At 46.2% G+C, this 65,998-nt stretch overlaps 2 protein-coding genes across 6 annotated transcripts; one reads left to right on the forward strand and one right to left on the reverse strand.

Annotated features, from left to right (window-relative positions):
- The first annotated feature begins 14,820 nt into the window (after positions 1-14,820).
- PCBD1 (pterin-4 alpha-carbinolamine dehydratase 1) lies at positions 14,821-28,379 on the forward strand. 3 transcript variants are annotated; one of them, XM_032992367.2, is made up of 4 exons: positions 14,821-15,049; positions 18,314-18,445; positions 18,792-18,872; positions 28,272-28,379. In XM_032992367.2, exons 1-4 carry the CDS (start codon positions 15,047-15,049, stop codon positions 28,377-28,379), a joined length of 324 nt encoding a protein of 107 aa, XP_032848258.1. In that variant the 5' UTR covers positions 14,821-15,046. The 3 variants fall into 3 exon arrangements, with proteins under 3 accessions (XP_032848258.1, XP_032848261.1, XP_032848260.1); XM_032992370.2 differs by lacking the exon at positions 28,272-28,379 and adding an exon at positions 19,356-20,103 and having other exon boundaries at positions 14,822-15,049; XM_032992369.2 differs by lacking the exon at positions 28,272-28,379 and adding an exon at positions 19,418-20,103 and having other exon boundaries at positions 14,834-15,049.
- On the reverse strand, positions 20,903-53,186 carry SGPL1 (sphingosine-1-phosphate lyase 1). Of its 3 annotated transcripts, none has more exons than XM_042787639.1 (14): positions 53,145-53,186; positions 44,257-44,422; positions 42,260-42,327; positions 40,167-40,314; positions 38,438-38,517; positions 36,801-36,929; positions 29,667-29,755; positions 28,388-28,493; positions 27,805-27,903; positions 26,575-26,724; positions 26,091-26,329; positions 25,281-25,427; positions 24,128-24,248; positions 20,903-24,029 (listed from the first exon to the last, which is right to left on the reverse strand). In XM_042787639.1, the coding sequence occupies exons 1-14, from the start codon at positions 53,145-53,147 to the stop codon at positions 23,889-23,891; spliced, it is 1,686 nt and encodes a 561-aa protein (XP_042643573.1). In that variant the 5' UTR covers positions 53,148-53,186; the 3' UTR covers positions 20,903-23,888. The 3 variants fall into 3 exon arrangements, with proteins under 3 accessions (XP_042643573.1, XP_042643577.1, XP_042643567.1); XM_042787643.1 differs by lacking the exon at positions 53,145-53,186 and adding an exon at positions 50,843-50,968; XM_042787633.1 differs by lacking the exon at positions 53,145-53,186 and adding an exon at positions 44,710-44,751.
- Between the last annotated feature and the right edge of the window lie 12,812 nt (positions 53,187-65,998).

The raw sequence follows: 65,998 nt of genomic DNA on the forward strand, positions 1-65,998 counted from the left end.
GTCCCTGTTTCTAACAAGGCTTGGGTCAAAGCATTCACAGCTGTGTGAGAAGACACAGAGGTAGGACTCTCCATCACCTGCACTTACCTGCCACTGTGTCTCTATGACTCAGCCCCATCAAGTACGGTTCAGCCAAACGGAAGTTTGACTCCATCCTTATGTCAAAAAATGGAGAGAGGAAATATTCAGAGTTGTTTAATTAACGATCTAATTACCGCACAGACTAAGCCTTTGCTGTAGCAAGGGCAGCAGCTAACTCTGCCTGAAGTTTATTTGCCATGGGAATGAGTGGCAAATATGCCTCCAGGATGAGCAAAATCCCAGTTCTTAGCCAAAGATGAGACCACAGAATCCATCAAACCTCAGGTAAGGAGAATGAAGAAGAGCAGCAACCAGCTCCAAAGAGAGTGAAGGAAATCTTTCCGGGATCCAGGAAGAGAGTTTAAAATATATAGTTTCACTTTACACAGTCACTACGGTTTCTTTTTTTGCTCTGCCAAATCAATTAATGAACTGCAGCAAGCAGTCAGGAGACAGAGGAAATATTATTGGCACTGGTGAAGGTCAGGCAGGCGGCTGACCCACAACCCGGCCATCCACGCTGCCAACCAGGTGCCCTCTCCTGCCATTCCCCAATTTTGGCCTCTCCTTTTATTCCCTCCTCTTCCTCTCCTCCGTTTCCTATAACCAGGTTAAAGGGAGAGAAAGAAGCTGCTGGCCCCGTATTTCAGCTGGGAGAGGGCTCTGCCAAGGTGAGGCTGTGTCTGCACCCCAGGGCGAGGGGAGCCCCCGTGAGCACTCGATGCCCCTCGTTTTGGCACCAGACTCACAAGCAACTTCCTCTTTCCTTTCCATCGAACCCTGCAAGCAGATGGGGCTCCAAATTTGCCAGCTGTTTCCCAGAGGGTGGTAGAAACGACAGACTGTCACTCCCCAGCGCTGCACTCGTTTCGGGGTTTGCATTGCTCACTGCCGAGCAGGCTGCAACCGAAGGAGCGGGGACGCACGCCGACGTCCCGCTTACGGGGCGGCCGAGGGGCTATCGAGGCAGCTCTCCACCAAAGCACACAGGGCTGGGGAAAGCTCACGTCTTCTCCCCTTCGGTGTCCCTGTCCTTTCTTCACCAACCCTACAGAAAGGGAGAAGCTTGTTCACGCCAAGCCGGTCACGATGAGAACACGCTGACATATTGCAACATTTTACGCCAGAGCAACTGAATCGCAGTGTTTTCAAAGGCACAGCAAAACGGTGCCCCCCAAATTCCAAGCTGAGGGCACACAAACTGAGAGTGGCTCTCCAAACCGACCCACGCACCTGAAAAGGAGGATTTGCACTGCACGTACACAGAAGCACTTGAACCTTTAGGTTGGCACTCAACTCATCCAATTCCAGTCTCTCTGCTCCCGTTTCCAGCTGCTGCCGGGTCCAATTGGGGTCCTGGACCAACCCCCATGGAGCACTGCAACACACCCACACCCAGGACCTGAATCATCCCTTGAGATTCACGCACGTCACCTCTCTTGACCACAGGGTGAGATGAGGCACCCAGATGCTTCACTTCAGGGTCTGTGCTGGCTTGGGCTCAGCCCAGCTCTCAGGGCTGGAGTACACTCTTGCTACTCCACTTGCAGACGCAGGCACAATCTTGTTTCACTTCTTTTAATTACTACTTGTTCCAAAAATGAAGTTCATTTCATTAGACTTCAGCTTTACATTTTCTACCTACATTTCTTCCACGTTTCATTCCCTTTGATAAGCTCAAGAACTTGGTTTTCTGAGCCAACTTAAGAATACTAAATTTTGATTCTATCTTTGAATTCAAGCATTTACATGTACAGTTTTGAACCCCCGGTACAAAGCAGATGCTGTCTCAAAAGCATCCTATAAGCTGAGGCAGAAGAGGCAAAAAACACAAGCAAACCCAACAAGGTTGAATATTCAAAGCTAGCTAGTTGGAAGAGTCCTTACTAGCTACATATGCTGTGAAAATACATTTCATTTTAAGGTTTGAGTCTGTTTTAACATAGAGAGATGGGATTTATACAGCAGGGCAACCTTTTTGCAAGATGAATTTTTATATTCCATGTTCGCTTTACAAGTAATTCACTCACTGCAATGCAACAAAACACTTTTTGAAGTCCCTCTATTTACTATCTATTCAGCAGAAAGAATCAGCAAGAGAGGTCTGTAGAAAATTAAATATATGCACACATTCAGAAAAACAGTAAGTGACAGATACTGCTCAATGAAGTTTTATGTGACCGATAGCTGCTGGTGGATATGTGATTTAAAGGTTGTATTAAATATCTGAAGCTTTAACTAATCGCTGTATAAATAACTTATAGTGGTGGCTTCAGGCAAATAACTGATAGAAGGCTTCTCAGCAGATACAGACACATATCAACAGAAGCGGCTCCAAGTTACGTTCTACAGAAAGAGGGGGGAGAAAAAAAAAAAAAAAAAAAAAAAAAAAAGAATCCCAGAAATACTGTTGGAAAAACAGAGTGCAAAACGCAATGGCCCAGGCAGTGCCTATGCACAGCAGCCTGGGAGGAGCAAGCTGCAAAAATAACGTCTGTTGTTCTTCTCTGACACCCACCGTGCAGGAGGGAGCGAGGCTTGAAGGGGTCTGCGAGACGCAGCGCAATTATCCCCTGCACAATCCCTCCCCCAGCCACCCACCGGACATCATATCGATGCTGCGAAAGGTCAGAGGAGCACACAGAAATTTCCTCGTGCTCAAAATGCGCCTTTTTGGTGCTTTGCATTTCCAGAAGTCTCTGGGAGCTCTCAACTTTCGGCCTGACGAAGCAACCTGAGCCCACAAAACACCCTCGTGTGATTTATTGAGCAACTCGCCCCCCCCAAGCACTGCAGCTAAGCACAAGCCATCTCCTCTCGGTTCGATGAGCCTCCTGCAAAGCCCGCTTTGCATTTCTGCAGTTCTTACTGAAAAAAAAAAAAAAAAAAAAGAAAGAAAAAAAGGGGGTAGGTGCTGCCATCATTTGCGACAGCCAAATGGGTCTTTGGGCAGGAGAGTACACCTCCACGTGGTGTACAACACCTGATGGGAATAGCAAAGCTGCTCAGCCAGCTCAATTCTTCAAAGCTCGGCCTTTATTCTCGTTTTTCTCCCCAACCAACAGGAAAGGACATGCTTTAGGAGAAAGAGAACAAGTCAATAGGGGCCAAACCCACCACCCCCACAACATTCGTGGATCGGAGGAGCACATCACATAGTCCAAGAGCAAGGGACAAACTCCAGCATCTCAGGAGGCCTCTCTGAGCCCTTTTACTTCTTTAGTCTAAATCACGTTAATCTGACCAAAGGAGGAATTGCTTCAGGGCAGATTCAGCTGGCAGGAAGGAAATTACACTGCTTCCCAACACGAGCGAATATTTGTCACGTTACACCAGTGTTCAGGAAATAACCTCGCAGATGAGCGAGGACAGCGATGCCCTCTCCTCCTGGGGAGCAAGGTCGAGCATGCAGCAGTGGCTTCTCGTCGCTTCCAGGAAAACACCAGATGTTCGGTGAGGTCAGGAAACACTTCCAAGAAGTGTAACTCCTTCCTGGTTTTGAGGTTGTGCATACAGTTTTGGCCAATTTAGGGCTACCTGTGCATTCATGCAGCTACACCAGCAACAAAGTTAATTTTTAGTATGGAGGAAGGTAGTTCAGACATCGATAAGTATTGATCTTCACTTTCTTTCCTTCATGACCTGAGACACATTCTCAGATTACTTACAAAATGAAGATAATCATGTTATTTATCTACCTTTAAAGAGCATCCTGTCCACTTCTTTCCTAAGGATAGTCACTTGGGATAAGAAGGAGAGGAGCTGAAGTTACTGCTCATCTTCTCCTTTAACCAACATACAAGGGGCAGGGAAGGGAAGAAAGAAAAATATCAGCAAGGTCAGTTTTCGCTGGGATGAGGAAGGGACTAGACAGGAAACTGCCCTTTCACTGTCACTTTTGGCTCCTGTACCTGATGTTGAAATCCAAGCGCTAACAAAGACAGATGGATTCATCCATGCTGTTGTGGTCTGGATGCTAACGAAAATTATTTAATGGTCAAAAGCTGTCATGGGGTGCATTGATTAATTAGCAGAGTTAGGAGGAGGGTGACTCTACCAGTACGTCAGCTACTAATAATAGAGCCCCAGTCAGTCGGGAAGCGTGTCCAAAAAGATGAGGCAACTGTAGTAGGCTCACAGTTCACCTTCACTGCAAGCAACACAGGCAAAAACTCTTCCAGAGGGCTTTTTTTGCACCTCCCACCTCCTGCTAGGAAGGGATGTGTCCAGGGTGAGTTGCTACAGGGCCAGGCGTCCTCGGGAAGGAACAGTGCCCTGGGGGTGGCGGTGGCCCCTCTCTGCCAACCCAAGAGCGTGGCTGCCGATCGGCGATGGCGAAGGCTTGAGGACGGGTGCTCTGTTTCTCGAAGGATCTGCTGTTTTAAGCACTGTTTTTCCCTTTCTGCAAGGGGACCTGCAACCCTTTCAGACCTGCACAAGAGACCTCAGCACAGCCTCCCTATACAACAATTTTCTGCTTTCTGCGTTTTGAGGATACAAACTTTCACTGAGAATCGGGTCTTTAATACCTCTGAGGTCTTGATTTCCTTTGCTTTAGTTTTCTACTTGTACAAATAAAACCTCCCCTCACTCATTTCAAGCATAACCTACTCAGAACATTAAATCTCTCTCCCTGTGTGTGTCTACAGAGCCTGGGGAAAGAAAAAAAAAAGAAAAAAAAAAAAATCAACAAACTTGTTCTAGGGCTTTTTACACCACTGGAAAACAAACCAAAAAAAAAAAGAATTAACAAAAATGACCCCTGGGAGAGGAAAGCTGCACTTAAGATAAGCCTGCCAGGTGTCTGGAGGAATATGGGGAATGATGATGAAATAGCTATATCATATATACACACATTTGTTAGAGCACATACTGACACAGCTGGGAGACACTGACAGCTCTGCAGAGTAAGACTAAATTCCAAGCACTGAAAATCATCTTGGTGGAAGGCTTAAGAGTAAAAATTATCCAGCCAATCTGACAGAGTGGTCATAATTTCGGCGTCTAACACCTCAGTAATGCCTGAGCCACAAATTATCATTCTGCATCAGCAGAAAGCAGAGGTCTTAATGCTTTTTGTTGGCACGGCAGAGTTGATCACTGGCTATAGTGATTTGGAAAATAAGACAGGTGCTTTCTGTGCCATGCTTACTGCCAACGAAGATACAGGCACAGGACAAAGAGGGGAAAGATCCTGGCCTGTTCTCCAGTTTGTTGAAGTTTCCTCTAAGCTCTAAAATAGCCCTTCTGGGGCTCTGTAAAGAAAAAGTGCAAATCCATGCTTTAGAGTGGAGCTAAACCTTCCAGCAGTATACATGAAGGCAAGTCAAATAAGAACCAGTATACTACCTCTTCCTCTTAAACTAGACATGGAGCAGATCTGAGGTTGCCTCTCAAATTTCATGAGAAGATGGTGCCACAAAGGCAGTAAAAAAAATAAAACCTTCTACCCAACTCATCCCTGCTGGTTGGTTACTTCTGTCTATGAACCACACGCAGAACATGACCCAGAACCACAGAGGCTACGGTCTGATTTTTCTGGTTCCCAGCCTCTAATGCAAGTATTTCACAGCATTACTTACTGAAAGCTATGCACCACTAAGAAAAACAGGAGCATTAAGATGTAGTCCACATCCAAGCTCCAGAAGAAAGAATTCAGATCCCAAATTTTACTGTGCAGGTAGGGTGGGTAAGACACACCTGATTTCTCACCAGATGGGCTCTCACTCCTTCCCCTCACAACAGCCACGTCTGTGCAGTGGAGAACCCCAGTGGCACTGGGAAGGTACCCAAAAATGCAAGGGCTTTTAAAAGTCACAGTCCTCCCTCCCTCCTTATGCTGAATTGGATAGCAAAAGCAAGACTGGATTCCCAAGCATCTACTGGGGTGAGGTACATTCAAATATTTCATGGAGTATCCCTGCTGATTTAAGACATCTGCCAGTCGTATAAGCCACTAGTTACCTGCTTAAGAAGGCAGATGAGCTGCAGTCACCAGGCTGGAGTGAATCAGCTTCACCTGCTCAATCATGCATCAGAAGAGACAGCTGAGTTATCGCAGAGCACGTGGCCACACAGGCCTCAGGGGCGGGCTCAAGTCTGCAGTACCACCACAGTATCGGTATTTATTTACATGCTGGGCGCTCATTGTAAACTAACTACTGATCAATAGCTGGCTCCTGGAGAGAAACCCTCTCTCTGCTGAGCGATGCTGCTGCTAGCACACAGAGGTTGCTTTCTGATCCTGCCAGCTTCAGTCCTTGCTGCCACGGTAGGCAACATCACATCTCCCAGTTGTACTGGAACTGTTGGTCCTTTTTATTAACACAACTTGCTCGATCCAGAAATAGGATTTGGGGGAGAAAAATTCCTGTTCTGTTCTCCCCCTTCTGCCCTTCGCCCACTGGGTCTGTTCCTGTCCCAGCTCCACCTTCAACAAACTGTTCCTTCATTTACTTTGCAGGCAGTTTGTCCAAGGTGTACCCACGACATTAGCTGAGGAAGGGAAAGCACCAGTAGATGAGCGCTTCCGAGCCTGTGTCATGGGTTGAGCCCAGAGGACAGCTAAGCACCACGGGGCCCTTCACTAACCCCTTGCCCCTATCAGGAATGGGAAGGAGAAAATGAAGGAGAAATGGCTCAGGAATCCATCTAAGGACAGGGAGGGGTGGCTCACCCATTATGGGCACAGGCAAGAGAGACTCATTAGGGAAAGAAAAGAAAACACCATTTTAATTCAAAAGCTGGCAAAGACAACACTTAACAGACAAGGTGGGACAGTAAGAAGTCCCACCTCATCTAATCCAAAACGCCTCCCCCCGCCCCTCCCTTCTCCCCGGGCTCAGCTCTGCTCCCCATCTCTCCCCCTCCTCCCCCAGCAGCGCAGGGGCAGGGGATGGGGGTTACAGCCAGCTCGCCGCTCCCTCCCCCTCGGGATGGGGGGTGAACACCACACACCCCTCCCCTGCTCCACGGGGCTCCCCTCTGGCTGCAGGCAGTTCTCCGTGAACCTTCCCCGCAGCGAGTCCCCCCCACAGGCCGCAGCCGTTCCCGAGCTGCCCTGCTGTGGGTCCCCCCCCCACGTGTTGCAGCCCTCCCAGCGCCGAACCACAACCGTGGGGGCCATTTCTCCCCTCAGAGTCCCGGCTTCTTTTAAGCGCAGCCGCCTGTCCTGCTGTGGGCTCCTCCACAGGCTTCAGGTCGGGCTCTGCTCCACCGGTGACCTCCGTGGGTGGCGGGGGGGTGGCCCTGCCGTCTCCCCACGGGATACAGTGGGTCTCTGCTCCGGCACACCTCCTCCACATCCTTCTCTTTCCTCCCAGTGACCTCAGTGTCTGTCCTTCTCCCAACTCTTCCTCACAAGACCCAACCACCTCCCGGGTTCCGCTTCTCAAATACGTTATCGCAGAGGTGCAGCCACCGTCACTACTTGGCTCCACCCTGGCCAGAGGTGGGTCCGACTTGGAGCCAGGGGGGCTTTCCAGAAGCTTCTCACAGGGGACATCACTGTAGCCCCATCCCCTGCTACCAAAAAAAACACACCACAGAAACCACTCACAGCCTGATATGTCAGAGGCAGATTTCCCAGTACACCCTCACACTGGAAACCCTCCCGTCCCACGAACATTGTCTCCCCAACACGGGGCACGCTCCTGCTCCTCACTTGCCCTTTGTGTGACCAGCATGAGGACCAAGCTCTCACGAGGCCCCTCTGGAGGCCCCATGGTTGAAAGCACTCCTACAAGACATCCTCCTATGGAAAAAGTCAGATCCCTCTCCCAGAAAAATCCTCCTTCCCAGCACTACAATGCTGTCACCCCAACATCTTGACTCCTGGTGGGGCCTCACGCAGGCAGCAGCGGCTCGCGGTGAAAGCTATCTTGTCACAGGACATTCGCTCTGAGATAACCACCCAGAGGAGCTGGTGCCACCAAGCAGTGTCCCCCAGGAGTCCACGGCACCAGTGATTTTCCACTTCAGGTCAGAAACGGCCACCTCCCTTCCTCCTTCTTCCCCACCAGCTCCAACACTTCACCTCCGCAAAGTCATAAACCCAGCCTACCTACACCAAGTAGCAATTTCCAAGACCAGTCCAGGGTACTACTCGGACAACCTTCAAGAGCACCTCAGAGGGTTGTAAGCAGAGATCCAAGAGCTGAGACACACTATTACGAGTAACAGGTCCCTCCTTTTGAGCGCAAAGCCCCTCTCCAAGACACAGCTGTCACAGGAGGGAGCGGAGGCAGCTGGAATTAAACACAGCTCCATTTTGCTGTAGCACATCATCAAATTTCTCAGCCCAGGCTGTGAATCCATGACAGTTTGTAGCATTTCATCTCTCCCCTCCTTGCCATGACTGCCACAGGAACTCTTTATCCTCAGACTTTGAAGTAAGCCACTACATTATTTAATTTGCTACCCACAACGGGTGAGGCACAGTGGCATTTTGGTTTCCTAAGATTGCTGCGTACACAATTTTCCCATTAATTTCTATCCTGCTTCGAACAAACAGTGCAGGCAGAATGGTCCAGTGGCCATTCCTGCTAATAGCAAGAACAAGCAAAGCAGATTAATTCAGTTTGTAAGAAGCAGTACAGACTCATTAGGCTGGGGCGAAACAGAGGTGGTAATATAAATAAGAGAGTAACCTCATCAAAAGAGTATGTTTGATGCTAACAAGGAAAAGAAAAAAAATCAGCACTGCACCTGACATGAATTTCACATGAGCTCCCGCTATCAGATTCTGCACCCAAAAAAAATGCAAAACTTGCCAGTGTACCTCCAGCAGCTCCCCCCACACCACGCTCCATGCCTGGATATCACCCCTGCGTTTCCAGCAGCGTAATACACTTCACACCGTTCCCCTACCACCCTGCTGGGAAGGCTGGAGGTGAAGCTGAGCACCCGCTGAGCACCCAAACAGGCTCACACAGTCTGCAGCAGCAGACCATTTATCACCCAAAAACAAAACAAAGCAAACAAACAAAAAAAAAAAAACAACAAAAAAAAAAAAAAAAAAAAAAAAAAGAAACACCACAACACTCTCTGCTCTCTCAACCATGATCTGCTGGGGAAAAAAAAAAAAAAAAAAAACTATGAAACATCTCCCAAAGGCAGATCTAGGAGATAAAATTCACAGCTCTACTGTAGAGCAAAGCTCCTGGAGGTGGCCACTGTCCCCTCCAGCAGGCTCACCATGGGCCATGGCCCATAAGCTACCTATCTCTGTCTCCAAGGAAATGTGCCTTAGCACATTATTTTTCTCCACTCCCTTATCATCATCTCCTGTACATTACAGTCACTCTTTCCTTCTAGAGCAACCACACGCATTAAGTACCTCGCTAATCTCCAAGCAACTGTTTTCAACTCATGTGGCTTTGAAGCCTGCCCTTTCTAGTTCTGATCAGAAGAAGGGCTTGTATGCCCAAAAGCTTCTCTACCTTCTCTAATCCTACCTTCTGATCCTGCCCAATAAAAGGTCTGTACAGGCAGACTTTGCCTTTATATCCACACCCAGGGCCCATCTCCTGACCCCTCAAGGTAGCTTACTGCAAGACCTGCAACTGGAAATAAAATCTAAGGACTTTCAGGACTCGAAAACAGCAATGGTAACCAAAGACCTCTAGCAATCTGGCTAGAGAGACACCCCCAATGCTTACACTTCTATGGGCGAGCGTGCCCCAGAAGTGGCACCGACACTTTGGTGCACACCAAAGGATCTGGAGGTGCTTCTCATGAGAAACAATTTGGTCACGAAGGTCCAGCTGAAGACCCGCTTTGTTGACAGCCGCCACTCGTTAGCAGAGCTGATAATGTCAGCAATCCCTCCTGGTTTTCGGGATCAGATGGGTTCCCGAGAGCTCCAACCTTGTGCCCTTCCTGCCGGGGGCTGCGGTTTGAGGGAGCTCTCCCATTTCTCAGCATTTTCCTGACCCCTAGTGACAAGACATGGCTGTACAGCAGCCGCTTAACATGCGGCACCCAACTCTCCCCGCATAAACAAGGAGCAAAACGTATTCTTTAAGATGGCAGAAGGGTTTCCAGATCTGTCAAAATACTCACCCTCCACAACCCCTGTGAATTTGCCAGAAAATCCAACCTGTTTAGCAAAGAAACTCAAATTTGGACTGAAAGTCAGGAAACAAGCTGAATACAAGAAGTTTCCCTTGCACTAGGCTCCAGCTGTGCCCTGGGGAAGCTGAGTTACAGGATTAATCCATCAGCAGACGGGACAAAACAAAGGGTGGGGAGAAGGCACTTTTGATGTATTATCTTCCCCCACAGCAAATGCATCCTGTTGCAGGGTACTGCGCGGCCTTGGCAGGGCAGCAAACCGCATGATCTCACCGCTGTCTGTGTCAGACCATGGAGCAAATTCCTGGGGATCCGGAGGACAAGATTCGTGACACAGGAGTACGTTAGCTGACAGGGCCCAGGGCCCTTGTTTTTGTGCACGCCACTTGGTTTCAAGGGCAAACACAGAGTCCAAGCAGTATTATTCTGGCCCAGCTCTTCATGCTAGGCTTCTCCATGCATTGGCTAGCCTTGGGTTGTCTCTTCCAGCACCAGTTTGACACAGAAGGAACTTATGGCAATGTGTGCTCAGGTACTCCAGACCTAGGTTTGCATCCTCCTCCTGCTCTGGTAAAGATCCCTGCAGTGCAACGTCCTCACTCCCAGATGCTGTGACATTCCACCGTCTTGCACAATCGCCTCCCACTTTGGTATGCATGTTTTCTACACAGTTAGAAGTGATTATGCCACTTTCATCGCCATTTTTTTCAATCTAGCCTTCTCCAGGGGTACTTGCACACTGCTTGGCGTCCAGGCCTTTTACCTTAAGCATCCTGTGAGCAGACCAGAGAAGGCCCCATTTGTACCAGACTCCGATTTATTTTGTTCATTGTACTGAGGCCAATTCCCAGCACTCACTGACTTTGATAAAATGATGCTACAAGAGGTCTCACACAGGAATAATTCATGTTTCATCTCTATTTATTGGGCCCTTTTGTCAACTTAAGCTTGTCACAACTGCCATAAATCCCCTCCAGTGCTAAACAAACTCTTTAATTAAATCTATTGTGCCACAAGAGCAATGCTTCAGATACCAACGGAGTACTCACTGATGAAAGAGATTGGTCCAGACCGGCTTAAAACACCTTTTGGGGGCTGAGGTTCACCGGGGGATTGTGACCCTGTCCCAGGCTACTACTTGCTCAAATGCCATTAGCAACGGAGGCAAGCTCTGAAAACATATTCCCAGTGAATTCCTGACGCACTGAAGCTGGTTAATTGTTTCCCTGCTGACTAAGCAGTTGGCCCCCGCTGCCCACAACACATGAGTTTCAGTCTCATCACAGAAACAACCTCAAAGTTGCTAAATACATGGACGATTCAGTAAACACCAGGCAAAAATCTGTTCTCCCATCTCATGGGTTACTAACAGTCCTCCTGCTCTGGGTCTCCCCAAGCAGGGAAAAGAGGTGAAGTGTGGCAGGCAACCCCTTCTGCCTCCCAAATGGTGGGAAGAAGGAATGGCAGATGGTGCCACACCTGAAGAAGAGCCAAGCACATCAAAGGTAAAGCAAACTAACCGCACGCTCAGGATTGTCTAATGGACTTCTCTAAGGAGCAGGGACATCGTGACACAGGACCTAGTTCACACCCTGTCTCCAGCTGCAGCCAGAAGTGGACCTGGGAAATGAAAGAACAGAGCAAGCACAAATGAAGCTTCTCCCTTTTTATGCCTCCACCTACTTTCAAGCCCAGGAGATCTTCACATGCCGTGTGTTTTCTATCTAGTTACCCCACTGGGTCCCTCCTGGATGTGACAGACAAACCTCTCCCATGCAGTGCTGGAGGACACCCACCCCTCTTCCAAAGTACAACATAAAACAAACATCCAGCCCTGTAACTGCACCTTGCTTGAGATAAAGACTCCTTCTGCCAGTGTCATCAGCAAACACCCCGCTGCTGAGTCAGCAGCTCTGCTAACAGCCCGTCCAAGGCAAACTCGCACTGCGGCAAACAAGATGGCAGAAGCCACCGCTTTCTTTGCCAGTTAATCTCATTTGCCTCACAAGAGGGCTCAAGATGCAAAAATCAGAGTGAATTTACCGTGACTTGAACCATGGTAATGCTAGCCCCACAGGTCCCACAGGGCGCCTGGAAAAACACACCTGTAGGAAGATGACACTGAGCACATTTTTAATACTGTTAAGTGAGGAGCCAGCACAGACTATGAGGAAGGGGGGGAAAAAAAAAAAAAAAAAAAAAAGAGGAAAAGCTAAAAAAAAAAAAAAATAGGCAAACCACATGGAAGTATAAAAACTCAACCAAAAAAAAAAAAAAAAAAAGAAAAAAAAAGAAAAAAAAAAAGAAAAAACCCACCGAACAACACTTGTTGTGTTGGAGAATCCTAGCCTCCTGCAGGGAGGTTCTCTGCCCTGGAAGCAGCAAGGATCATGCTCTCCATATCTCTTATGTGATTGCAAGCAGTCACACATTGCAGCCAGTATTCTCACAGGAGGAAGCCAGGGTCCCCCCTCTTGCCTCAAAGGGACCACCAAAATGTTTCAGGGAGCATGGAATGGGAAAGAGGGGGGAATTCAAAAAGCAAATCTTGAGATGGGAGACAGCGCATGGCTCTCAACCAAAGCAGCTTTCAGGGTCAGATGCATTTTGTGTTAAAAACTTATTGACAAAATTAAAATAATAGTAGGTGAGTGATACGAAAGCTCCCCGCAAATATGCAGAAGCCCCTGTGGGGATGTAACAGCAATGTATACATCTGGGTTTAACTGCTATTGACCTTACCAAAAGAAACGTGGGTCTAAACTAGACAAAAAGGGAAGAAAAAGAGCAAAAATGCGTTCCCAGTAAACAGGCACACCCCTTGCACGGGGCTGCAGACTGCTCTGAGCAAACACCTTGCCCAACATCACCCCATTAATCATTAAAAGCAAATCTAAAAGGTCCCATCTCACAGAGAGAAATTAAAACTGTGCAGGGGGGGAGTTTCGTGCACTTAGAGGTTGAGGAGAGGGAGCCAGCCAGTGGATCCCCCCAGCCACAGTTTCACACCACAGACTGAGGAAAATCACAACTGCCCTGTCGATGCTTTTTCAGCAAAAGCACATCCCTCTGCAAGAGATTTCTCACATTTAAGGCTGGCAGTTACGGCTTGATTTATAACCTAGGAGAGAAAATGTCATTACAAAGGAGCTGGGTAATCAGTAGACACAGTATAATTAATTGTTTTTCTCCTGATATTCTCTCCAAACACAGAAATTCTCACCTCTAATGAGCTGAGGTACCTGTCAGTTGCTCTGTACTGGTGGTACACGTATTGGCAGAGTAAGTAGGATCTGCTCCTAGCTGTGCTGGAACAAAATCCAACAGGGGGAAAAGCGGGGTACCATGAGAGATGGGGTGTTGGCTTCCTCCCCCATCTCCAAATCAGTAGGGAGGCCAACAGAGGCACTGTCACCTAGGCAAGGTGCATTTGAGGCCCTGACAGGCTACCATCAAAACTGCCACGGCATTTTCTTGAGAAACCTGCAAGCTGAGATCCCCCGAACATAGCCTTTACCCGCAGTGCCCATCCCTCCACCTGCAACTTCATGACAATATTGCTTCCTTTACCTCCTGCTTATGCCATTATTTACTGGGCCGCTTCTGCTGGGCTGTGCTGATGAAACTGCCAGCCCTGCAATTCTAGCTTACGCCAAGAAAATATTCTGGCTGGCCTTTCCCAACCTTATAAACAATCCCACCCCCCGAGTTCATTGCTGGAAACCATAAGGCGCACCTCCTCGTCTCATCCATATCAAAGCTTCCAGCTTCATATCTGCACACAGTTATTTTCTTCTCAGGTGCTACCGTGCTCTCCAAGTCTTTTCACCCCAAACAGACACTCAGGGTCTCCCAGGCCACAGAAGTTGCTTGTTTTTCCTTTTCACTACCACGGCAAGCAAATCTATAGAGGGCAAAAAAGGAAAGGAAGAATTTGCTTCCCTCTAACTTGCCTGCTGGAGAAACAAATAATCTCTGTGGCACCCGTGAACCCCAACAGTGGAAAACAAAATGTGTACAAGCGTATATACAAGGGATGTATGCTACACGGTATTAAAAAATTTCCAGCATCAGTTGCTTTGAGGGCAAAGGAAGCCATGAGGGTATAGCAGGGTGATGGATTTCTGTCTACTGTGTACGTCAGCACAGTACAACATTGTTGTTAGCGCAGGAAAATTGCCCATCGTGTGAGTGAGAGTAGCAGACAAGGAGCTGCAGGACACGGGCACAAATCCGGCAGGCCTGGCGAGTGAAAACGAGCTGAGGAACAGCACGCAGCATCCAGGCAGACCCAGTTCCCTCGGCAACGGGAGAAAACACCTTAAAAGTGCTCCGAAGCGTTGTGCTGCACACACACTCCCCCCCACCCCCCCGTTACCCTGGCTCTTGGTCCACGTGCTGCGATATAATCCAGGCTGTCCCCAGACAACGCGGCCCTCGGCTCGTGATTATCCCTGCACGGAGCTCAAAGGGCTGGGAAGCACACGTCCCTGCTCAGCCAGGACGACCGTCACGTTCACCCCACGCGTGGCCAGCAGCGTCCGGCGGTACCGGCCTTAACTGCCCCTTCTCCATCCCGTCCTGCCTTAGGCACCAGGTTAAAAAACCGTGACCCTACGGGAGAGGGGGTGGGTGGGGTTCAGGGGTGGGCGCATCACCGCTTCGGCACACGGGTGGGGGGGTTCAAAGAGACCGAGCTGTAGCATCCCCCAGGGGCCCGGCGGGTGGGTGACCGCTGCTGTTGGTAAAAGCACGGGCAAAGCAGCTCGCCGTGGGTGGACCCGGCTCCCTCGCCACGCCTCTCGTCACCCCGGCCAAGCTGTGGCTCCACGGTACAGGGTGAACCAGCCAGCCTGGACCAGGGACGGAGGCCACCGAGACCCCACGGGCAATGGTGAGTCGCTGCTGGGAAACGCGGCTGTCGCTTTGCAGGCGGCGGCAAAGGATGGGGCAGGAAGGTTTCGGCGGCAGCTCCGGCCTCCGAGAAGAGGCAGGAGGAAAGGGAGAAAGGAGCAGAGGGAGCTCTGCGCGGTGGTTAATCAGTAACGCAGGGAGCTCCGCCGGCTGCTGCTGAATCACCCAAGGCAGAGCTCTCCAGGCTGGGTTCCTCGGCGAGGGGGAGGGAAAGGGGCCCTCAGCAAGGCTGCGCTGCCAGCAGGACCCCCCCACTCAAATTCTGCCATGGCAAGCATGACCCCCCACACACACCCGTGCTCTGTCTGCACGGCTCCACGCAACCCACCCTGGCCGGCTGGAAATCAGCTTTTTCACAGCACCGGAGGGGATAGGAGCAAAAGACCGTGGGCCTTGTGGCATATCTCCTTCCTGCCCCCATCTGCGGGTCCTGCTCACGCCAGGGCTGTCCCCTTTACCTTCTCCTAGGTGACAAGTTACCCCCCCCCCCGAAAGGGAAGATGTTATTTTGAGCTGAGAGGGTCTTTTCATCTCCAGAGAGCCCAAAGCTCTCCCCCCATGCTGGTTCCTTTCCCTCAGTTACACAATACATCTACTTGGTTTCCTGCTGGCCAAAAAAAAAAAAAAAATCCCAATGCCTTGGCAGTCGAGAGCCAGCGAAAGAAAACAAAATAATTAAATTTCCCTAATGAGAAGAATGTGTTTTAAAGGAATAAGTGCACATGAAAGCATGAACGTGCCATCCGGACAAAAACAGCAGGCTGGCCAAGGTGCTGGGGTGGAGAAGGAGGGAAGGGGAAGGCACGGGGGGCTGAGGGCTCACCCCTCCCAAGGGGCAGCCGGAGGAGCTTGGCTTTCACGCGGTCCGTTGGCCAAACCTCAGCCTGGCCACTGCCTCCGGGCTCTGAGAGAGGAGCTGGGCCTGGAAAAAAAACCCGGGGGCTCATCCTCCCATGTAGTTGGGATACAGAAAAGGGTGCAGAGAACAATTTAAGCTGCATCCCCCCTCCTCGAGCAGTTGGGTTTCTTGCTCTGCCTGGGGGGGGGAGGCTGGCTGGGAACTCAGTCCCCCATGTCCATACCCTTCTCCTCCAGGCAAGCAACAGCTCCGGCTTTACGCCGCTTTTCTTCTCTTTAACACCAGGATGCAAGCAGGAGGCTTCAGCCCCCTGGTCCCAAAACCTGGCGTAGCCCCTACCCCGTTCCCATCCGAATCGCCCAGGGCAGCCCCCCACAGGTTCTCCCCCCCCCCCCCACAAGCAGAGCCATCCTCCCTCCCCACGTTATCCAGTTGCTAAGCTACCCGGCTTATCACACCATCGGCACAGAAGGGCAACGGCTGAGGGTTTATTGCGCTGAGCCCATGTTTACTCGCTACCTTCCCTCCAAACACAGAGCTCAGGAAGGGATGGGGTTGATGTTGGGGGGGGGGGGACAGAACAGGACAGAGCCAGGGCTGGCAGAGGGCTATCCAAAATGCCACACAAACTAAAGGGCAGCACAAGGGGGTCAGACCCTAGCAGCGAGGCTGGAGCATGGAAGGGCAAGGAAGGCTCTCCCCCCCCCCCACCCCCCCCCAAACATTGGTGCAAGAGGGAAAGCGTGCAGCTGGGGCGCCGGGTGGAAGGGGGGACAGACACAGGAACCATCCCACCCCCCAGCCACCCCCTGAGCTCAGGTTCAGCGTGCACCTCGGCACTCTCCATTTCACGAAGGGCTCTGCAGCTGATGGCTCTCTCGAGGGTAAAGGGTCACGGCTACACAGGCAGGTAGGCACCCACGGAGCCCGATGGCTTAGCACACCCCCCATGGGAACAGGGCATCATCCTTCCAATCTTCCTCAAAACATGCAAGGCCAAAGAAGAACCCACAAAAAACCATCAGTTCTGTGGCCGCCTCTTTGGTTTTGTACAGCCTGCGAGGTAGTAAACTATAGGAAAGGCCGACTTGCCTTAGCTGCTCAGCTGTTTTAAGATTTTACACCCGAGCATCGATGCCCAAGCAAAGCACCTCAAGGGGCTGCTGACCAAACACCCCCAAAACACAGCAGGCTGTATTTGTCGGGACTCATAGCTAGCTTGCCACACACTTTGCTCTACAGCACATAACTGAAAACAAATTGCAAAGAGATGTTGGTCTTTTGTCACTGAGAAACAACAATCCTCACCGACTCAAAGATGAGATCACCCACTAGGAAAGAATTTTATTTGCCAGAACGTAACTTTCAGATAGAGCAATGCCCCTCAGCACTCATTCCTGCTTTCCCCACTGAACCAGAAGATACACTGACTCGGGTAGCCCCCATCCCCAAGAACTCCATTTTAGACTCACCTTTGCCTATATTCATTCCCCAAAGCCAAGAACTGCTGCTTCCTTTTCCCTCGGCCCCCCCCCTTGAAAAACAAGTAACAGCAGCTCTGCCCAAGAGCGGCAGACAATGCTAAATCACAATCCCTCCCTCTGCCCTTTGTTACTCACAGATAGAAACAGCCATCGTAACATAAGGGAGATTGAAAAGGAGCTGAACTCCGATTTAGCATGACTCATCTCTCTGATTCATGCCACTTCTTTCTCCTCTAAAGCAGGCTTCCAGTGCAGATGACCTGCAAATAAAGCCCTCCTGCTTTGGGAAGGTACTTCAGGAACCTCAAAAGCAAGGAATTCTCAGTTCTAGATGCCGCGACAGAGTTTCAGGGTTGGGTTGTTTGTTTGGTTTTTTTTTTTTGGTTTTTTTTTTTTTGGTTTTTTTTGTTTTTGTTTTTGTTTTTTTGTTTTTGTTTTTTTTTGTTTTTGTGTTTGTTTTTTTGTTTGTTTGTTTGGTTTTTTTGGTTTTGTTTTTTTTTCCCAGAAAATAATATGTAATGTATCTGGGAGATTAACCAGACACAGCCATCATTTCTTAGTACCTCAGGTTATAATGAATATGTATATCCACCAGTAAAGTGGTAGGTGTTGCAGGTCAGAGGACAAAAGTGACAAGTTGGACTTCACTTGACCTAGGTACACGCAAGATGTACCCAGGGTGGGGAGCACAGGGCAGCACTGATATCCCCTATCATCAGTACCCCCCAAATTCAGGTCCACACACGTACTCTAACTGCCCCCCCCCCCCACCCCCACCCCCCCCCAGTCTGCAGCTGCCTCCATGGATCCCCAACTCCACAAGATGCCTTGCTGCTTTGAACACCTGCTTCATCTGTCAGGCTGAATCTGCTCCTCTTCCCTCTCCTTTCTGTGGTATCAGGCAGGAAAAGCCCACAGACTGAGCGCGGAGGAGAGGGAGCAGTTGCTGCCAAACCTGAGAGCCATGGGGTGGAACGAGGTGGAAGGCAGAGACGCCATCTTCAAAGAGTTCCACTTCAAGGACTTCAACCGGGTACGAGCGCCAGCGGGACGGAGTTTTACAAAGCGGGAGACCTGGTTTGCAAGAGCAGGGAGTCCCATCTGCAAGGCTCAGCCAAAGAAACTCCTCCATGTGTCTCCTGAAACGTAATGGCTGAGCAAGATATGCTGCCCAAGACACCAACGTGTCTGGGAAAAGCTCCCTCAAAAAGAGGAAAACTCCTAGAAAACCCCAACAAAGATATGGAACAGCCCAGGCCTTACATTTGGTTGGGTTGCCAGGACATTTGCAGTGTAAAATTAACAGTACTGGGGTAAAAAAAAGCAATGTATTGCAGGGGAAGTGGTTCAGAGCTAACTTTTCTTACTCTACTGGGCAGGCCTTTGGCTTCATGACCAGAGTGGCTCTACAAGCAGAAAAAGTGGATCACCACCCTGAATGGTTCAATGTGTACAATAAGGTAAGAAACAGGGATGGTGGGGCCAAACAGAGCTCTTGGGGGAGCAGGTCCCTTTTCTGAGGCATATAACAGCAGCAGTGAGTCCTGTTGAGATCAGTGAGACCTTTGCCCTCAGACGCTACTCCCTCAGCGTATCGCAGACAGCCTACAGCTATCACTTACAGACCCTTTCCTCCCCCCTTTTTTCACCTGTCCAGCTGAGCACTAGCTGCCTGTAGGCTGGCACCGGGGTTGTTTAAAATCAGTATCAGAAGTAGCAGCAAGGGGAAAAGCTTCTGGAGAAGTAGGGAGCACAAAAGTGGGCACAGCTGTCTGCAGTGACCAAGGCAGGGGTGGCAGTGACAGCTCGTGAGCAGGACAAGCTGTAGGAAGGAGAAAACCAGGCAGAGTGCCAGACCACCTCTCCCACCCCTGGAAATTTTGCTAACGAGTCTGGAGAAAGTGAGTGCTACCTGCCTCATCAGACGCCAACTGTCTCTGCAGCACTTGGGGAAAACGCTCCTGCTCTTTCTGCCAGCAACACTTGGTCGGTCTGTCTGGTTTAGGTTCACATCACCTTGAGCACCCACGAGTGCGGAGGCTTATCAGAGCGAGACATCAACTTGGCCAGCTTCATCGAGCAGGTTGCAACTTCTCTCTCCTGACTAGAGAGACACACACGAAGCCAAAAATCAACTCTGCCACTGCCACAACCCGCCCCTCGCCTGGACGGCAGCACCTAGAGCCTTCTCCCACTTGCAAGCTAGTTCCTGGATCCAGACTGCCTAACGCCACGCCAAACCCCCTCCCCTGCCACAGCTCAGATGGATGGAGGCACTCCTTGGGCACCGTGCACGTAACCATCTCTGATCTCACCGCTTCCACCCGTAAACTCATTTCGTCACGAGCTACCAGCCCCCCAAACTGCTGAGCCTCTGCCTTTCAGCAGGCGTGCCCTTTTACCGGGAGTCACGGGACACAATTGCACCAGTAAACCTTTCCAGAGCCTGACCCCGTTCACCCACTGTGTTATTGCTTCTTACCTGCTGGAATATTTCTACCTGAAACACGGTACACGAATCCTTTGGTTTCTCTGTAACACACACCAGCAACTGTGATGTGCAGTTGGGTTATTACGGTAAGCTCTCTCTAGCAGTAGTATAGGCAGGCACGTGATCTCACCCTTATTGTAACCAGCTTTTAGTAGGATCCCAACTGAAAATGTTTACAATAAACATCTTGGTTAAACTGATGTCAAGTCTGGAAGGAGGCCTCACGGTCAAAATTACACCCACAGGTTTTCCCAAGGCAGCTACTGGCCTGAGTGCTCTCAGGACGGTGCTTCTGCCATGGAAAAGCTTCTTGATGAAGCCAAGCGGAGATGAACGGGGCCTGAAGGAAAATGAGATTAACAAAGCCAGAGCAGATCAGACACAAACTGCTTGTGCTAAAATCAGAGGTGTACCACAGGCAAGGCGCAAACAGGGAAGGCACAACCAATAAATAGGCACCAAAGCAGCTCAGCAACAGGCCAGGGGCTGCTTATGGGGGAATACTTCCCAGAAGAGGTTGTGGGTGGATTCTGGTGGTGTAAGATCTTCGCTCCAGTAACACAATGATCTCTGTGTTCAGGGAGGCTGCAGTCCAATTGCTGCGTTTGCAGTACAACAGGAACAATATGCTGTGAAACCAACAGTAGTTCCTGTCAGCAAAACAGTCTGGGAGAAACACTACAAACACCCAATTCAGGTCTTTTTTTTTTTTTTTTTTTTTTCTTAAGCCTTTAAAGCTCTATAAAGTATTAAGAGAAAATCCCTAGCTCTTAAATGACAATTTTCAGCATCCTTGAACACCACACACAAGACATAGCCACCGACACCACCTTTATCTTGACAAAATGAAAGAGCAGCCCGCGGGCAGAGTTAGTAGGGTTCATAAACCATTCTCCCTGCCACAGACTGGGCTGTGCTTGAACAAAGACCAGGAACACCGGATCTCCATTCACTCAAAGGAGCACTGAAACAGAAAAATAAGAGTTCAATAAGCCTAGATAGCTAAATGCACCATTTTAATACAAACTAGGCCCATTTTCACCATCTCTTCAGCTATTTCAGCTTACAGTTTTACAGGGGCAAATGAGAGCAATACAGAATACTGCCATCAGATGAACTCATCCCATTTGTTCATTAAAAAGTCAATGTGTATTTATTGGGCAAGATATTACTGTGTTGTACACAACCCTTCCACTCCCCCCTCCCCCAAGTCATCAGAAAAAGTGCAGATGAAATCCATGGCATGAAGACACACAGCTCTTCTTGGTCCATCCCACTGGATATTCTTCAGTCTAGTACCTACGAGCACACAAATCCCTTGGGAGTGCTTTGTACAAGCAACAGATTTAGTGTCCCGCTCAGATAACCCAACAGTCAGAAATCTCGCAGGAATTAATAGTTTGCGAAGATCCTTCCGGGTCTAAAGTACCATCCAGTTCCAGATCATAATCCAGTCCATAAAAGTCTTCTTTTTTGTCTTTTAAATAATTATGCAGCCCGTTAATCACATCATTTTTCTAAGACCATTTGGCATGATAAAGGAGATGCTGATTACACATTAGATGACAAGAATGAAGACTACACGTCGGTAAATTACAGTGGCCTGTTCCTGACCAGAAGATTACATTTACAGTGTAGAACAAATACACATAAAACAATTAAACTCACAAATATTACTAGTAAGTGAATCCCAGAATGGAATACATACAAATAACACCTTCAAAATACATCCAAAAATGTGAAATGGAGCAATGATCTGTCAGATCCATCTACTTTCTCGGAGGAAAATGTAACCAGGGAAGAGGAGGGAGCTTTTCTTTCCTTAACCCCACCCCAAACCATCCCCCCCTTTCTTTTAAAGCAGAAACAAAAAGAGTACCTCCCTTTTTTGCTTTGTTTTGTTTTAAATCTTGGTTCAAAAGAGAACCATCACAGTAGCCAGACACTTAAGACTGTCTCCAAAGTACAGCAAACTCAGAGAGGCAGCAATGGTCACATCGGCAAGACGTTAGCAGAATAAATAGGTCCAACATAAACGCTGACTGCCAGAGCTGGTAACACCATCAAGAGACTATCAGGCAATTTAAATGCGATGTTTCCAAAAGGGCTCAGAGACATGCAGAAAGTCATCAATTTACGGGCAGATGGCCAAAATACTTTTGTCTCCTAGCACTGAGAATAAACCTGTTAAAAAGCAAGTATCCTTCCCACAATCACTGGGCCCAAGGCTGCACTGGTTTGTGCAGTGGCTGGTAATTAACCTCATTCCATGTATTTATTGTGCAAGCGTGTGCTTCAGCTGTGTTAAGCCAGTGAGGGTCAGCTTCGGGCTCACAAACCCACTAGAACAGTGACAGATGCCTTCAGGCACCCTGCACAAGACCCTGCAAATGGGGCACCATGTCTTCTCCCAGGTGTTGAATTCTGCCTGGGAAAACCTCGGTAGCATGCAAAAAGCTGAGAGGAAACACACGGGAAAGCCCTGCAGGAGTGACTCTACCCCTGTTTAATTACTCAAGAGATTCTGGCTTGTCCTTCAGGCCATGACTGCCTCACAAGCTGCACTGGGAAAACTCTCTCACCATAAAAACAGCAGAGAAATATAGGAAGGGTGAGCCATATGCCCAAGGCTTGAATACCTCCAGCTTGATGTACCCTATCATCGACCCCTCAGAGCTATTCCAGCATCTTTGTAACACCATGAGGGGACTTGGCTCAATACAACTACTACTCTACCTTATAGGCAAGCATGCTTTCTCTGAGGCCAGTCTGCCTCTGAGGTGTTGGTTTTTTGTTTGATTTTTTTTTTTTTTTCCCTTCGGTATAGTACCATACAGAAATGACTGCGGCAAAGGTTGCGGGTCAACAGCTGAACCCTCAAATCCTCCCTGGCGCCCCACAAAAAAAGCCAGAGAAGCATCAAGGCACAATGGTGAATGCCCTTTTGAAAACGTGCCTTAAAAGAATCAGTGCAAAGAGCAGAGATTACTACTATTACAAAAGTCACCTTTTTATCCTAAAAGATCACGGTAAAAAAAAAGGTCAGCTTTGGCGCCATCCGTTTGCACGCGAAGTCCCTAGCCACGACACGTGCCAGGGCCTGACTCTGCTACAGCATTGTGAGATAGTGCAAAACCTTCAAGTTATGAACAGTGAAATCACTGTTTTGCACATCCCTCCAGAATTCTGCAATGTACAACAAAAGCACTCTAGGTCGTAAATGCATGTCTTCCAGGAGAGGCAGGGAAGCAAAACAGTTACTACGTACCTAGGATTTTCAGTACCATCCAGTTCCTCTCCCTACACCACCCGCTTGGTTTCTATTTCTGCTGTTATTCAAACCAAGAGATTCCGGAAAAGGATTCTGTGTTGGGGTTCTTTTCCCCCTCAGCAGATATTGATTGCAGTCACACTGAGATCTCCAGAGGGGATTTCAAAAGGAGTACATGACCATCTTTCCTTTGCCAATTTATCAGCTCTGCATTACAGAGATATAAGGCTCCCAGCACAGTCTGTTAAATGCAGTAGCTTGGAGTAATACTCAGAAGGAAACAAAATTTTCAATTTATTTTCTACCTTCAACTTCTGAGAAAATTGAAGCTTTGGAACACAACATGAGAACTCAAATCTAACACTTGGCTGGACACCGGCTGAATACCAGGTCTGAGGAGAAGAAACAGCAAGGAACGAAGTGACACGCAGAATACCTGAGGAATTTGGAGTTGTGGAATGGACATTCAATTCACCATCAATAGTCATGATGAAATCAGGCAGGGGGGAGGGATGAAAAGCCCTAAAACTAAAGTTGGGCAGGAAAATAATGTGGATTGCAGAACAGACAAAGACGGGGAGGGAAGTTTTCAAGATCAAGTCGCCATCAGACCTGCAATTGTAGGAACAAAGGCTTACTGCAATCTCTTCCCCTAGGAAGCCTTTAGAACCAACCCCAGTGCTCGCTGGCAAGGCACCGATGGTTGCGCTACAGTCAGTGGCGGCTGGGAGAGCCGTTCATGTGCTTTTCACTGCAAGGAACATCCGTGCTGTAGAGGCCGTCCAAGTACGCCTGAGAAATCTCCGCTACCAAGCTCCTGTCTGGGACAGACTGGGCCATTCCATAGATGGCTCCCTAAGCAGAGAAGAGGAGGTCATTACGCAGGGTCCTTAAAGCCGTGAGAGAAACACACCCACCCCAAACACAGCCTCACTATACGCCGGCCTCCTTACCATGCCCGTGGTCTTGGCACTGAGGTCCTTCATGATCTCCTCAATGCTGTCTCTGACATCTTTCAGGAACTGCTCAGCAACGCCAGACTTGGTGTGCAACTGCGTAATGCAGAGATGAATGCTGGGCAGGCAGAGGAGAGGGGAGAGATTAACCATCTCAGGGATGTACAGCTCCGCCTTTTCTGAGCAACCAACAGTAATTTAATCCCTCCCTGGCCAGTGACAACCACGTATCCCCTTAAAATAGCATTTCAGCAGTTTAATGGGAGAAGACAATCCACTGCCTTCCAATTAAAGGTAACCCCTGCAAAATACTTGCTAGAACCAAGGTGCAAAGAGTTCAGGTCTTCTGGAAAATGGCAACTCCTCCTTCCTTCCTGACTTCATCACACACGGTTAAAGGCCCTAAATTTTCTCACCTCATTTCACGTACCTCTGGTGAGAAAAACGCAGCTGCCTGCAAGCACAGTGATCCTTGCCATCATTTCCCCCCGCTTCCTCTCCAGCTTAGATAAGCCATCAGCCACCCACGATGTGGAAGTTGGCATCCAGCACAAGGGAGAGGGCTACTCGCACCTCTGAGCTATCACTTCAAGCTCCTTAGACTTCCCTTCATGCTGACTGCAAGCCCAAAACCGTTTCAGTGCAGGGACACCTGAGGCCATCTGCTCCTTTTACCCACAGAAAAACAAACCACCACCCACTCAAAGAAACTCTCTGACAAACATTCATTTCGCGCCAGGCTGGAAAGATCACTGAAAATGATCAGCCCTTCATTGTTCTTTCAACCACCTTCATCTTCAGTGGGCAGCAGGAGGATACTGAAAACAAATAACCCTACAAACCGTCAGTTAATTATCATGAGATAAAGCCCTGGCTATTTGTAGTTTTCTGCTTGTACTAGACAGAGGTAAATAGAAAGGGATCCTCAGATATGTCCTCTGTCAGGTTCGTTAAAATTACTATTGCCTTATCCTCACGGCAGTAACGGCTATACACCAGCAATTACAAAATTCCCTCCCTGCAGAGGAAAAATTTACATATAATTTAACAGATACGGACAACACCACCCAGCATATCACTACAGCTACATGGCCTGAACGTGACCATACCCTGGCTACGCACATTGCTCCACTGGTCTCCACAAACTCACCTTGATGGGAACTGTAGGACATTCAAGTTCCATCCTTTTGCAGCTAAGAAATTAGATAATCGATAAATGTCAAAAGTGTCCGAACCGATGGAGAGGACAGACACCTCAGGTTTCCCAAAAATGAAGATGCTGTCAATTTTTCTCAACCTTGAAAAGAAAAAGGAGGAGAAAAAAAAAAAAAAAAACTGACTGACCAGGGTTGCAGGGGCCAGTCTTAAAATGAAAAGCTACAGAGGGGAACAGATGACAGCACATTCCTACCAAAAAATCATGCAACCAGCCCAGGTCATTGGGACTTGCAAGAGGAGTCGGGTCTTTACAGGCCCTAAAGTCAAGTAAACTCAAGAAGAAATGATAAAGAGGGAAGACAGAGAGGCAAAGGAAGACAGAACAGCATAGAAAATCAGCTTATCAGCTCACACAGCACCACAAGCACTCCAAGAAGGCAGAGTATGACCCTTCTTTTGTCATCTTGAGTAAGTCCTACCACATTACCCCTTCTCAGCCATAGCTGATGCAGAAGAAACTCTCGAAGCAAAGTCAGCTAACTAAAGATGCCTGCACCCCTCCGCTCTGTGCCTCTCAGCTGTCTGGCACAGGGCCGCACCTGGCCATAAACAAAGCATCTTCTCCCGTAACTGCCCAGTGGATCCCCACTCAGCAGGTAACATGCTATAGCTTCTCCAGGGGGAAAATAAAAATTAAAAAAAAAAAAAAAAAAAAAATTTCAAGAGAAGCAAAAGCAGTTTGGGAGAAGCAATCCAGAACAGGGTTAGAGAGTACAATCAAAATGCTAAGGCACGCACGTACTCTGATTCGAGGAAACGAGCTGTTTTAATGATCCTCTTCGTAGCCTCAACGTAGCCCGATTCTCCTATGTGCATCAGAGTTGCCCAGCATGCAGCTATGATTCCACCAGGCCTGGAGCCCGCCATGGAGGGGGAGGCGTATATGCCCCCTTGCCAGTCGGGTGCTATAAAGAACTGGTAGCTCCTGTACTTCTTATCGCTGTACAGCACCACTGAGGAACCCTTGGGAGCATAGCCATACTGCAAGGGGCACAGAAAGCATTAGAAAGCAGCAAGAGGGCACGGGAACACATCCAAGCACTCGCTGCATGCAGTCACCCAGATCCCATTTGCCCGTACTTCAGTGCACTGCACAAAGCATCCAAATAAAGCAGCCCCTAACCCCTGCACTTCAGCAGAGTAGAAATGCCTGAAGGCAGGGATGGCATCAGGAATCACTCCCCAAAAAATGAAAGCACTGGAAGACCTTCCTCCCCCCTTCTTACCTTGTGGGTATCTGCAGAAATGCTGGTCACCCCTTTTACACGGAAGTCAAACGGATGCTTTAGAGGGAATCCTGCCTTATCCATGAAAGCAATAAGAAAACCACCCAGGCAGGCATCAACGTGGAAGGGGATTTTGTACTTCACTGCAAGCTGTGTGAGAAAAAAGAGATTCTGGTGAGTAACACACAACCAGGCAAGAAAATGATGTGCCTGGGACACGCAAACTCCAGGCGCCAAGAGGTACGCTGCGTTTCACAATTAAATGTTTCCTGGACCCTTTTGGAGCATCATGCCAATCTCAATCTGTTGAGGATAGGAGATCTGGAAGAGCTGGCTACTTGTGGGATGCCTTCTCCTGCCTTCCATATGTGAAAATTGCGAGTGAGAGGAAAAATAACATCACATTTTGGCAGTTTGCTGTGTTTGCCAAAGAGACGTGACAACATGGCCTGAAAGGAGTATCTGCTATAAAGTGCAAGGGTGTGATCCAAATGAAAAGAAGGTCAGAAGTCCCGGTTGATTACGTACAAAATAAATAACTGGAGCACAGAGGGGGGGAAAAAAAAAAAAAAAAAATCAAGAGGCTTTATTTGAAATATAAGATCCCAGCCCTTTGACTCCTACTCCCTCCACACATTTCTCAGACTTCTGCACCAAGTTTGCTACAACCAGTAGGTCCTAAATCAAAGTGGTTTTGCCAGGTGGATTATTTTCCTGTTATTTCCTTTCAAGTACCAAAGAATGAGCCCTTCTGGTTGGTCTTGCAGGGGGTGCAGTGGAACTCTAAGTCACGTACACCATATACAGCACCAGTTACAGCAGAAGTTTATGGCACAGACTTGAGAGTTCAGAGACCAAGCACGTGCAAAAGACTTGCTGCTTTGCCTTGCTATGACACACCACACACGCCAGCTCAAGACTGAAAGCCAGCCCTGTGAAAACAGCTTCATGACAACACCCAGAAGTAACTTGTGGTATTTAAAGCCCACCTTCTCACAGCAGTTACAGAGTACAAAAGAAAAATAGTCCCATATTTGTCCTCACTTCCAAATTGCGTCCTCCGTACCCTGTTGTTGGTTAATACCTGATCTGAGGACAGCGATACCCTCCCAACCAGTCTGCTCCTCCCACCAGATTCACTGGTTGGCATCCTGGAACCCCTCTGCTTCTGCACAAAAGGACATGCTGGTTTTACTGCTACAGCACCCAGTAGTCCCAGTAGTGCCCCACCTCTGCCACCTCTTCAATTGGGTCCATAATTCCATGGGGGAACTGGGGAGCTGAACAGACCAGCATAGCTGTGTTCTTCGAGATGGATCTCCTCATTGCCTGAAGATTTAAAGAGAGAAGATGCTCACATTCCATTTACCAAGTGCCATCCTGCCAAAAAAGATAGAAAGTGAAAACACGCAGTGTTTGGTCTTAAAAATCCAACACACAAAAGCCCATATAAAGCAAAGCAGTGAGCTGCAAGCACCAGCAGAAATCAACTGAGTCATTTAACTCGTCCACTTGAAAATATTAGAGCGCTTTTGTTCGCCCTCATCTGAAATCCGGGGCTATTTCTGAAATACATTAATTATTTGATTCTAAATTAATCACACAGGACAAAGGGAGGGTTTACACACAATTATTTCAAACAAAACCTTATCTCCAATGACAGACTCTTTACTCCTGCCATTTTTCCTTATTTCCAGGAAGCATTCATCCCTCTCTGTCCACTGACTTCCTACCTGGATAGACAGATTTCCTGCTATTTGCTGTACAATGCTGATTTCCCACAGAAAGAGTGCTGTGCTGCCTAAATAGATACCTGAACATCCACTTCCATAGCCTTGGTCAATGGTATGTGAATCAGCTTCAGTCCAAAGTAGTGTGCTGCCTTGTCAAATGCTGCGTGAGCGCTCACCGGGACCAACCTAGAAAAATAACAGATTGCATGTGTCAACCCAGGCAGCACCTAAGCCTTACTGTGAACAGGAGGAGAAAGAGGAAACAAATTCAACCTGTAGATATTTCTGTGAGACAGGTCACAAACAGGCCAATTGCATGTTTCAACTAGCCAAATATCATACAAACTGAAAAAAGAAAGAAGCTGGGGAAAACACAATCTGGAACAGAACAGAAGCCACATGCCGTTCTGAACTAAAATGATGGACACTCCATTTTGAACAACCCAGAGAAAACCTATTAAAGTAATTCTGTCTCACTGCATAGTCTTCTGTGAACCAGGAGCTACAATTCCCAAGCTAATTTCTTGTCATATCAACCACTACTGTCCCATCTCCAACCAGCCACACTCCCTGCAAGGGGCACATGAGACAATACAAAAGGGAAGGAGCAGCATAAATAGACCAAATGAACTTCACATTTGCTGTCTCCCATCTCGAATGGCAGCGGCTGAGCAGCCTTAATTAACCTTGTTCTCTGAGGCACCATATCTTTATCAGGGCCTTTATGCAAAATGTTAGACAGGAAAGAAAAGAATGTCAGGAATTCAGCAGAAGATGAACACCACAGCATTTCACCTCTTTTTATATTTTCCCCTCGTAAGCAATTAACAAGAGAAATATTTTTGAGGCACCATCTAGAAAAACAGGAGCACATTAGAGAGCGCACAAATCCTCTATTAGCAGTGTAATGATTAGCACAATTCCTCGTTTCAGCTCCAGCCAGCCCCAACTTTGGTCCCGGAGTTTTCAGGCTAAATCCTCTTTGATCTGAATAAATCAAAACCATTAAACACTTCAAAGGGCCTGACAATTTCTGCTCGAGAGGGGCCCAAAGCTGATAAGGCCAGGCTCTGTCTAAAGCAGCATGCAGGTATTACCAAAATACATCTGCACAGCATAGCTAACCACAGCCCCCCAGGGACATTCATGCCTCCCAGGCTGCTTTAAAGACTCCTGTGCTTTTGCAGCATTTCTTTCGACCCATAGGTTTCTCTCCTTCAGACACGAGTGGACGAGGAGGAGGTAGTAATGAGCTATGAAATGAAGGATTATTGAGGTCTAGCAGCCACCTCAACTCAGAGAAGCAATAAATCCCACAAGCTCCCAAAGCGAAAACCAAGCTGTGGAGGTATTGCTCACATTTCTGGCTGTTTGATGCCTCTCTCGTAAGCCAGGTCTCGGTAGGCCTTGCAGGCCATCAGAATGCTCTCGGTCCCCCCAGATGTCATCTGTCGTGAAGAAAAGAAGCAAACAAGAAAAACAACTGCTTACATGGATTTTGCAGAAGAGAAAAGCGAAAAAAAAAAAGGGATGCTGCCACAGCATCTCTGCCCAGAGATGCTTCAGAGGCATGAGACGCACGGGACGACTCAGGTTTTCAAGGGCGGCAGAAGCCACTAAACAGCTCAGGGTAGCTTTCTGACATTCAGCTTAAAAGTGCATATTTAAGCAAATAACGACTCCTCTATTTAAAGGGGGGTGAGGAGAAAGGGAAAACAAAATAAACATTCAACTCAAAAGCCTAACAAGAGGTGACCATACTGCACAGTCACTAGCTGGCAAACAACCACCTCATGACACTACCAGTACGTACTTAGCTCTTGATTACCCAGGGATTGTTTATCTGGATTACAGAGTAGTTAAACCACGTATATGGAAACAACAAAGTTGATATGGTATTAAGTCAACTGAAGTCCAGCAGGGTTTATTAGGTCTGGAGCAGTGCCATACAGAGGCATGCAGCCAGCTCAGGGTTGGCACTGCTCCTAAGCTACAAAACTTTCCCAGAACCTGGAGCATTGCAGAGCTTCCTCCCACCTTCTCTCTGCAGAGGTCGGCCTAGGTCTGGTCAACACCAGGCCAAAGCTTCTAAGTCCCTCAAGGACCCAACAAATTTTACACCAGGAAGAATTTTGGCATTACTCTCCTCAGCAAGTCCCTCGGTACCCACACAACCCGCTGCCCATGCTGTCCCAGTCCTCTTCACCCTGACCATAGCAGAACAAGGGGGTTTGCAGCAGGAGGTGGAAGAGAGGAGGGTACACGCACAAGCTGATCGACCAAGTTTACTGTTGCACACTAGAACTCAAGAGCTGTTGCAAATAAATACATGAAACTCTTTACAGTAAGAAATTCCTCAAGTGGGAGGACTGTCTCTTGTTGGCCAGCCTTTATGGGTTCTGACACGCAGGGGACAGAAAAAGCGTGTAGGCACAAAGCTTCCCAAGTAAAATTTTAACTTAGCAAAATGTGAAGTTGCTTTTTGAAGCAGTCTGCAGGACTGACTTATTGCTATGCTGTATGAGCTGTAACTTGAGGATGGGGGGTACCTGGGACAGGTATACAGAAGTGCAGGTGAAAGAGAGGAACCCAAACCTACTTACAGTGCTTAGGGAAGACTAATTTTGATCCTCAGATCTTCTGAACCAAAGGCAACTTCCCCTTTTAACCTCCTTCCCCCAAAACAATAAACATAAAAAGAACGCAATCACATTTGCATGCCTTATAACATCTGCTAGTCTGGGTTTTCCTTTGGTTTCTCCCAGCTGACATAGCTGCAAACCCCCATCATGCAAACAAGTGTGACTGCGTGACAGTGACTAAACATTAAGTACAGAGATAAGGAACAAAGTTCACAGGCACATAAAACAGCCTGACACATTCGCTCCTAACATGATCCAAGCTAGCAGCAGCTGCTGCCATAGGCAGTATGGAAGTGACTGTCACACCACAGACAATTTCTGCTTTTTTTGGTAGTTTAAAAGCAACAGCTGTCACCGATAAACCCTAACAGAGCTTCATACTGGATAAAGAAATCGTTGCATTTATTGTGAAGCAAATAGATGGTAGCAGGAACATAATGTCCTGAGCATTTTACGGGCTGTGTCATTCACTTCTCAACCTTTCTTATAAAAAGATCTGTGGAGCTGTCAGCTATTACTTTGGGGGGAAAAAAAAAAAAAAAAAAAACTGGTATAACATGGATTGCCTTCCTACTGACAAGTGGGAGAAGAGGAATGGGATTATTGCATATTTGTAACACTGCTTGCAACACCACTTAGAATACTACACTGATTGTGAAAACTTTGCTAGGCATGATTTGGGAATCTTGGGATTCATGTTACTGAACACCAGATACTTTGTGCTACCAGGCCTGCTCTGTGTTGAACGAGCAGTCCCTACCCCTACTCTCATCTAGATAATCTGCACTTCAAAGAGCAGCCTCTGTACTGTCGTATTCCCATTTCAATCTTTCCACCAAAACACTAACATCTTGCCCTGATACATGACAAACCTTTCTTTGAAGCCTGGCTTATCACCTACATGGATAATACTGAGCCACACACAGTTTTTGGTAGGTCAGAGTCAACACTTTTCAGCAGCTGGTCAGACACAGGTTAAAGAACAGCATCCAGGACAGATCCTCCCCCCGAGGCACCAAGGCTGGCATGCAGATGACCACACCGAAAGCTTGTTCAGGCAGCTGAAAATCCACCCAGAAAGCTGAATTTCTGCCAGATCAGCTTCCGAAATTGGCTCACAGTCAGCACATTAGTATCAACATGAGTCTCCACCACAGGGACGTGCCAGATCAGCCTGATCTACAGCAGCACCTTTAGCCTAAGGCAGCTACAAGAGCAAAAACCCTTTTGGTCCAAGGGGTCTATACCTGCAGAGGGAGTCCGCCTCTTTACAGGAGGGTTGGTCAGCTTAGCTATCAACAGCAAACTGCTACAGCCAGGGCTTGAATCACTGTGACAGGACACAACTTCCCCACCGCCTGCGGCACGCCGGCAGCTAGCCAACACGCAGTGATTCAGCACCCGCCAATGGCTCACACAAATATTTTTTTCTCTCCTCTAAATGAAAGTCCACAGGCTGAAGTGATGCCATGGGGAAAAGAGGCTGGAAACAGGCATTGTTTTAAGCAGCTTTTCAACCCTGTGCTATCTTCAAAAGCCAGGCAGAGTATGTAGAAAAAGGCAAGCAAATAAACTTTTTTGTTCTCATTATTTTCCAAATGAGAGGGAGGAGGAGAAAGCACAGGGAAAAAATATCCCTCCTGCTTTCTAAACTCACTATATCCCTTCTGTTGCTCCTTCCCTCCAAATCCCAGTGCTCTGGAACTTCAACATTAAGACAGCAATAAGTGATATGGTCTCTATTCTGGGATTTCTTTGGCTGTGCCACTTGCATGTTACTGTCAAACTGTCAGACCAAAAGAACCACTTTGGTTTTGGTCTCAAGTTTTGCATGCATTTTCACCCTAGGAAACACGGTCCATTCAGACCCTGGAGACAAAGCTGACCAAAAGTTTCACTGAGCTGAACTACCCCAGGAATAAAAAAGCAAGCTACAATTTATTTTTTAGGTAGCATTAGATTAAAAAAGACATCACAATCCACTACACGGTCATAACATAGTGGCAGACTCACATAAAACCCCTGTAAACCTACAGGTTGTAAATTCCACCAGCTGTCTCTCTCAAGGTGACCCACTCATCGCTACAGATAAAACCTGACAGATCTGCAGAATTTAAGCCCCCCAAGACACATCACTCACATTTCACTGTTAAAGTCCTACTTCATATGTGCAGCCAGCACTACAACAAAGTTTGGAAGCCCCAGAATTTGAAAGGAAGAGACAAGATGGTTTCTACAGGAGCCTTAGGTTTGCATCTGCTGATTTTGCCTCCTCTTTCCCATCCTCAGCTGCAGAGTAAGCGCAAAGAAGAATTCATAGGGAGATTGACATCCAATACACACACGTGCACCCACCCACGCCATTTTCCCCTGCACTTCAAAGCTGCCCTTCCTTTTTAAAGTTCAAAAAACTACTGGAGAAAACAAAAAAAAAAAAGAAGTCATTGAAGTTAGCATAAAAGTGGTGATTTCTCCCCAAATTAGAGGGGAAATCCACAGAGTCAGCACTGCAAAACAAACCACCCTGTGAACAGGAACACATGCACACATCAGACAAGAACAAACTCTCCCAATTCCTCCTCTATGTGCTGAGCTTAATTACTCCTTCCAAATCTTTGCAAGAATGTGATTAGAAACTCCTGAGAGCCAAAAATCACCAATTCCTGTCTCTTTGCTCTTCGGTAACATGATTAAAAGAACAAAAGTAGTAAATTAGTGAGAAACAGGAAGCATCCATCCGCTGCTGAAAATGATTACTTTTTTAAACTGCTTAAAAACCTGGAATATTTCTAAGGGCAATTTAAGGCAAAAGACATGCCTGCACACCCCCCACCACAAAGGCATTGTTAGTGGTTTTATGCCCATGTTTAAACTAAGGAGAATTATAGCCCCCACGTCTCAAATAAAAGCAACTTCCATAAATAATGCAAGCTGCTCATCTGATTCACCATTCGGAAATCTAAAAAGATATGTTTCATTTTAGCATTTATTAAACATAGTGAAAACCCTCCAAAAGGAAGCAGGGGACTGCTCTCCCAAAACCCTGCTTAGGAAGATGCCCACATGACACAGGGCAGGACCATGCAGGGATCCCCAGGCTGCTGAAAGCCCCGGGAACAGCACAGACGTGACACTGTGCTGCTTTTCCCAGACTGAGCAGCAGAGCATTAGCCCGAAAAAGTGCTGTTACGCAACGTGTTGTGGAAATCAGAGGACAAAGGAAGTGAAATTGCCTCACTGAGAAGCACAGACAGAAAAATTTTGGTGTTTTCCACATAGCATAGCCACAGACGGGACTCTCCAGAAACACCCAACAAGCTCCATCTGCCTTCAGGGACCATCATCAGGCACCAACAAAACTGGACAAGCAGTCCCAAGCTGCTTGAATCAGGTTAGTAAATCCAGTGGACAGGGACCTGGCGCTAAGACACACTGCTTCTCAAGGACAGCAATGATAAAATTCAGACAAAAAAACGAGCATTTGTTTTTGTTTTCAACACCACAGAAGTTGAACTGAGTAAACCAGAAGCAGAAGAAAACTCTCAGTAGAAAGACTCAGCAGCACCTCCTGAACAGATCAGTTTAAAGATAAAGATAACTCACAGTATTGCACCCTCCCTGGTTTAGCCATCTCTGTTTTACAGCCTCCCTGGTTACTGAAGCGTAACTGCGACCGTCTAAGCAACCAGCTACAACAGGGTCTTCCAGAGACAGAGAGTTAGTGCATTAGTTTCAAAAAAAATACTCTTTACAAATGACTTTGTAACTGTCCAAGCCTCCAGAAATAATTCTGAAATGTTAATTCTCTTTTGGGGAGAAGAAAATAAGGAAGTGTCTGAGCCCAGCTACTTAAAGACCAAGTACCCTCCATATATCCACCCCCAGGTCTCCATCAATGATGACCAACTCTGGACACTTCACAGTCAGGAAGGGCAACATGGGAAGAAGACAAAAAGTCCACTGGAGAGACTCGTTTGGACGAGATAATTACAGGGATGCAATTAATCTTCTCTTTCCAGTCAATCAACTTTTCAACACTCCCTCTCACCCTGCAAATCTGACTGTTCAACCAGCTAGGACGTAACTCCACAGCAGGTTGCATGCTTCCCCGTTTGCTTTGCTTCTGTTTGAACCTTAGCCAGAGTTCTGTGGCATGATCCTTGGAAGGGAGGGGAAGACAGAGGGAAGAGCAGGATTCCCCAGAGAGCATCTGTGGAAGTCTCACATGGGCTGTGATCACTGTCGTATTGTTTTGGAGCAGTTCTTTACCCATCCTGAACTTCTCTTAGGCAATTCTACTTTTAAATTTCAGTGAAAGCGCACACAGGGCTGAGGTTGACGCTTTTACAACACATGCTTTACGTAAAACTGAACACACACGTTGCAGGCTTCAGCAAGCAAAGTTCTCTGAGCATACAGTAAGTGCTGTGGAACTACCTGACTGCTCTATCAATGGACATCTCAACTGCTGACAAAGGTGAGTTTCAACAGCTTTAGACCCAGCCTCTTCCCCACTCCACAAATAATCTCACCAGTGTTCTCAGCACCGCAAACCGGGAAGGAGATGAGGTGAGGTTAAATGTTTTTTATAAGCAGAGGCATGTTCCTTCTCTAAACTTGAAGGTGGCACAAGGAGTACAGTCCCAAGAAGACAAGTCAGGTCGCAGGATGCAACGTTCTGCTATCAAAGGCAATCACATTTTATACTCCCAGACACTGCACAGTCAAGTTTCATCTTAATCCAGTTGGAGTTTTGTCCCAACTACACCTACTACAAGGCTACTCCGGTACCTACCTCCGTAATACAACCAAGCCTCCAACTGTCAGATTAAGCCCATTCAAGGCCAGTTCAACTCAAACTCTTGTGTCAACACCGCCTTCCCATATTGATCTTCAGCCACTGCTGGCCTTCTCCCTGCCTAGCATATTTACAGACAGCAATCACCTCACACCCAGTCTCTGGATTCTCCTCACAAATGGAACTACTTCTTCACAAGTTATTAAGCAGTTTGTATCTCAGCTGCACCTGACCCCCATATGCTAGGAGATAACACCTCATTGTCCCATGCACTGTGTAAACAGGGAGAGAACTTGGTCATAGGAATTAAGTATCCTTACCAAAAAGGTAAGCCAAGAGAGAGGAGCCTAAGAAGCCACAGCTTATTTTTATAACAATTCACCATACAACTTCACATCCTCTGCTCTTTGACCAACTCTGGAAGCATCAGTTTAAGAACATACATCTGGACTCTTGCTTGGAACTCCACCGAGGCTTTAAAATTGGTTTTCACTGTAGTACGCTGAAAGGCCACATAAGCCTAGAAAGACAGATTTCCAGCTGGACAGATGACAATACATGCCATGCCTGCTTGATCACCAACACTCCGAGCTGCTTGTTGGTGACTAGCCAGCCAGTCAGCTGGCCTCGTCCTCAATCTTAGCATTCTGGCAGGCTCCCAGATTTCCAGTTCAGAGATTAAAACTGAGTGGAGCTACTCGAAGCGGCACTGCTTTGTTAGCCATCCCCCACTGACAACCAGCCAGGCTACATTACACTGATTCTCTTTTCCAACTGCCATCAAGCCTGTACCATTTGAGAGTGTGAAAAAACTAGCCACAGTAAATGGTCTTGTGTAGAGAACTACTTCCCCGAGTCAGATTGTCTCTCATAAAGCTTCAGCAAGAAGAGCAATTAGTAACCATCCTCCATACAGCTGTGTTGACTGTTGACATGGCATATACCAGAATGAGCTGGACCTCAGTCTCGGCTGGATAGCAGAAGGTGTTTTTGCACTTTAAAGTCAGAAATACCCAAAACATTCAGGGGACACTTGAAGACAGTCTAACTTACAGCACCACAAGAGTTGGGGCCCCCGTGGAAGAGCGTACAGGCAATCCTCACTACTTCCGCTTCCATCTTCCTCAAACCAGGGAATATATCTGGATGGAGAGGATTACTCCAGGCAAACTCTTCATACACCTTCAGAAAACACAGACAGAAAGTTAGCCTTGCAGATGAAGCACTGGATTATCAGTGCAGATTTGAGAATCACCATACACACTGTATAAGCAAATTAGCTGCATTTAGACATAATAATACTGCAGATCTCCTTGGACTTAACTCCTGCTGCAAGCAAGTAAATATCACAAGCTAGGAAGCTATGGGTGAGCGGTAAAAATAAATTAAAAAAAAAAAATATTTTCCTAAGGCATTCTGGTCTCTGGAGTTATTCTATAACATAGCATATTTCTTGTTGTAAAGACAAGTTTAATCATTCAGCTATTTTAAAAAAAGAACACAGTATAGACCCTATGATTGCTTTACATAAAGCAGGTCCAAAAACTTACTTTGCAGAACTAGTTTTCAAGTTTACTATTAAAGGGGAATTCTGAAACAGCTAGAAAAGCACAAATACCCACCCACACCACAACAAAAGTGGCCGAGAAAAACAGTATTTCATGCAACTGTGGACTCCCAGGATAAGGCTGGAACAGGCCAGTTCTAACCTCCTGCAGTCAAGATCAAAAGGCAACTGCAGGGATGTTAATAGAAATACAGAAAAATAAACCAGCAAATAATCAGCACAAACAGAGGGAATGTTTCCATAACACTCAATCCAAGCTGAGGCCCCTCCAGAAAGGCTGCTCTGAGCTTTATGTTTCCCCAGAAGTGGCAGAGAAAATGTTAACGTGCAGAAAAAAAAAAAAAACACCAAACAGAGCTTGTTACAGCTGTTATAAAAGCTGTTCCCAGGAGCAAGAAGGCTAGGCTTCCCTTTCTAGCAAAAAACCTCCTGAAGTAGATATATTTGGAAACAGACCTTTGGGCTGTTTAGGTTGTTTTCCAACCTTCTCAAAGGGAAAACTTTCCGAGTAGGTAAACAGACCTAACAAAGACACCACTGAAGCATGCCAACACTCCATTGTCATAAGATTTGGATTGCACAGTAACACCAAAAAACATTTTACAAACTTTTTTTCTTAAACCAAGAGGAATTCAGTTTTGCTCTTTGAAGCTGTTCCAGTCCAAATGTCCCACAGCCTCCCAGTAACAGGACAGCCAAGGATGCTTTCATTCCAGCCTGAAGCAGGTTCAGAAAGCCCCCCAACAGATGTGCCTTACAACCTGATATATGGCAATTTTATGCCTCCTACCATTCCCTGAATTAGGTCAGTACCAGTTTCCAGTTTGCTTGTAACCAACTTCTTTCTTTGTGACTTAAAACAACATTTCATCTGATTATCTCTACACTGTGTTTTCACAGGGACAGTCCCTCAGCCAGCTTTAGGCTGCCCAAACACTTTGCTAGTAATTCCCCTTCCACCTATGTTTAACCCTAGGCTCTGTCTTCATAGTTGGGCCATCTTAGTTTCAGATCTTCCCTATTTATTTTGAAAGATGCTGGAATAGCGATGAGGGATTTCTGGTCACCCTGAAGATGCTAAGAATATCTGCAAAGATACAAAGTGAGACTGCTTGCACTTTACCTTCACTAGCAGACGGGTGAGTTTCTCTTCACCACTGTACACAGTCCCAGAGACTTTCCCATCCTGCCAACATACATCTCCTGCAAGAGAAGGAAGAGCACGCTACTTGCAAACACAGCCATTCTAAGAAAGCATGTACAAGTGCACAGAGAACTCCCCTCCCCAGTTCTACAGATGAGCATTCAGCTCTTGAGATTTCACTGATGAGGAACATGTATGATTTTTGTGCCACAGAAATAGCTGTGTGCGACGCTAAGCCTCTGGCATCACCTACCCCATGAACTTAGCAAAAACTGCAAGTAAAAGATGCCTAGAGAGTCAGCACATAAACAACATCTAGCTGCAGCAAGCAGTTATACTAATATGTAGTCCACTTAATCCCCGCTCAGTCTCCCCAGACTGCTGTCCAATCAACTGAACACTAAAGTGGCTCAAGTTAAAGCCACTTTCAAAGAGCACCCATCACCACTGTAAGCTGAGAAGAGATGGAAAGGCCAAGCTTGTATTGCTAAAAACTACAGTGCCAGGTGCCTCAATTAAATTTTACCTAAAACAATATGCCACTGAACCTTTAACGAATGAGAGAAGGTGGATGGAAAAGCATCAGGAGCACACTCTGTTGAAAAGCATTTCAACCCACTGTCCAACACAACAGTACTTAACCAAGTGACTTTCTGCCTCCAAACACCCCAGAAGTGTATTTCCACTTGTCTGGTTATTTGCTCCCTTTCCTAACTGTCAGCCTCCTTCATAAACCACAATGGCATCAGCTTCACAGGAATATATAAGGTGAATATAGTCACAATCCAACCCTCAATTCCAAGCAACTTTCAAAGGGGAGCGCACGTGTGTGGGAAGGAGGGAACCATAGGAAAAGAACAAAGGAAAGAAGAACCCAGTGAAAGAAGGAAATAATTGAGGGAAAACAGACAGGAGCTACAGAAGCAATACATTAAAGTAGAATAAGATGTTGTTCTAGGACTGTGAAAATGTGTTTCTGAATTTGGAGTGGATGCACTGTTCCAGCAGAAAACGCAAGTAATTTCTCAAATTTGGGACAGGAGCAGGGTAGTCACATCATCCCCTGTGGACAGCAAGTCACTCAAATTTGCTCATTAGGAGTAATAGGTACACAAATCAGGGTGGAGATATTTACATGAGCAAGGCAACTCAAATTAAGTTTCAGGCACTGCTTATGTGGACTCAAGCCAGGAGAAGAACACCATAACTTTGCCTTAAATGGCATTTTTGAGGTGCAAACCATTATGACATCAACGGACAGACACTCTCTTGGAAAGTCCCTAGAACTCCCACTTGAAAGTTGGCTTTTTTATTATGAGCATTCCCTGGGGCTTCACAGAAAACACATTTCTGGTAAAAGTTGAACAATCAAGGCAACTGCTCAGAAATGTAATCAAAAATGCATTCAAATAACTTTCCTCCGTATTTCTCTTCTCCTCAGGTCTTCCATCATCAGTCTAGAATTCTTGGGGAAGGAACAGAATTTCAATGTAAATACCCAAATACAGCATTAGAACTCATGAATACTGATCTTAAGTCACTTCCAGAAGGAAACCAGACCAATATTTGCAAGCCAAGAACATGAGGGAAGAAATATTTAAGATGAAACCATGAGCAGGGGTCATCAGAACTCATTTAAGAGTGTAAGTCTTATGTTAGGTCTACAAAACAGACCCACCCCTGCTGCAGTACAGACTCACATTCATACCTTTTGAGCTGTACTCTTTCATCTTCTCTAGTACCTCAGGCTGGCTCATGCCTTGCTCTGGCAGCACTTTGATATAATCCTTTTCATCTTTCAGGAAGGATAAACTGGAAGTGACATCATTCAAAGCTTCATCAATCTTCTTTTGAATCTAAAAAGAAAGGAAAATCCTATCAGCAGTGGCTCCGGCCGTATTATAAATAATTGTTGAGTGCACACGAGATTGAACTCACTAGCTACACCCATACTATTGAACAGAAGAGATAGGAATTGTTTCAGATCTATGACCAAAAAGCATCACAGAGTTCCCAGCCTCAGGGTTCAACTCCTCCTTCCCACCAACCTCTCCCTCCAAAACCAAGGTGCCTGGAACAGTGAACTGGCATACACTAGTCTCTAAACCATCCTAGGAATTGCCTGTGGGAATAGTAGCTGGCACATCCCAGAACTGTGACAAGTAAGCAGTATGGGCAATTGCAGAGTGGCACTTGGACCACTGCTCAGCTGTGTTTCATTCAACAGCACAAACACCACCACCACAACGTTCAGAGTACGTTCTTTACTAGGTATTGATGAGCAAGAGGGAGCTTCAAGCCCCTTCCTTAATGCTTCAGAAAACAAAGCTCAAGGCAAAAAATACTGCATTTTTTTCCACCAACCCTTTAAGTCAGTTTTTACTTTGCAGAAGTCTTCAGATGCGTTTTATCTTGCACCTTGTCTCCTCTGCCACCATACACATGGTTTAGAAACTCATGGAAATAGAAACAATAAAGAAATCTCCACTACAGACACCGTTAGATTTCCTTCTTCCCACCCACACCTTACATTGTGCGACTTCTTCGCACAACACATTGCAAGGCAGAGACACTTCCTGACCCGGCAACACAGGTGTTATGGTATCATGAGCTTTAAAGACTTTTGGACATTGGAATGACTCAAAGTCAAGGCCTCCTGTAAGTAACTGATAGGTTATCAGGTATCAGCCTACCAAGGAGCAGAAAGAGTACAGACACGACACACCAGGAGTCCGCTGGCACAGGAGAGCTTAACAGCACTAGCCCTGAGAAAGTAAGTCTGGACAAAATAGGGACTGTATACAAGGGGTCCAGACTCTGTCCTTTTCTAATGGGCAAACAAAAAAATATAATAAAAGAACAAGTCACTAATTCATCGGATCAAGGGCTGCTCAAGTCAGAAGGTGAAAGTTGGGGCACTTAACATGACCTAAGAGGGGGGATTGCTAGTCCCTTCCAGAGGGCTGGGGGAGAAACTTGGGAACCACTTCTGTGTCCACAGCGAAAGGAAAAAGTTCCTCTCTGCTACTCTCATCTGATAAAATTTCCTATAACAGATCTGACACCCCAAAATCCTTGTGTAAATATGCCCACACAGAGAGAAGCACAATCAAGTGTGATACCATCATTTACTAGGTAAAATAAACCAAGCTGTGCATTTCTCAATCACTGAGTCATTAACATACTAAAACATGCTGTAGTTTCAAGTTTTTTGTGAAAAACACCCATCTCCCAAACACTTAAGCCTGTCTCATTTTAATGATTACACAAACTTCTGATATCTTTGTGCTGTAATGCTGGCTATTACTAATAGGTATCTGAGCTCTAAACTAATCGTGGCCAGTCATCTGATTAAAAAAATTATCCTTCCATGTTGCACAACGAACACCTGGCTATCTCACACTTACACAAGAATAAGACATTGTTTCAGAAGAACAACTCAAGTTCAATCCCGTCCCTTTCTTCCATAAATAAAATTATTTTCTTAAAATCTAGCAATGAGGAAATATTACTGGAAACATGTGGAACCATACTCACTGATTCCTGCTTTAAAAAAAAAAAAAAAAAAGAAAAAGTGGCACCCCCATTTTATGAAAGCGATACTATGACAAAAAAACTAGATAGAAGTTATATCTTTCATTAAATCAGGTGGCAGCAAAAGACCTTCCAGATCTATATCCTTGAATCATTATAAACACAGTAACATGACAACAAAGATGTAGAGAACTAAGTTTTCCTGAGAGTGCTATGCAGGCTGAAACAAGGACCTGGGATAATATTAAAAAAAGTTGAAGTACTTACTATAGTCCCAACAAACGGCATTTTTCTCAGTAGTTTAAAGAACTGTTTTTTAGTTCGGGATGTTAAACCTGAAAGACAAAAGTCAGAAATTAACCTAAGATGACTCAAGAAACAAAAAAACCTGACTTGTAGCACCATACTTCTGGACACAGCCCATGATACAGGCTCAGTATTTCCAATTCAAGCTAAAAATAACAGTGACCAAGGGGACATGGTGAGACAAATGAGTGTATCAAAGTTCAGAAGTGTACCATGCTACAGAAACATCTTGCAGAACAGTAGCCATCTATGGGACTCAATTTCACTCATTTTCTTACAAGGGAATTTGCACCCAAATGTGGAATTTTACAAGGAAGAGAGGGATTTTAGGATTTGCTAAAGGTAAGGTCTCCAGCCAAAAAGGATAATACATTTTGAAATTATTTTCTGCCTCTTCAGATCAGAATAGTACCATAACACAAAACCACTCAGCAACGTAAAACAGGCTCCCAGATCAAAGGAGGAAATAGTAGTTTGGCCATGATGCTACAAGATTCACAAGGTGTCTGGTCACCCAATGTAGGAAATGCATGATGCAACGGGAGGCGACTCAGGGGAAGGGAACGGACAGAAGGAAGAGCAGAAATTCCACCACAGCCCAAATACTGAAATGAGAGAAGCCACTGGTGACAAACACCAGAAAACTCCCGGGGTAGTTCCAAAGACAGGAATGAAAGCAGGCTGACGCAGATGCCTTAGAGCCACCAGAAATGCATTTGGAGTCCTAGAGGCATTTCAATTGAGTACCAGCAGCTACAGGACACTTACACCAAGAAAATACTAAACAAAACTTTAAAAATCAACCGTTTTAGGACTTTGCAATTTTATCTACATTTCCCCCCTCACTTCATATATATTTTGAAAAGCTATGTAAGGACAGTAATTGCAGTCTGGCACATTCTGTAGCAAATACCCGCTAACACTCTGACAATAACATTTCTATTGCACATGTCAGTGTGCAGTGTTTCTTTAATAACTTCCACAGTGAGAGAAGACTGAAAGCTCCTGAAAAATTCAGACAGTTTAATCAGATCTTACAACAGCTAGTCAATGTTTTTAAAAAAATAGTGTGCAACAGTACACATAATAGCCAAGAAGCTCCTAAAACCCTGTACTGAGCAAAAGCTTCATACCATTCTGCTCATTCCATTGATGTTTCCACTATTCAGCTACTCCCAACTTTAAAAAGGAAAAAGGTTGGCTGAGGAACAGAGCGGCACAGAGGTAAACGTCAAGTTCAAAACTTGGCTATTTTTAACAAACTGCCACTGGAGTGTAACCCTAAGGCCTGCGGGAACTGAAAAGCACCATGTTGTCCTCTGGGGGCAAGGTAGTTATCTGACCATCACACAGCCAGAGAAAACTGCAGGTTCATCAAAACAGATCCCACTGAAGAACTGTCAATATCAGAAACCATTCAAAACAGGAAGATGCTCCAGGAAAATAAAAAAAACACACACACACACCACCAGCACACGCAATTATCTTGAACATCCTGAGGATGAAACGTGCCTCCAACACCAAATCAAAACCACGTCTCTTCCCCCAGCAGGAAGGGAAATAACCAAGAGCAAGAGTTATCCAGACACTTTGCACCAGTGACTAAATTCACATGTCAGCTCTCAAATAGATTTGCCCAGGTTTTGAGCAAGACAAATGTTGCGACAAGTAAATGGTTTAGCCAAAAGCAAAAGGGAGACAAGAGGAAGGGAAGGAGACGCAGGCGCATTCCAGGCTGGCTTACCACACCCTCTGAAGGAATGGGGGTGTCTCATTGATCAGACAGGCCTTGACTTTAATTTGGAAGAGGGTTTTGTTAATACTAGTTGACAGTGGAAAGTCTATTTTAACAAGCGTTTGGCCTTGTTTCGTCCTCTTTACTTCCACTATTTAGGAATAATTCTGTCCCCTCTCCCTTCCCCCCAAACATAAGAAAATTCCCCATTTCAAATACTTACTCTCAGACTGGAAGAGGAAGCCATGCAGCCATACACTTAAAAGTGTAGAAGAAAATGTCAACCCAACCAATTGCCAAGGTTCAAGTCCATCACACAGGGCATTCACAAAGCTCGTTGCTTTCTCCCAATACATCTGGAGGATTTCCTTGTAGGGAATAATGGCATCCTACACAAAGGAAAACAAGAATGATTTTGAGAAAAGTTCAAATGCATACAAACAGGGCATCAAAAAGTCAACGAGTCTATTGCCTGTTAAAAAGGTGCTTTTCAGTAGGCAGACCCCATGCTTTCCTTAGTTCCTGTAAACAGAACAGGTAGGAGATAGTTGTCCTTCATTTCCAGTCAAGAGTCACTGATAAAACACATCTTGAGAGACTTCAAATACTCTGAGAGAAGTGCAGGCAAGCAAGATACGCAAACTTCGCAGTCCCAAGACACATCACCAAATCTTACCAAGGCCCAAGAAGCAACTGTGTTCATATTTTTTTTTCAAGGAATTATCAGGTGGCAAGTGAAGACTGAACTACTGAAATACACCCATCAGAAAGGATCCACCATTCATCAGGCACCACCAAAACAGGTCTATTAAGTATCTAGGGCTGAATTTTTTAAAGAAGATGCAAGTACTCAGCAACTCGTTAAGATCTAATTAATACCTTCCATACAAAGGGAGGAAGGCAGAGACAAACACTGCTGCTGCCAAAATAAAAAACAGAAAGCTCTGATGCAATAACTATTACAACGTCAAACTAGCAATTATTGTCAGGATGGAGCCCAAATGCCCAATCAATAGCTTAAAAGTACACTCTCTTCAAGAGTCTCAGAAGAATGGGGTGGGGAAAACCAGATGTGCACAAGGCAAAAAGGACACTTTCCCCAAAACAGGGGTCTTCAGTGCTATTCTCTGGAAAAAGGTGTCTAGAGATAAAAAGAATCCAGGTAACCACACCTTGTTTGGAGCTATGACCAAAAATAAATATTTGGGGGGGTTGTTGCATGTTACAGACAAAAGCTTGTGCGCTTCACTTTTTTTTTTTTTAAAAGCTTCTTCATCCACCCCCCAGAGCACTTTTCCAAACCCTTCACCCCTTTTAGCCTACAGACAAGGTTAGTTTTGCCAGAGTGTTCTGGGAGGGGATCTCCAGTACTACAAAGCTTCACCCTCCACATGACAAAGTACATGGGGCTTTTCAAAAGATGCGTTAAAAAACCTTGGAAGGAATACACCTATGGTGTCCTACTCTTCTTGGGATTAGAGTGACTTACAAAGACCACACATATATATGATGGTATTAACATTATAAATAAACCACTAAATTAAAAGCTGCTAAAACATTCCTTCTCAGAACCCTTTACAGACCTCACTACTGGGTCAAGCCAACAACAGAAGTAGTATTTAATTTTTTTTTTTTTTTTTAGGTCACATTTAAGGATAGCATGTCATTCCAATACAACTGGAGAAGCTACAAACAGCCTGAAAAAAAAGACCAAGTTCTTCCAAATAATGAATGGAGGAAGGCAGGATTCCTTATGAAAAAACAACACCATGAATATTCACTACCTTGGAAAAGCAGTAAAATGCGTATAATGTGAGAGGGTTTGAAAATATTTAAGCAACCCGAACATAAAGCTAAAAAATTTCAGCAAGACAACAGCATCACCCATTGCAGAGGACTAGCATCACCCGTGTCCCAGCACAGGCTGAAGGGACAGACTGAACTGGGCAAAACCAGGTCTCCTTGTGAGGAGCAGCACTCAGCTGTGGGATGTCATATTAGCATCCATCCACTTGGCAAAGGGCAACTGAAAAAATACACCAGCTACTTCAGCCTTGAAAACAAGGCAGCCACATAAACAGCTGCAATTAGGCAATGTCCTAGCTAATTAATACCCAGTCCTCCAACCCAGCCATCACAAAGCTGATTTAACCCAAGAATTTAAGGGAAGAGCTACCTTTTTCAACTAACCAGAGGTGGTATTTAAGTTTCATCAAGTTTGCACAATCTTCTCTGAAAAATCTCTGGAAAGGAATGTTCAACCAACAGCAATGACTTTGGTTCATTGCCTAGGAGCTAGTGCCAGAATATTCAGTTCTGGAACTGCACTTGAAGGATGAAAACGGAGACACTAATGTGCTGGCATCTCAGTAGCTGTTCTCAGCTGATGGAATGAAAATGCTGCAGCATCAAATATAAAGTGGATTGTGGGTGTTTTTGTTTTTGTTTTCTGAAGGAGGATGCTGCAAGCTATAAGCCCAAAAATCAAAATGGAATATGACCTTCTAGATAGAAGTCACTTAAGTCAGTGGCCAAGTTAAAATAAAATAAATAGATCTGGCAAGAAATTGATCTCACTCTTGGAGAAAGCTCTGGACAGAAGACCGTAACCAACTGCACATTTTGTTGTCAAATCACACGCTCCCCATGAAACCACTGTGTTCGGCAGCACATCATCTCTCCACTGGGACGGGAGGTAAAAATAACTCCATTTTTCTAGATTCAACCAATACCAGTGGCAAATTTTGCATCCTATCACAGGGATAAGCAAACCCACTGGGAAGGCCCTCCTGTCCTCTCTATCCCAAGAGCCCATCAAACCAGTGCTCTGGTCTGCAAATTTAGGCCGCTCGACTCTGAACTTCAGGTGATCCCAAGCATAATGCAAATGGGATGTCTGTGATGCATGACACCACAGTAACCCCAGCACACTGCTGCACGAAAATCTATTCCCAGCCACGTTACCAGCAAAAAAGGCTCTGCTACCTAATGAAGACACAGATCAATGAGCAACACCCACCCTTCTGCTCTTACCCTACCGCACATACAAGGCACTGTGTCTCTGCCTCCACTCACTTCTCTGTTACTGAGACGCAAGACAAAATGTTTTTCCTCAAGTTTACCCCAAGCTACAAGCATGCACACCAGCACTGATGTATGGTAACTCAATGGTACGTCCAAGTTTTGAACAATGAAGAGATTTTCATTATGTTAATTCTAAGACATTGAAGAATTTCTTTCCCTTTCTTGCTTAAAAATAAAAAAAAATTAGATCACTCCATAAAGAATACAGTTTGACAGAGTGAAGTTTCCTCTGTATTTCTCACTTTCTCTTTCTCCAGTCCTTTCATACTTACAAGAGTTTAAAGGATGAAACTGATCAATTTAGGAGGATACTAAAAAGAGGTATTAAAAAAAAAAAGTGAAAATTGACACGGAAGATGAGTTAGCAATGAAATACAACTTCTCAGCTCTCTGGCTAACTACACACTCTGTTTTTAAAGCATGTCTTTGTCCCAAAGCATCCAGCAAGATACGAGACCTCTACTTTCTGAATTACTAACATAATCCTAGAGAAACCAAAGGGCATTTAGAAGGTTGCATTCGAATGTACTCTATTTTATTACACCCAACAACATGTGATTGCAGCCTCACTGCTGCAGCCCTACACTGCTTCCTTATTTTACAGGGAGGAGGCACAGACAATAAATAGCCTGTGTTCAGCCAAGCCATTTGAACCCCTTCTCCTGCAGCCCTGGAGAGCTGCTCAGAACATTAAAAAACAGGTGGATTTTTTTTTTTTTTCATTATCAGCCTCAGCCAAAAGAAACATTCGCCAGTAAGAGGGGATGCACTTCCAGCTTTGCAGGATCACTGCATTCATTCACCCCTGCTATTAGCGCTTCCCCAGCTGGGCTAAAGACAGAAAGCTGGCCTGATTTTTAAGCCTATCTACAGGACAGAATTTCATGTAAGGAAATAACCTGCTTATTTGTGAAGGCATCAAAAAAAAATAAAGGTTTTCCTTCTCATTGTAGGAGAGTAAATAAGCTGATTTTATTTCCTTAAGAGAACCTTCCCCCCACAAAAGCTTCATAAAACACAGGATTATTTTAGAAGTAGTTTAAAAGCTTGACTTAGGAGCACATTAAAAAGCATGGGGAAAAAATCTCCACTGTAGGATTTGTTTTTAATTCTCAGAGCATTAAGACAGACTCAGGTATCAGATAAAATACTAATTGAAATCATTAGGACTTCCAGTGTTCATCTGTACCAATATTAATGCACTCAGCAACCCAAGCAGTTTACATATTGAATTTTTAGCTCCACAGATTAGGAATACATCCTTAGTACTTTATTTCTAAAAGCCATTAGCTAGCTGAGCTGGTTCCAGGGACAGCACTTATGCCACTACAAAAGAGGACAAATTAACTGCAGTAATGCTCTTCTGTCCCAGATGATAGAAAAGAGGGGGAAAAAAATGCCAAAGCTAACAAGAGCACATTTTGCAGTTTTGCCAGAACAGCACTTCCTCGGCTGTGAGTTTCAGGACTCAAATAAGCCTAAAAAAAAACAAAACACAAACATAAAACGAGAAAGAGAAATAGAAAGGCAATAAACTGGAGTACCTCACACTTTTGTTACAAGTGCTTCCTGTTTCTGACATTGTAAAGTGGAAGCACCCTTAAAGTTTACCTGTGCGAAGAGTAGAAAAAAAGTTTTTATCAGCAGAATCTTCATTCCCCCAGGAGAGCATTTAAAGCAGGCCCCAGAACAAAAGCATCTTTTAAAGGCAAGTTTATTTTATGCAATTGTACGAGTGTTAGGCTCACTGCGCGAGTAGAAAGTGCTAAGATCGAATCATATCCTCAGCTTTCACCTGAATCCACACATTTTCCCAAACCAGAGACACCTCTGGCCACCTCCCTGTGCCCAAACCTTAACGTTCGTGTCTGCCATTTGTCCTTCCTCACTTCAACTGACCCCACAAATGAGGCGGCATGTCACGCAACTCAGCACGGAGTAAATCAAGGCAGAGGGAGGTTGCTCATAGCTAGTGCACCAGCTAGCTCAACTCTGATTATGGTAACACGTGGAATACAGGTATTGCCACTGTAATTAAGGCCCCTGCTCCTCTGCAACAAGTTCTTCCCAGGAGAAGGCTTCCTGCCTGAAAACAAACCGCACAAAACCAGCAACGACGCAGCAGCTTCGTTTATTTATTCTGCTCCTAAGAAGAAGGAAGACTTCAATTAGCCATGCCTTAGCTAACACCTTGTTGCCTGCACAAGCTCTGGCCACAAAAGGCACGTCTGACCAGTGTAACCAGGCAGCCTAACTGGCCTAGCCACAGGTGACTACTGGCCTTGCAGCCTTTCAGCCAGCCACCTTCCTACCCGAGAGCCAGGGCACAGGATTGAGCAACACCACCTCAGCCTCAGAGGGTGCTAATTGCTGCCTGTGCCTCGGGTGTTTTGATTCGAACCCCGGTAATGATTCTGCTCCTCTGTACCCTCCCTGCCACCCCCAGTGTGACAAATATCTTTACATAAGCACTGGGCAGAGAATATTTGTTAGTCAGCTCCTAATTATAGCTCGAGGTTTGGACGCCGTACTGCCCTCCTCACTAAAGGATGTGGGCACACAGAGCGATACCAGACACAGGATCTCTCAGAAATCAAGATTCATGAACCTTTAGATGTATGGGCCGAACTACATGAAAGAAAAACACATTCAGGTTACACTCATCTTACCACAGCTCCTTCGTACCACCAGTTTCTTCTGTGTTACATTTATTTCTGTCACTGCCATACTGAAATTTTTTTTGCCCTGTACACTGTCTGCAAAATGAATGTATACATACTACCTCACCAGCCCTGAGAGTTCAAGGGGAGGGACTAGACAATGACTAATTATAGCTTCAGCACAAAAACAAACAAGGCAGCAACTCAGAGTAAGAGCAGCAGCATCCTGGCTTCCACTGCAGAGAAGGAATTTAAAACTATCAAAACAAGATGGAGAAAGGCAGATTCAAGGCTCAACAAATGGGCTGTTTTACAATAGCCCAAAGGACTCCAAAATTAAGTGTGATTTCAAATTTCATTTAGCCCAAAACACGCACAAGATGTTGTTACTTATTGTTCAAGTTGCTCACTACAACAAACCAATTTATAAAAGCAAAGTTTCTGCCAATGTCTAGGCACACTCCAGGTGGCACAGATCTCAAATATCCTGAGAGGATTCACTTGATAGATGCCCTACGTGAACACATTATGGATGTCTTTGTGCATCACCGGCTCCAGGAAGGTGCAGTTTCTGTAAGGAAACATCCTCTCCCGGCATCCACAATAAATAGAATAAAAGAAGCACTCAGTTCCCTGTGTGCTGGGAATCGTCTGGGCACATTTGTTCATTCCTCCACTCGGCATCCTCTCAGATGCAGATCACTGCATGCCTTCTGGAGAACAAAATGGGTATTTATTTGAAACATTTTGTGAGTAGCTCAGTGCCATGCAGAGGTACACGTAGCATTAAAAGATAAAGTCTTGGCAGGAGCTGTCTGAAAGCAGACGATGGCATGGCAGTTGTTCTGGGAATGGGCGTCCATGAACAAAGGCAGCACCAAGACCTGGCACAGCTTCCTAGCAGGGTTATGCAAGCCTCTGACACAGTCCCTACTATCAACACAAACTGAATGCCGCTATTATATGTTAAGGGCCCCATTCTTGGGCAACTTTGACCACAGTGCAGGATCCTCACAGGCTATCTTATCAATGCCAACGTGCAAAACCCTTCAGCCCCTGCAATACCTAGCCACATGTCCTTTGTAATACGTGGCATGGATGGATCTCAGTGAGCTAGAAGGGGCAAAGGAGATGGAAATGCTCAGAACACAAAGGCTTCCAAGTGACTTCTCTCCGCAAATTTCTAGGAAACACAAATCCTTCCTAGAAAAGAACAAAGGAAATTGTATCACAATCACCACAGCCCACTGCAAAGAGACCAACACAGCTGCTACTACAACATCAATCAATGGGTTTCAAATCTCAGTTACACGCTGTGCTCTAAGAACCAGTACTAAAACATCTTCAAAACACCTACCGCTACACTAACCAGTAAAGGGCCATTGCCATTTCGCCAGTACACAAAGAGATTTAGGTACTAAATACCCCAGAAGGAAGCCCTGCTAATACCTGAAAGGGAATGGCTTTGATTGCCTGGGATGCAGGGAATGAGAACCATAGTTCTAGGTCAAAAATGCATCACTCCGTTTCCAAAAACCAAAGAGTGTGAACAGATCAGGCCTCCTGAAACACACTGGGGCCTGTGGTGGGAGACAGCTGGTGCAGGAGGAGATCAGGTTAAAACTACATCTTTTTATTGCCAGAACATGCAATAAAAATCCTTACTCATGGAAATGGGCTCTTCTGAATCCCTTTGGCCAAGAGAGTCACAGCAAGGTTTTGATCACTGCCACTCCATTCAAACCACACGCACGCAATAAATGCTGTGATTAGGTTTATCTTACCACCACCAAACAGTAGAGATACGCACTAGAGAAATCAGAGGCAAGGAGCAAGGCAACATCTCAGCAGACCCTCCCCTGCTCAGGTTGGCAACTCATCTATGACTTTTAAAGGGAGTGAGAGGGTGGAAAACACTTAGTAGGCTGTAAGTACACAGGAGAAGCAAGACTCTTCTTCATCTGGGTAAGAAAATTTCCAGTGCCTCACAATCCCTTTTGCTAAGGCCATGGGAAGGATCACAGAGTAAAACCACAATTTTGGAAAAACACTACGTATCAGTGTTTCCCCAGAGAAAGGTTCAGCCCCTGAGTACACAGCCAACTTTGCTACCTTTCCAGAAGCCAGGAACCCTGTGCAATAGCTACTGTCTAGTCTAACAAACAGAATAGCAGACCGGTGCAAGTCTTCCAGACGCAGCAAATAGCCATTTTCTCCACAGAGCCTTGGCACGGAGACTATGGTGGTAACAGCCTGACCACACAGCACGCCTCCAGCAACCCCAGGCCAGTCTAGACCACACCGTGCACAAGGTGTGCAGCATCTCCTCGGTTCCAAAGCAGCTAGCTTTTGGCATCTGAAAGCATCCAAAATATGAGCTGTGCAAGCTCCCGGTGCTGTCCCAAGCTACACATGCCAGCAGACACAAGGCATGCCACGGGCCCTGCCTTTGCCCCCCACGTGAAGGCGGTGGCACGCTGTCTGGACACAGCTCCACACCAGAGGGGGAAGAGGAAGCGGCACTTGAGTGTTCGGCCACAGACAGTCACTCCCCTCGACCGAGTGGGAAAAAGGCAGTCGGCCAGAGACGATGCTATTTCATCTACCACCCCGCAGCAGCCAAGATTGCAAAGTACCTTCCGGGGCGGGGAGGGGTGGGTGTGGAAACTAGCAGCTCTTCCAGGTTTGAGGACTCAGAAAATGCGTGCCATACCACTGCATGCCAGAGCCAGCTACATTTCAGAAAATCACAGTTGCAACTACGAGTTTGTTTCTCTACTACTCTTACTTCTAGCCAATAAATAAATAAATAAACAAGCAAACAGGGTGTCTGTTAGCCAGATTAACTTTTAGCAGAACTCAGGCGCCTTCGCCGAAATCCACAGCAAGCAGAAAATACAATTTCTAACACCACCACCACCACCACCCCCCGAAATAAACCCACAGAGCCACTCACAAATACCCTTTCTAACCCTCCCTGCCCTGCAGCCAGACACCTGTGGGGGACAAGGAAAGCACTGCACGGTTAGCAGGCCTGCAGGAGCCACGGACCCCCCCACGCACCACCCCGTTTAGGGGCACGGTACGGGCCTCGCCCGGCCGCCGGCGGGGGGAGAAGAGACACCCCCCCCCCCTCCCGAGCACACACAGCCCCCTCCGCCCCGCCAAAACACCTGCGGCCGAGCTCGGCCAGGCGACCCCCCCCCCCCCAACCCCGAGCAGCCACCGACAGCCCCCGGCCCACAGCAGGCAAGGCCTCGGCGCCTCAGGGCCGGGAGGGCGCTAGGCCGCCCCGGGACACCCCTATCTCTCACACCTCCCCGCGCCGGCCGAGTTAGGGACCCACCACCCCACACTCCCCGCTCACCATCGCCGCCGCTGCCGCCACCCTCTCCTTCGCCTTCTCCTTTTTCTTCTTCTTCCTCCTCCTCCTCCTCCTCCTCCTCCTCCTCTCACCGCGCCCTCCACTCCAGCGCCCCCTGCCGCGCGCGCCGCGCCACGGCGCCCTCCCGCCCACAAGGGAGGGGCGGGCAGCAGGCCCTGAGGCGGCCGCGCCCTCCCCTCAAAGATTGCCAAAAGGCTGCCTTGGGGGTTAATAACCCTAAAGAACAACAACAAATAAAAATAAATAAATAAATAAAGCGGTTTGTAAGCCCGCCCCGACCTCTGCCCGGTGTTGGCACTCCAGGTTTGAGGAACGGCGTCCTCACGCCACAGTGGCCAGGGAAGCTTCCACAGAAGAGCTCGCCAGGAATGGCGCTCTGGGGAATTAACCAGCCAGCCCGCCTCAGCACTTGAGTCCTAATTAGCTCCTACAACACACAAGGAGGCCCCGTTGCTCCAAGAGCTCTCCATTAACACCCAGTCTTCTTGGCGCACGGAGACTCCTTGGTTAGCGCAAGGTCAGCTGAAGCCAGTGAGACATTTTATTCAGAGCTTGTTCCAGCAACCAGTTGCTCTTAAGCCGTTTCACTGGGTTTAGGATACATTTCTTAGACGCAGAGTGTTCCTGCTCTTTTTTGGAAGAAAGTTTTTGTGCTGTGCAAAATTTAAGGCAGGAGCTACTGGTCAATCGAGCATTAAGATCGGGTGGGACCCCGTGGGACAAAGGCTGGGTGTCAAACACAACAAGCAGAATATTGTGTAGGACCAGCCTCCTACAAGCACAGCAATTTTTCAGGCATCCAGGGCAAACATCCAAAGGGCATATAAGTTGTGGGAAGCAGCATTTAGAAGAAACTGTGTTACAGACTAGTTGCAGCTAGACGGGAACCTACTAGGATCATCTAGTCCAACTGCCCAACCACCTCAGGGCTGACCAAAAGTTAAAGTGTGTTATTAAGGGTGTTGTCTAAATGCCTCTTAAACACTGCCAGGCTTGGGACATCAACCACCTTTCCAGATAGCCTGTTCTAGTGTTTGACAACCCTCTCAGTAAAGAAATATTTCCTAATGTCAAGGCTGAACCTCCCCTGATGCAGCCTTGAACCGTACCCATGCATCATGTCCTATCACTGAATCCCAGGGAGGAGAGACCAGCACGTCCCTTTCCATGTCCCCTCCTCAAGAAGATGCAGAGAGAAATGAGGTCGCCCCTCAGCCTCCTTTTCTCCAAACTAGATCAACCCAGAGTCCTTAGTAGCTCCTCACATGGTGCTTCCAGTTATGTAGCATCCAGTTTGCAAAGAGGGAGGTAGCCAAGCAATGTTCCCCAGCTTTAGGGAGTGTGGCCAAGGGTGGGACAGCAGCACGGAGGTGAGAGGCTGCCTCTGGGGAACTGAAAGCAACTCAGAAAGAGGGAGAGATGGCCAGTGGCAGAAAGAAAGGGAAATATTTCAATTAAGTAGTTCCTTGTGCAGTGACAGCAGAGCAGCCCAGCTTCAGGCAGGGTCATGTTTTGCGGGCAAACAGGCAAGCAGGTGCTCTGTTTGCCAGTAAGTGGTGTGAATTGGACGAATACCACAGTAGCATTTGGCTCATTTCCAGCCCAAAAATTAATGCGCAAACCAGTTGCAGTTCAGTGCGTCACAGAGCGCTGCCTCTGCCACCAACCTGGTGCAGTAGCTCGAGCAACTGCCCCTCTCCTCAGAGGCAGCAGCAGGAATGCCCATCTTCACATGGGCCTACACGGGAGCTCTTGGAGAGCAGAGTCTGAAGCCCACACTCAAGCCAGTTATTTAATAATCATTGGTGCCTTTGCCAAAGCTGGATCAAAACCAGCAATTATTTGATGTCCCTTATATCCATAATAAAGTGTTTGAGATGCACCTTTTGTTGCAAGCTTCCAAAACTAGTTTATTAAAACTGAAGATTTCCGGTTAGTCACTCCAGAACACATCATGGTTTTAAAATGCATAAATCTGTACATCCTCTTACATAGATTCAGGTGTAGCTTTTCAAATGTTTGCAATTAACCTCCCATGCTTTTGTTTATAGAATGTTTTGAAATGGGTATACAAGTATCAGCTCTTGGCACTTGTAGTTAGCACAAATATTTAACTCTGTGCTGCTTTACAAGTGGTAACTGTTATCATCAGCTGTCACAATGCCATCCAAGCTGTCTCCTCACAGAAGATGGCATCTTACATAAGTCACCAGACAGTACTTTTATCTCAGGAAAACTGCCCTCGTGGGATTGTTTTTAAAAGTATTCCTAGATATCAGATGTTGTTTTTAGCAGAAGAGGGAACAAACAGATCTGTTACTAGCCCACTATCAGTCTCACAAAGTAGGTCTTCTTCCCATGTACTTGCCAAACAAGAAAGCATCTACTTGAGACAACCCCAAGAGAGCTGTTTTCGGGTAGAAACTACCTCTGCAACAAGCACCGATGCCCCCACGCTTCCAGAAAAATGTTGCTATTTGGAAAATATCCTTAAAAAAAAAAAAAAAGACAACGCCAAAACATTTATGTCTAAGTAACATCTTGCTCTCAAGAGGGTGAGAGGAAATCTTATTTGTTCCTTCAACCCGAAAAAAGCCTCTTAGGATGCATCATTGCTAATCTTTACGTACACCTTCGCATAATGCCAGGAAATGGAGAGCTTGATTTGTTAGATACGGTTAAAAGCACAGCTAGAAGGGAATACTGTATCTCTCTAGAAATATGTGGGTGTGGAAGGAAGAGACACACCGGGAAGGGAGAGGAGCCATTTCAGTGAGAGGACAATGATGGCACGAGAACAAATGGATGCAGGTTGGCCCTGAACCCATTTAGGCAGAGAACTACAAGACGGTTTGTAGCCATGAGAAAGCCGAGGTTCTGCAACAGCCTTTCCATTCGAGTAATAACAACTTACAGACCTCAAAAGCCAGAGCCACTTCTCCAAAGCATGCTACAGAGGACCACGGCTTCTTCGCAGCTTTACATCTGAGTTTAAGAGCCTGTCTTGAAACTGGGAGACTTAATCTGTGGGGGATTAGGTTTTCCATATTCATTTAAACGAGGGTTTTCATTTTTCTCTGGTCCATCACACAGCTCAGTTCCTCCACAGCCCAGGCAGAAATAGATTTTGCCACCATTCAGACAGAGAAAAAAATGAAAGCACCTTGGCTTCTCCTTGCAGGTGGCAGGGTTAGTGTTGTGGCTGTGCCAAAGCAGCCACTGTCACACAAAGAAGGGAGTTGCCTTTCCCAGGAGCAGCCAGCCATCAGCCTGAGCTCCTGGCCCTGCTCTCCATCCATCTCTGCTGCTGCTGGCCCCAAGAAGGGCTGGGAAGGGGAGCCTGGGGCTGAGGAGCCCCAGGAGCAGGACGAGGAGCAGGACAAGGAGCAACCTGAGGAACAGGACAGCCGGGCTGCTTGTGTAGCCCAAGCTGACCTCGAGCATGGTGCAGAATAAGGTCAAGAGGGTAGGTTTGCCGGAAGGTGATCACTCTTAGTACTTGCAGCCTCCTAGCAGTGCCAAAAAGACCTCTCCCACAGAGCTGCGGTCTGGACACCTCTACTCTGCCAACCAAGATGCCTGCCAGCATTGCCGATGCTAAAACAGAGCTCTTGCACTGTCCTTTAAAGGCTCTCTTGGAAAGGGGGCTGGAGAGAGAAAAAAATATCATATGAGTCCTGATTTTGCAGTGCTTCAAGGTCCTCTCTGCCAGCAAGGCTGTTAGCATTACACAGTGTGTGGGTACTACAGTTACATATTTATGAGGGAAAAAAAGTCATTGAGACCAACCCTGCAGGACTAATCAGTTAAAGGGCTGATGCAAAAATCAAGTCTGAAAGCAGTCAAGTATGGAAAAAAAGGAGTGCTTTTTCCTCTTGCCACAAAGTAATGATGAGGAAATTATAATAACGCTCTCAGTGGAACAAACCCCTCTTTCTTCCCTCGTCCCCAGCTCTGCCTGCTCGCTCCTGCAAGCGAGCAGCAAGCAGTTGGCTGGGGGGAGCAAAAGAAGCTGCAGTTGAGCAGTGCAAGCAAGCACCTCTTGGTTGAGGTGCCAGAAGCACCCTGGCTTCAACATGTATCAGTGAGACATCTGCACCAAGCAGAGAACAAAGTGTACTTTTAAATATTTTTGGTGATAATTTTAAAGGAATATTACATTCTTGGTGTAGTTTAGGGTAGCAACAGCTCCACCTATTCAAACCCATTTTGCTTAGAACTGGCAGTCTTGAAGAGAAGGTATAGGGCTAACCTTTAAAAGACAGGGAGAAGTAATGGGATTTGATGTAGATTTAAGATTTTTGATCTACATCAGATCAGAGGGCTTCTTTAGTGACTGAATTACTTTCTCTGATTCCATAGGACTTACCATCATTCATAATTGCCATTTACAAGCACTTTAATGTTGCCTACCTAAGCATATCACCAACACCACATTAAGAGACAAATCAATAGGTAAGCCATTAGCAAACCTCCAGCCATAATTCTCAGACATAAAGGAAGGCGCAATAAGCCTGTGCTCCTACGAGAAACATTGCTCCCCACTTCAGCAACAGGCAGGAATTACAATCTCTGCTCCAGCAGCCATGGCTTGTAGGAGATGGAAATGAGAAACACATTGCCTTCCTAGAATAGATCACGACGTACGCATTGTGTCTCACCCCAGACTCATTTCCTTTCCATGCATTCCCTGCTGACTGATTAAAGACCGCAGTATGCGGTGCTGGGAACCTGATAGCAGCTGCCAGCCACACTGAGAGCACCAAGGAGTCTGCAAGTCAGCAGATCTGGACCTCCAAGGGTTCCCCCACTGGCTAAACCCTCCGTGCTGCACAGCCAGGAATCCAGAGCATGCAAGTGAGGAGCCCACAGAGCCCCGGGACCCAATCCTGCCGGAAAGGGTTGTAAACAAAGTTCACGTGAGGGTCTGGAAGTTCACAGCTACCCAGCAGGAGTGTGGAGCTGCTGTTTTGTTTGATTTCAAGATGACATGCTTCTGAAGTATAAAAGCAGGATCCACAAAATTAAAGTCACATGCGTTGCCTGCTAATGTCATTTTAGCTGAGGCTTGAGTTGGGATAGAAATAGTCCACTGACCTCTTTCACTTGCTTGTTTGGAGGACGTGAAAGGCCTGAGGAGGAGACACCGTCCATACTGGCTTCCTCTGTCCTTTCCCCGGCCTAATCAATGAACAGGGGCAATATCATACTGAACATCCACAAAAGTGTCCCTAACTAGTACCTAGCAGATGCAGTCTGTAGGCAGTTTGTCAGCTAAGGCAGATAATCTCAAAAAACTGGTGATACAGTTAATTGAATCATTTTAAGAAAAGAATCTGACCACTGTTTGGGAACAGAAAGTAGAAGCAGCAAAGCTAAGTAAATTTAGTGTTCCCCACAAGTGTTTTGTGAGGACCAAGACCCATATTTCCATCCAAACATCCATGATGTTAACACAGCCCAAATCACACTCCTCCTGTCATTTAGTCTGTTTTGTTGGCGTGGTTCTGTACAAGTCTCAGGGGAGCAGAGAACAAGAGAGATTTGAAGGTAGGGAGGAACATGTTCCTCCCCCTTTCCTTCCCACCGCGGGCAGGTGGCCACGGCTTGTGCAAGCCGGTGGAGAACAGCCAAGCGGCTGCTGGGGCACAGCCCATCACAGAGGATCCCAATCCATGTACCCCCCCGATCGGCTTTTACAAACAAATATAACGCTGATTTTGCAAAGATCAATGTGATGCATTTCGGCACAGTGTGCTCTGATCTGACTGCTCACACCCATATTCCACAGGACACTTGTAACTCGGCTGCGAGAGGCCGGTATAAGGACAACCCAGATTTAGGCTGTTTACAACCCCAGACACTGCCTCAGGGAAAACTGCACCAGTGCCCTGGTAAGCTTTTGTTTGCCGTATTGCATGCGATGTCAATATGCACATGGGTGCAATGTGTTGCAGAGGCTGAGCCGGGTACAGTACATCCAGCCCCATTGCTCCATAAAAATGTGGTTATTTAGACCTTCGTCAACAGGAGCTTTCTTCCCCCAGCTTACCCTGAAGACCTACAGAGGCAAGTCTGGTCTTGAGCAGATGCTCTAAACCTCAACTCAAATTACAGCACAAACCTAATCAAAATTTACAGTGCATAAAATTAAACACATGAATACACCTTTGAGGTACAAGGACTAGAAGGAAACTCATACCAATCAGAGGAACAGACTTTTAAAAAACAATATAAAAATAAATGAGCTCAAAGGGCACTCACAATGAAAGCCTAACATGGGTTTACATAAAAGAACATTATGTCTGGTTAACCTAGAATTTTCCAGTTGATTTGTTTGATTTATGATTAAACTGATCAAGAACAGTAGCTAGTTTCTACACTAGCAAAGTTCTTTCCTGTAATCTTCATTAGTGCAACTTTATATTGTGCACATATGGGCTCAGTTCCTGAAATAACCATACAGTATTCCTATTTGGCGGGTAGCATAGGTTCTCATCTTATAGAAAAATACACTGGAATTGGTGGAATTAAAAGGAATCCCATTTCTTTTCTTGTTTCCAAGTTGTTCAGGACAGAAGCTACTCAAAGTACTGAAATATGAGCACTTGGAAATAAATATTTATATTATGCATTTTGTGTATATATTAAGAAAGAAATACAAAGCTCTGGTTTTATATAAACTCTGCAGAAGTAGAGAACACAGTGTAATACATTTTCAACACCTTCACCCTAGAAACTTAGGAAATTACTTAGCTTAATGACTACAGCACAAGCTTGGGAAATGGCAAATCAGTCAAAGAGCAGTAGTTCTCTAGAAGAAAAGCAGATACAGGAGATTTTTTTTTTTTATCCCCTTGCCTGTCCAGTTTTACAGCCCTACACTTAGCTCCCCAAAAGAAAGTTTTGTTGCCTTTCCAAAAAAAAAAAAAAAAAAAAAAAAGCCTATCGAGTACGGTGCCATTAGCATTAGACACCATCTACCACAGCTGAAAACAGGAAATGTTCCACTCGAATAATCCAAAACGCTGAGTAGCAGATTGCAACATCTACATTTTCCGGCCAGCCGGAGGGTTTCTTACAAGTGCTGACCCCAGCACTCCCAGAGCAGGCTTTTCTGACGATGTTTATGACAAGAACACTGTAGGGTTTCCTTCCCAGGGGACGATCCTGCTCGAAGGTCACCCCAAGCCCCCTCCTGCCCCAGATTGCACCCGCAGAGGCTGTGTTTAAGGGTCAGTTTGGGGGTGACTCCCCACTGCAGCACTTCAGACATGTCCCAGTGCCACCTTCTGATCCTCCCCAGCGTGGCCCTTCTGTTACCACTACTGCTCTGGGACTCTGCCCTTATTCCTGTCCTGGTTTCATGCCTGCTCACGTGTCCCTCTGATCTCTGTAGGTCTGACAATTGCCCTGCTCAAGACACATTTCTTTCCAAAGGCACTGAATTTATTAAAGACCAGTGGCATAAAAGGACAAGATAGACCAAACGGCATCTGTGTAATCACTGTCTTCCTAGTGCATTCACGTGCGGGTGATTTTACCACCAAGCCCCATCTCTGCTACCCTTAAGAAAGCCTCTTGACATGCACTGAGAGGTACCAAAAAAATGAAAGGTCATATTGCTGCCAGGAGGCAGGCAGGCCCTGACATTCTCAGATGCCCTTTGGTACCACATGGATCACACCTCTATTGAGGATGCTCTGGGTGCAGAAAGCTGAAAGAGTCCTCACCCAGAGCAGGGGGGTTGCTTGCTTGCATATCTCCTTTATTAGGATCACCCTTTCAAAGCAGCAGCAGGGCCTAAAACATCCACGGAACCAAAAAGTCGTGTGGGAACTTCACCTAACACAACCCCCTCTTCTCCCATGGCTCAGTGCTGGTCCCCGGGTCTCTGGGTGGGGCAGGTTACGGGCACCCAGGGGCTGGCAGAGCTCACGTTTGGACCCTGGACTTTCCTCCACAGCTGCAAGAGTTCAGAGGTCTGGGATAAGTTATCGGCGAGATGCTTTCCAGCGCCGTGCCCTTAAAGCAGCTTAAGGAGTCACTATCTCACGTTCTGGTTTAGTTGCGTCGCACAGGGTACATGCAAAGACACATCAGACAAGGTTGGGATGAGATCCTTGAGCTTTCAGCTGTCTTTTAACAGTTGGTGCTTGCACAAGCACTTTGACAGTGTTTCACCACCCTGAACACCAGGATCCAGCACAGTGTGGAGCAATTCCATGAATTACCACATCCCTGCTGCACGCTGGCTTTGGTCAGCCATCTAAGCAGCTAGCATCACTTCAACGTTGGGGTGGTTTGGTAGCTTTTTGTTTGTTTGGGGGGTTTTTTTGTTTGGTTGGTTGGTTTTGGTGTTTTTTTGTTTTGTTTTGTTTGGGGAGGGTGAGGGCGTTCAATATTACATTAGGTGATGTTCTTGGGAGTAGCAAAATAAACTTTTAAAGTAAACCAGACTTGTAAAATCAAGATGACAACAACTTCCAGTATAATGGCAATTGTTTTACCATTGGACTGAATGAGCTCAATAAATACTAAAATACTCAGATATAAACTTCTTACCATTCCATTGGTAGAACAAGTTTGGTCCAGGCTGGAAAGCAATGCAAGCTGTTACCAGACAATTAGACCACAACCAAGGCAGCTTCTAACACCTTTCCAGCAGCAGCTGTTTGAATTTGGAGAAAATCCTGCTTGCCAAGGACTAGGTAGAGTCACTGCTTCCTGCCAGAGGCACCTTTCCAACCAGATTTGGATTACTGCAACAGGTACCTCATGGTCCTGGCTTCGGAGTGGCTGTAGTAACATTTGCAATTTCAACTTGCTCTTTCAGTATTGCAAACGGTTTCCCACTGATTTCTTTAGAGCTTCTTGTCAGTGAAAAACTACCTAGCTTCACCCTGGAGACAGGGGAGCAAGAAGCAATAACCTCTCCCTTAAACACTGAAACCCCAGCGTTTTGCAAGGAAAGCAAGGAGAAATTAAAATCCCAGGGCCAAAATTCTCTCAAATGTCATGTATGTGCCAAAGACTTTCTATATTTGTTGCTTTGCTCTCACATGCTGACACCAAACATGTTTGGTAACAGGGAAATAAAATGTAGACTATCCCATGTCGTACAGCAGTTTGAGCCTCAGCATGGTGAAACCCCCCAGAAAACTGATTGCAAGATGGGTACCTGGAAGTCAGCTAACATCCCCATATTGATAACAGTAACCCTCATGTTGGAAAACTGTATTCTGCCATCATCTGTATGTGCTCATGCCGATCAGTTCATCATCTCCAAGCCTCACAAGGGACCCATTCCTACAACACAGCCACAGCTTCCACCGCTGTATTTGGTGCACAGACACGTAATAGCACTTATGGTCCCCTTCCAAAGTCTAATGACAGCAAAGTATTCCCAACAGCCCCATGGCAGGAATTAGCCTGAGAAGACTGTATAATTGCTCCTCGCTATCTGTGAGGCACAGAAACCACAGCCTGGATTTATCCTGCCTCACTGAAGTGCCTGGGATGGGAGCAGTACTGTCTGCAACTGATGGAAGAGATTCAGCAGCAGCAGGACCTTCCTGACCATGAATGGGCTGCGTTGCCTTCAGAGGTGTCCCTTCCTCTCCTGCTCACAATGGAGCAGCTCAGAGGCAATCAAGCTCCTGAGCATTTTAATTTAAGCCTCCAAAGCAACAGAGGAGAAACTGCTACCCTCCTTATGCCTTACAGCTCTGCTAAGAGGCATCCAAACCCACGTGTGCTCAGCGGCTGAGGATGCAAACCCCAAATCCCATCTCTGCAATTCTTTAAGGGGTTCCTCTAGTCTGATAAACCACAACCTCATAATTGCAGCAAATGAACACAGGCTCCTGGGTGAAAACACACGTACTTTTAGTTCCTTTGCATTAGCCTCATCCCAGTTCCAGCAGCCCCTAAGCAGACTGTAGGCAAGAGTGCCTAACCCGGTGAGCATCTCCATTTCTTTGCCCGGTTTTCAGGGCCATACAAAAGCATTTCAAGGTCTACTGTCTTTCAATGCAGAGCAGCGTTTCCATACCAGTCCTGATTATTCTTTATTCGTTTGCAAATGCTTTTTCATCTCTAGTCACACCACGGTGGGTGTATTGGCCCAAGCACATGATTCAATTCACAGCTCACACACTTGAGAGATTTGCCAGCTGGAGTGGTATGTACACTGCGTTTTTGGGAAGAGGCAAGACTTGAGCTACCAAACAGAGAATACCCAACTCTGGAAGAGCATGATCTGGAAAATGCCCCTGAAGGAAGGTGTCTCTCCTTCTTTTGACCATAGAGGGAGCTGAATCTCCAGTGATAACCTCTTTAAAAAAGAAAAGACAAAGCATCCAAGCTCCAAGTCCCAATATACAGCCCAGAAATTATATTGGCCCCACTCACCAGCACATTACCCAGACCTCACACGTAGAGGAAGAAGGCAATGCGGATTAAATAATTAATGCTCCTGGATACTGTTTTCTCCCAAACTACAGGGGATCACAGAGGAAAAAACACTTCCTTAAATATGATTGATTGCTCTTGCTGGCACAGCAAGAGAAAGAAATCAGACAGGAATATTCTCCATTGTTCTGCTGGGGCTCTGTCAAACAGTATAGCTCCTGCATTTCAATGAATGATAAATTGCTTTTAAGAAGTGACTTTTATGTCAGTGAGCATGTTGTTATTGATTACTTTAATCTCGCACTGAAAAACAGTCTTCATACCCTACTGCTCTTTAAATCACCCAAAGAGTTTAGAGGTTGCTGTCTAACAAGCTCCTAAGTCATATCTTCCTTGTCAATCTTATCAACCCCTTGTTTAATTGTAAAAATGTAAATAAAATGCAGTGAGCATTGGCCTAATGCCTCACGACTCACCTATCACTTCCAAAGAGAGAAACAAGAGATTCTTCAGCTGCACTTGAGGCTTGTCAAGCATCATTTTAATTCTAAGCAAGTTCTGGCTCTCTCAGAGCCACAGCGAAAGCCAGAGCACAGCAGTGGTTTTATGGGTAACAAGATACACATGTCAGAGTGAGGAAAGCCTCCATGATTTCCTTATGTCTGAGGAATACCAGTTTAAACACCAGCTAAAGAGCGACACGCCCTGGGACCACCCACGACTTTGTTCTCCATCCTCACTATGCAGGAGAATGATGCTCTTGGTGGCACCAGAGATTAGAAGCAACTGGAAGATGATCCCAGCATTGTCTTTTCTGGCCACTTTCGTGTTAATGGAGCCTGCTCTCTTATCCAGCTAGCTTTGATTACCCTGGTAAATAGAATATCTTGCTTTCAACATGGGGATGCTCGGCAAAGTAATCACCCAGCGCAAAGGGAAGCCTGGCAGGTACATCCCAGCATGTAAACAAAGACATTGCTGATGCTACCATGTATGTTGAAAAATTATTGGCCAAGTAGGACTTGAATGCATACTGACACAAAGCTTTCCATGTCTTCTGGATACTCCTACTTCTGCAAGGCCAATGTCAGCATCTCCTCGTTAGGTCCCGGGGACTAGATGCTATGAAATGACTTCCAGCATTTGCAGAAAGGCACCGCTGGAGCAGAGGAGCTCCTGGCAGATCTCACTCAAGAGCAATCTGCTCCCCTAACATCAATCAGAGTAAGAAGTGACCATCCGCTCTCAGAGCTGGAAAGGTGCACAATGTTCTAAAAAATTTTCTAAAACATATTGCTGTGACATCAAAAGAAAAAAAAAAAATGACAACTTCTCTCAGGCAGAACAAGGCTCTTGGCTTTCCAAAAGCCTGACCACTTCAAGGGACCTCAGTTCAGGAAACCCTCTGATGACAACCAAGAATAAAGCATGTGAACAAAGAAAACTAGACACTAAAATTGACAAAAAGAAGCAGCAACCAGACCGCCAGTTTTTTTCTACAGTGTTTCTCCCAAATCACTGTGTTAAAAAGTTAATGTTGTATATATATATTTTTAAGAAAAGAAGAGCAATAAAATATCAATTACTATACCAGTCATGCTTCAATCTATTTCTGTTCTCTTCTTTTACTTGGAGCATCTCTAAATTATTTTTTTTTTGATACATTGAATTTAAGCAGAAACAGAAGTGATCTGGATGCAGGCTGATGATACTCCACCACCCAACCTGCAATAAGGGAGCTCATCCCCTCCACAGTTATGCAGCTAGATCCCAAAGTACTAAGCATCAGCTATCAGGGCTCTTTTATCTACAAGAAAAGCTGTTGGGGACGACCATGCTTCAGGCACATCAGTGGGATTTCACATTAAGTGCAATTTGTGCCTTTTCCCCTAAATTGCTGGGTTTAGCTCAAACCAGGCACACTTCTTGAAGAAACTGGCCCTACGTTGATCAAAAGACACACTGGCCATCCAGATCGGGTGAACAGCTTCTGCCTGTGCTTTACAGTGCCAGTCTATCCTAAATGGACCATTTTCCAAAGTAATGCAAGTGCCTTAACTTCACTGAATGCAAATTATACAAGATGGCTTTTAAAGAAACCTAGCTTAATATACTACATTCCCAAACAACTACTGGGCAACACTTCTTCCCTCCTTGTAAATGTTATTCTTTGACCCTTAAAGAAGCATAGCAAAGATCTTGTTAAGCAGCAACTTACTAAATCAAGAATTCAAATCAATAGCCTAGGCATAGCCTGATTTAAAAACCTATTTTAAAACTAAATTAAAAAGCAGTCGCATTGCCAATTGACAAGATTAGAAAGGTTTCCCTAGCAATTGTTGAGATTACAAACTAATGAACCATGCAGAAAGAAGATGGAGCTGGGGGGGATCTGAGGGCAGGGGGCAGGCAGGACCAGGAGG

The sequence above is a fragment of the Tyto alba genome, unplaced genomic scaffold (assembly GCF_018691265.1).
Source record: "Tyto alba isolate M040663 unplaced genomic scaffold, T.alba_DEE_v4.0 Super-Scaffold_1, whole genome shotgun sequence".
Classification (NCBI taxonomy): domain Eukaryota; kingdom Metazoa; phylum Chordata; class Aves; order Strigiformes; family Tytonidae; genus Tyto; species Tyto alba.

Excerpts from the sequence above, each read along its gene's own strand:
- SGPL1 (XM_042787633.1), bottom strand. The coding sequence starts at position 44,736 with ATGAACACAGTTGCTTCTTGGGCCTTG. Across the intron at positions 26,725-27,804 it reads CAATTGAAGAGGTGGCAGAG|CTTGCAGTGAAGTACAAAAT; the intron begins GTGGGGCACTAC and ends TTTCTCACACAG. Across the intron at positions 25,428-26,090 it reads GCTCGTTTCCTCGAATCAGA|GTTGAGAAAAATTGACAGCA; the intron begins GTACGTGCGTGC and ends TTTCTTTTCAAG.
- PCBD1 (XM_032992367.2), top strand. Across the intron at positions 18,446-18,791 it reads ACTTCAAGGACTTCAACCGG|GCCTTTGGCTTCATGACCAG; the intron begins GTACGAGCGCCA and ends TCTACTGGGCAG. Across the intron at positions 18,873-28,271 it reads GGTTCAATGTGTACAATAAG|GAAGCATTCATCCCTCTCTG; the intron begins GTAAGAAACAGG and ends CCTTATTTCCAG.